At 41.6% G+C, this 72,089-nt stretch overlaps 3 protein-coding genes across 5 annotated transcripts; 1 reads left to right on the forward strand and 2 right to left on the reverse strand.

Annotated features, from left to right (window-relative positions):
* Nucleotides 1–1,876: 1,876 nt before the first annotated feature.
* LOC139654906 (peptidyl-prolyl cis-trans isomerase FKBP8-like) lies at nucleotides 1,877–6,155 on the forward strand. The gene is made up of 6 exons (XM_071532139.1): nucleotides 1,877–1,884; nucleotides 1,985–2,202; nucleotides 3,687–3,871; nucleotides 4,116–4,193; nucleotides 5,762–5,899; nucleotides 6,023–6,155. The coding sequence occupies exons 1-6, from the start codon at nucleotides 1,877–1,879 to the stop codon at nucleotides 6,107–6,109; spliced, it is 714 nt and encodes a 237-aa protein (XP_071388240.1). The 3' UTR covers nucleotides 6,110–6,155.
* Nucleotides 6,156–7,100: 945 nt separating this feature from the next.
* On the reverse strand, nucleotides 7,101–16,496 carry rasef2 (RAS and EF-hand domain containing 2). 3 transcript variants are annotated; one of them, XM_071532151.1, is made up of 17 exons: nucleotides 15,790–16,495; nucleotides 14,734–14,886; nucleotides 12,377–12,467; nucleotides 11,909–12,004; nucleotides 10,637–10,714; nucleotides 10,420–10,535; nucleotides 10,262–10,330; nucleotides 9,474–9,555; nucleotides 9,245–9,315; nucleotides 8,881–9,126; nucleotides 8,734–8,791; nucleotides 8,473–8,617; nucleotides 8,267–8,348; nucleotides 8,011–8,125; nucleotides 7,817–7,930; nucleotides 7,641–7,717; nucleotides 7,107–7,560 (listed from the first exon to the last, which is right to left on the reverse strand). In XM_071532151.1, exons 1-17 carry the CDS (start codon nucleotides 16,107–16,109, stop codon nucleotides 7,458–7,460), a joined length of 2,016 nt encoding a protein of 671 aa, XP_071388252.1. In that variant the 5' UTR covers nucleotides 16,110–16,495; the 3' UTR covers nucleotides 7,107–7,457. The 3 variants fall into 3 exon arrangements, with proteins under 3 accessions (XP_071388254.1, XP_071388252.1, XP_071388253.1); XM_071532152.1 differs by having other exon boundaries at nucleotides 7,115–7,560; nucleotides 8,734–8,835; nucleotides 8,937–9,126; nucleotides 15,790–16,491; XM_071532153.1 differs by lacking the exon at nucleotides 10,262–10,330 and having other exon boundaries at nucleotides 7,101–7,560; nucleotides 15,790–16,496.
* Nucleotides 16,497–17,174: 678 nt separating this feature from the next.
* Nucleotides 17,175–29,509, reverse strand: sema4ba (sema domain, immunoglobulin domain (Ig), transmembrane domain (TM) and short cytoplasmic domain, (semaphorin) 4Ba; the record flags this gene model as incomplete). The annotated part of the gene is made up of 13 exons (XM_071532147.1): nucleotides 17,175–21,110; nucleotides 21,351–21,442; nucleotides 21,599–21,756; nucleotides 22,221–22,336; nucleotides 22,428–22,638; nucleotides 23,044–23,194; nucleotides 23,558–23,739; nucleotides 26,738–26,895; nucleotides 27,191–27,307; nucleotides 27,541–27,652; nucleotides 28,542–28,640; nucleotides 29,148–29,210; nucleotides 29,339–29,509. Coding segments are annotated over 13 exons (2,403 nt in total), but the record flags the coding sequence as incomplete, so codon positions are not given.
* Between the last annotated feature and the right edge of the window lie 42,580 nt (nucleotides 29,510–72,089).

A 72,089-nucleotide genomic window follows, 5' to 3' on the forward strand; every position in this document is an offset into this window, starting at 1 on the left:
TTCCATTGTATTCTATCGAATGCCTGACAGGCATCTATTGATATCATTGCTGTATCTTTTGCATTATATTTCTCATACAGCACATTTAAAACCCTTCTAATATTGTGAAAACCTTGTCTTTTCAATACAAAACCATTTTGGTCATTACTGACCAGCTGAGGAAGGTATTGTTCCAATCTTATGGAGAGTGCTTTACAAAGTATTTTCATATCACATCCCATTAAACTAATAGGTCTGAAGGAAGAGCATTCAGTTGGAGGCTTGTTTGGTTTTAATATTAGGGTTATCATAGCCAATCTTAACGACGGTGGAAGCATTCCTTTATTATAAGAGTCTTCAAAGATGTCTAAAAGAGAGGATCTATTGGTATCCCATCAGGGCCGGGTGCTTTCCCACTATTTATATTACCTATAGCTTTAGAAAGGTCTTCTGTTTTTAAAGGACTAACACGCTCCTTTCATCTTCTGACAGGGTCTGAAATTGTAACTGGTCAAGAAATACGTCCTGATCTTATTTGTGCTCTGTACATTCTGATTTATATAGTGATTTGTAAAAGTTTATTTCAAGTGAGTCCACTGTCAAATCTCCGGATGGTGTTGCTATGCTGTTAATCAAGTTAGTCAATCTGTTCTTTCTTAATCTGCCAGGCCAATAATTTACCTGCCCTGATCGTAGTATGTTTGTTTCATCCATAATAGCCTAGACTTTTAGCTACTTTATCCATTGTCAATTTATGATAGTGGGCTCTCATTATATCCAAGTTACGTTGTTTTTCAGGATCATTTTTCTCATAAACATCTATCTCCAATGCTTTAATTTGGTTTTCTAATGTACGTATTTATGTCATAACTCTTGTGAATGAACACAAATGTATCACAGTAAAATATGCCACCAAACTTGGCACTACTGGACTGACATACTGTACATGCATAAGCAACAAACTGTCTCAATCAGATGCACAATATGGCCGCCATTAATGCATGAACCTGAGAAAGGGCATATGACTGTTTTCCATTCAAATTTGGAAGTCAAAAATGTCCAACTGGTGTGTTAATTACAACCTTTGTGCATTCCAGTGGTCCAGCTCAGAAAAAACTGTGAGATTTAGCTGATGTTATGTCAGTGATATTTGGCAATGTTAGCTAGCTAGTTAGCATAGAACGTTAGCGAATGTAAGGGCTCAAATTTATAACCATTTACCACACTGGTAATTTTAATAAGTTTAATGTCATGCAATGCTGAAAATGGAACTTAAGTGTGGTTCGAGGATTATAAACATGTTAAAGTAATGCTAACAGTGTGTACCAACGTGTTGACGTGACATCATTGTTTTTCTAAGTAGGAAATTTTAATGTCCGACTTTCCGACATGTCTTGAACGGAGAATATGACCATGTCACCACCATGTCATGTCAGCAAAAGCTTTTTTTTTTTTTCAATTGGAAGTTCCATCAAACTTCATTCCATCTGGTATAAATGCTTAAAGGCCAAATATGAATCTAAAGTCAGGTTTTGATTGGTGCAAGTGGACATGACATATCAGATATCAGTGCATATACAGAAACCCAATATGAGTTTGGACTATCATTTTAAAACTTGATATACAGTAGCTGTCAGCCCCAACACTGTATTTTAAACATGAATATCAAATTTCATGCATGAGTTACAAGGCTTAGGCATTTGTGGGCATGCAGGATGTTGCCGTCATCTGACTGGCTTGTTTTTGCATTTCTTCAAACTCACAGTTAGTATCACTCCTTTCCAATTCATTTATTTAAGCAATCTAAAACAGATAAGAGTGTGCTCTGGATGAATTTAAAAGGTCTAGCAGTACACCTGTCCCCTGTGATGCCCTGTGTTATGACTAAAATGCTAATATGGAAAGGTAATTCTTGGCTGTTTTCCTCATTGCCCTATGATGTTATTGGTTGTGTGTGTGTGTTCGTTTGGGTGTTTGTGTGTGTATGTACTTGCGTGTTTGGCAGGGAGCCAGATATTCCAGCCTGGGCACCTTTACTCTACCAGCTCCAGCTCCTGAACATCAGAGAGAAACCAGACGCTCTGACTCTGCCCATAGCCGACCGCATCCGCATTGGCAACCAGAAACGAGAGCGAGGAAACTTCCATTTCCAGAGGGAGGAGTTCAGTCTGGCTGCAAGAGCCTACTGCATGGCCCTGGATGTGCTGACCACACGCAGCAGAGGTAACTCATTGTCAAAATCTGAATTTATTAATCAGGAGCATTTTCATATACCAGGAATTTGTCATGGTAGTTGTTGTGTGGCCATTACCTTCTCAGAAAAATACTTCAAATGAAAATGGATGGACACACACACACACACACACACACACACACACACAAAACATAAACACTCCCTGTTTGTCTCATTCATTCCCTCCCTCCGTCTCTCATTCTCACCCACACACACCTCAGACACATTTCCACATTTTCAGCTCAGAATGACATAACAGATCTGTGCTCTCCGTTAGTCTATCACCGCATTAATCATGCTATCATGATGCAGAGCCACATCTATCTGAGGTGAGTGCCACCATAAATATTTTTGCTTAATTCTTTGGATAATCAAAGCTAATCGACTTTCATATTATTTCCACCTCCTTAATCACTTTAATCTTTGAAGAGGCAGGGTGGACCCAAGAGGGAAATTTGACTGAACAAGTCAGTGAAGAGAAGAGCATGGACTGCTTCATAATGTATCAATGATGATGGACCAATGGCTGAATTCACTGTGGCACTGAAGAGAGAGAGCGTTATATCAGGGCGTCAACATCATATATTTAGTGGATGAGACAGAGCCAGAAAAATAATTCAGCAAAGACGGAAGCATGTGAATCCTGTATTTTAGGCCTGTGGGATTTATTTTAGACATACAATACATATTACTTTGATTCTAACCTCTTGAGACCATAGTGCATTCTGTTGAAGTAACCAGAAATCATGCATGAAACAACATTTTGGACAGAAATGATCACATACCTTAAGGGTTTTGCTAGGTTTTCACAGGTAACTGCCAAAATGATAGGAAACACTTGAATGAATGCAAGATGTGAAATATAATGAAAGCAGGTACTTTGACACAGGTGTGTTCCCATCATGCCTAGGGGTCATGTATAAAAATGACTCTGCACTCCCAGTTGCCCATTACTTTGGTTACCATGGTTTGGAGAAGAGACCTCAGAGACTTTGACAAAGGCTCGACTCATGACTTGCTGATATAATATACAGTTGAATAGAAGATGCCCTCTCTCATAAAGACATCTGAAGGGACGTCCTCCTTGGAGGCGTTACAGTCTTCTATTATATCCCACAAGGTCTTGAATAATGACTATTCTCCATTCTAACATCGATATGCAAACAACAATCCCTCACTAATCTTTAACTATCAGCTCTCGCTTCAGGTGCTGACTGTAACGTACACTGCCGCAGTCAGAGGAACATCAAATTCAGCGCTTCTGTAATAGAATATATTTAAAAACAAGAAAACAAGCACATGCTGTCGTCATCGCTGCCCTAGAGTACATCAAATACCCAGGCAAACCTCTTCTTAGCGCCTTTGTGTCTATAATATGCCCGTGTCACCAATGAAGCTGAAGTTCACACAAACAAAAAGACATCCGTGACAAAGACGCTGGTGTGAGAGGCTGTGTGGCCCTGTTCCCTCCTAGATGGTGACAATGATGCGGCGGTGGCGGAGGAGGAGGAGGAGGTGCAGGACTACCGGGTGAAGTGTCTGAACAACCTGGCCACGGCTCAGCTGAAACTGGAACAGTATGACGAGGCGCTGCACACCAGCCGGGATGTTCTGTTCCTGGAGCCAAACAATGTCAAGGCCCTGTTCAGGACAGGAAAGGTGAGGATGTGTCATGTGGCGGCACTGTTGTGACTCCACAATACCATCAAATCTGATCCAATAAATGATTATTTCTGGGACAGATTCTGGAAACCCCCTTTGAGAACAAAATTAACTTGTTAATAGATTTAATCATGTTTGGGGGGGGGCGGCGCTACAATATTGCTATCTTGTTCTCTTCGTGTTATGATTTATGGGTCTTCCAACACAGCTCATACTATAGGTTTTGCAATCTGTTTTTCAGCTCCTGTCAGACAAGGGTGAGTATAAAGAGGCAATGGAGACACTAAAAAAGGCCTTGAAACTGGAGCCTGCAACCAAGGTGAGACTATGTGGGTGAGCATGTCTGTGTCCTCACCACTTCTCTGCCAAATCTGCCTGTGAATTCCATCCCTCCCTCACACACAAACACACACACAGCACAGGTCACTCTAAAATAGATAAAGCTACTATTTCCCTGATCAATCCAAATTAATGGTGAGTGTTTTCATTCCCATGTTCTCACACATTGTCCTATAGGGTTAAAAGAAAAATTTCAATTTCAAAATTCAAAAAAGACTTTCAAGCATGGATTTGTGTCATATTTCATTCAATATAATGATTTATTTGCATCCTATGTGTTGTACAACAAAGTTAATAGAAAATTATTGGTAGAATATTCTTACATGGACACAACCTCTCTTCCAAGAAAAAGAAAAACATGAATAAAATGAAATACTGACCAGAACCTTGTGCTCAAAATATAAGTTTAGAGAAGTGAAACAAGACACACACACATTCACACACATTAACCCTAGAAACTGGAGATGCCTATGATCCCAGTGCATTACTGTGGCTCCTTTCAGGGCCTGTTCTGTCTTGCTCGTGTGGATAGTGTAGTCTGCCAGATCCTCCAACTGCTCAGGAGTCAAAACCTTGTGCTGAGACGATCCAGACATTAACTAAATATTGTCACACTCGATAGAATGGCTTGCTGAAGCTTTATGAAGTGAGTGAAGAAGACTATGGGTAAGAAATAGACTGAATCATCATGACCATCTACAGTATATACTCTACAGTGTGTAATTAAGAGAGCTATTCAGAACGGTTCATCGTATCCAAAACTAACATCACTAATCTCAGTCAGTTTATGACCATCACATGTTCTTCACTGGAAACCTGATTAAATCCACTGCTGGCTGGATTTTGAATTCGTACAGTATAACAAACTGTGCAGCGTTTTCCTTTTATCCTCAATGAGGAACACTTGGCACGACATCAACTGTTTTCAACACACTCTGCCGCCTGTGTTACAGTTGACCTGACCTATAGAGCACCGTGCCACAGCCATGAGTATGTCTAGTCTAGTCTAGTCTAGACAAAACTAAAATATCTGCTGCTGCCGTCGTAATTACACCCTTGCCTCAATGGTGGATAAAATACTTTGGAGGAACCTGATTTAGCTGCGCTGTGAGAAAGGTTTGCACTATACGGTATGTAGCTGATGACAGAAAAACACAAGACAGTTGTAATAATGAACTACAAACAGGAAATGCCTTAAATGATACTGATGCATTTCACAGAAATTACAACTGCTGATGAAGAATGTTATTGAAAGCCAACAAAACGTGATGCTAAGCCGTTTGCATGGAATTTTGAGCATAAAATTGAACTTGTGTAAAGTACTTAAAGGAAAATTTATGTTAAATGTTTATAACTATTTTTATCAAAACATTGGCCATCAACCATTTTGGACTACTTTGTAGGATTTATATTTTAGACATCTACTGTCACCTGCTGGACAACTTCAATACTACATTTTGTTGAGAAGGTCCTATTATTCCTTTCCACCATCTTTTGACAAGAGTGATTCTTGTTTTGATTGTCACGTGTCTTCTTCTTTTTCCTCAGGCAATCCATGTTGAGTTATCTAAACTCGTCAAAAGGCAGTCAGGAGGCAACGATACCCAGAAATGGAAAGCTAAACCCAGTGAGGTGTTTGGAGAAAATATTGCACCGTTTCTGATTCCCTCTAAAAAGAAGCCATCTGTAAGCCATAATACAAATATCCCTGAGTAAAATGTCAATGCCTTTTATTCAGATTCAAAACAAACAAAACAAAACAAAAAAAAAAAACTGGCTACATTTTGACCATGTCATTTGGTGTTTTAGGGAATTTCCTGGAAGTTCCTACTTGGCGCTCTGGTGGTGGCCTTGGGCAGCTTAGTAACATCAGTCATTCTGACTGCGAGAAACTGACATCCTCTGCAGAAAGCACTGGGAAAACCATCATCATTATCATCATCTGCAGAAGCTAAATATCCTCTCCGGTCCACTTCATGAATTCAGTTCAAAAGAATTGTCTGCTGTGAAGATATGAGACAAGGTTTGCACTGAAAAATGGCCAAAGGCTGCTGATGGTGAAGTTGTGTGTATGTGAGTGTTAACAGGGTAGAATAATGACGCTTCACTGAAAGGTTCTATTTATCAAATTGTCATCAGAAAAATGAAGATAGTACAGCATTGTATGCATTCACAATACAATAAGATATTAACGCTGACCCATGAGAAAGAGGTTTGACACGGTCATCTGTCCAGTAAAGTCTATTTTTGGGGTCTATTAGGGAGTTTTATTTGTGAAAGGGATTACATTTGTTTTTGTCATTAAAAAACATTAAAAAATAAAAAATAAAAAAAAGAGTCCTGGAATATGTTCTTGTAATACAGATTATCATGTAAAAAAAATAAGGGGACTTGAAAGTTTTAAGTTCCCCATTTGAAGACTATAGCCAAACTACCCACACTTGTCTTAGTTAGCGAATCGCACTTTCAACATCAGAATCTGGTAAAACATTCAGCAGAATTAATGATAGAAATTCTTTCCACCAGCTGACATTTCACTGTATGCATGCCGACATATGCCAAGCAAAACTGCTGGAAAATATTCAAAATACATACTGTGTCAATAAGTGTGTCAAAACTGCAATGTCATGCACTGATGCTTAATAAAATGGTTAAAAAAAAAAATGTACTTGCCATTTTCTTTAATATTTTTTAAGAACCAAGTAAATCTACATCTCTATCACAGTAACCTTGTTTCCGTTTATCAAGTAAAAAAATAATAAAATAAAATAAAACAATAATCTGTGGGAATAGAGTAAAATTTTAGACAGGGCTTGCAAACCATGCTCATTTATTTCGATGGAATCAATGCTCTAACTTGAGTATGATTGAAGAAATAATTTAAAAAATACTTCATTTGCATCTGAATTGAGGCACCACTGTTTTTATTCATTACCAAATATATACAAAACTTTAAAAGAATAAAAGCATGATTTTGTTTGTATGACGTGCGTTTGATATTCGTACATCTTGATTTTTCAACAATAGAATCCTTCACTTTTGATCAGAGAATTAATCTTAAACATTTACCAAAAGACATTGAACAAGTTTGCGATTTAAATATTTAAAGGTTTAAAACATACACATGAGGAAATACCCTTGCAATGGCAACAGACAAACTTCAACTCTTCATCATCAAAAAATAAAATCATACGGTGTCCTTCATTGCTCCATCCCAGAGAGAAATATCTATTGGCATCAGTGTCTAAAGTCCACAGCAGCTGTTCAGTGTCTTCTTTGGATTGGCTGAACTCAGTTTGACCTGAGAATCTGACTGCCGCCTCAGTTTTACATTTTTCTTTACTTCTCTGTGGGGAAAAAGAGAAAATTGTTGAAGTGTTGCCATGGCTCGTGAAGGACAGAATACTGAAACTCTAAACTCTCCTACCTCGCCAGGTGAAGCACAGCCTCCACGATGTTGGTTCCCTCTTTGGCACTGGTTTCGCAGAACAAGGCACCGTACGCCTGCAAGAAAAAGGATTGACACGCTCGATTTCCCTCAATTTGTTTAGACACCAGTGGGAGGCAGGACAGGTTTTTAGTCGGGTGAAATAAGGAACGCACCTTGGCCAACTTCTCCCCATGCACAGTGCTCACACAGCTTCCCTCCGCAAGCGTTTCTCGGAGATCCACCTTGTTTCCAATAACGCACATTGGGATTTGCTCTTCTGTTGAGTCCTGCGTAACCAAGGACATTGTTAACTGTCATGTTTTTTTTGGGGGAGTAATTCTTCATCATTCACCCTTACCACACATACCTGAATCTGATCCACCCAAGCTCTGACATTAAGGAAGCTGCTTTCTGAAGTAACGTCATATAGCAGCAGGACTCCATGAGCTTTACGGAAATAGGACCTGGCAATACTGCGGAACCTACAGTAAATGGAAAACAACATTAAGCCAAGCGTCATCTGCATTCCTGAGCAATTATTTGGAACCAGTTTTAATTGACATCACCGTATTTTTTTCCTGTTCTTACTTCCTTGATAAACAATATGAGAGTTAATTCACTACCTCTCCTGCCCAGCTGTGTCCCATATCTGGAGACTCGTCTTTTCTCCGTCCACCAGCATCTTCTTGATTTGGAAATCAACCCCTGAGATTCAAATACCAGATGTTTCAAGATTAATTAAAAAGTGAATCTGAAATCAAGCTGTCATCCCAAAAGATTGCATGGGAGTTTTGTTTATTGACTGTGGTATGTTTGTTGTGGCACTCACCCAGTGTTGTCTGAATATCTCCTCTGAACTCGTTGAGCGTCAGCCGCAGCAGGAAGCTGGACTTTCCAGCTCCTGCATCTCCGGCTAAAACCAGACGGTACATTGGAGCCGGCTCCTCATTTTCTACTATGTCTGCATCTGATGGCTTTGTAACAAGGAACAAAAACAACACAAGCTTACTCAATTTCATATAGACTTTCTTTTAGATTGTAGCATTAACTCTAAAAAGGCATCATGCATTAAAAGGCTAACTGTTTTTACCTTTGTGGAAAAGGCAGACAAGCGTCTTCGTAATGATGACGCAATGGAACTGGCTTTGCTAGGAGCAACCGACAACGTAGCCTCAGATTTCACATCAGATATCTGATATGTAAGAAGAAAATACAAACAAATGTCAAATCCCCATACCTTACGAGCATATCAGCATTATGTGACTTGGTGTTTGCGCCTGGTGTTGTCCTAACCTCAACATCAGATGGGACATACGAGTAACTGTGGTGCACAGTTTCCACCGAGTTTCTACTGTCATCGCTGTCATAATCACTGCCTGAGCTTTCAGCTGTGTCCATCGGCAGGGCGACTCCACTGTCCAGGTACTTATCAGCCCAGCTGGTCACATGGCAGTAGGCCGACTTACTGGAATCCTGCTCTGAACTGCACCAAAACACAGACACACACACACACACACACGTTGGTTTTAGCTGTGACATTGATTTAATTCACCAAGATCAATCCGTAGATTCAGAGAGGAGTGGAAAAGACATTTGTAAACCTGCTGTGGATGAGTGTGCTTTGTCGGAGGGGCTTCATCCTTCTGGCTGGGATTTCATTTTGGGGAGATAGCTGTTTGGCAGATAAAACACAAAGAACTGAGGGTGTTGAATGTCACAGAGGAAACAGTTTTCAGACTTGAACAAATGAAAACAATTTACTGTCAGCATCCATCTGATGTGGAGCCAATACGTATGAGGAAATGTGTCATCTACAAACAAGGGACTTACCCTCCTTTTAGCTGCCACGGCTTCACTGGCTAATGCAGAGCGCAACCCGTCATTACTGTCATACAGCTTTTTGTTCATTTGCCTGACAGTGTGTGTATAAGCAAATCAGAGAAAAGGTCAGATGCTGATCATGTTTATCTTTACACAATGGATGTGTGGTATACACAAGTGGGTCAAGTAGCACTTTGTATTTGTTTTAACTTAAGATGAGTGGCATTTGCCACACTTTAAATTACAATGACTAACAGAAAATTGACACCGTCACTGGAAATTACTTTAAAGTCAATTTAGTATAACTTGTATGTGATTGACTATGTGCCTCACACAACCTGGATTGTCCCGATACACTAAAGCTTGTCCATTTGATTGTCCAAGTAGGTTGGACGCTAATAATTATTTGCAAATCACTGTTGTCGTGGAAAAAAATAGCTGATTCTTTCATGTTTTAACTTGAATTGAACGGTTCCATGCTTCTCTATTGAGCTGAGGAAATTCTATGACCCTTGGTGCAAAACTCATTGGATAAACTCTGAAATGCATGGTGTTCAAGCTAAAAACAAGACTGTTTTTCTTAGTTCCTAAAAGGTTGACATTTTGGAGATCAAAGGTTTTCACCCGGCGGCAACAAAACACTATTTGACCCAGGTATAGTGGTAAACACACAGATAAAGTGTGCTTGAAAGATATCCACAACGCATGCTTGATTGAAATGCAGTAAAACATTCCTCATCAAATGTCCATACTGGAAAACAACAACAACAACAGCATCAACTGCCAGACAGACTTACTGGAGAATCTGAATCTGATTGGAGTAAGACTGGTATTCTATAACCATCCTCTTCAACTCATCACTTTCTCTGTAAACACATACAAACCACACTGTTTGCATTCTACAGTGCATTGGGTTTACTATGTGAATCTGACATGAACTGAGTGGGGTAAAAACCTTTCATGTTGAACCTTCTGATCTGCATACATGTTCTTCAGCTTGTCGAGCTCTGAATGCAGAACGGAAATGTCTGTCTGGGCTTTCACCAGAGAGCTCCGCAGCTGCTCGTTTTCCTGAGGAGAGGAAGAGAATAAGTGGAACAATGCTATACAGCATGTGCATTATTTGATATAAATATTTAGTTTCTGCAGTAATTAGTCCAATCATTACATACCTGTGTAAGATCACTGATTTGTCTGTTCAGTCTGACAACTTCCTCCTTTGAATGGTTGAGTTCAGATTCCTCTTGGCTCTTGAGCATAAACATTTTCATGAGCATTTTGTTAATCACACATGTTAAGATGCTGTTGATAAGCCAACACAGTGTCACAGATGTGAAGCAGCCTATACAGTTCAGCAGTAGTGCAGAGAGGAGGTGAGTGAATGATCCTGGTTCAGTGTGTAGTCTGTAGACATTGCCATGCCTCCTAAAGGCCACTAGGGGTCATATAGGCTAACCACAGAACTTGAATGGATAGAGCGGTCCTTTCACTGTTTCTGCTATGGTCATTTGGCTGGTACACCACAAAATGGTGTCTATGGCAATTTAAGGGTTAGTTGCTATAGTGACAGATGTGTCTGTTGCACGAGTGCTTAGCAAATTGTCAAAACTCGGTGGAAATCTGACGTTAGCGACGAGGTTAACGTAGCATTATCAAAGATTGTGCTTCTCTCGCTAGATCAACTTTGGCCCCTTAAATGATATAAACTAACATAGCTTAGCCGACCTTTAGTGGAGAAGGAAAGTTAGCATTCACTAACTTCAAACAGCTAACGGACATCGGCTGAAAGAGATTAACGCAACTATAACCACGTCCACTAACTGCACAGATGTCAAAACTTTTGACCTATTTAAAAAGACAGCAGCAGCTTGTAAAAGGCCACCACCTAGTGGTGGTGTGAGTAACAACTCCATTCAGCTGCAAAGCTAGTTTTCCACTGCTTTGGTCCTTGATAAAAAAGCTCTCACCTCAGCGACTTGCTGTAAGTTGGTTCATACAGAAACTAGCCCAACAATACACATAAAAATGGCCGCCGCTACGACCATCCAGGAACATTGATTTAAATGGGAAAGGGTGTTCTAACAGTGAGTGAGTGAGTTACTTTACAGGCCCATGAGTTGCTTCATCTAAAAAGCAAGAGTCTGGTGTGGCTAATGTTTGTAAGCGGGGAAGTAAACAAGGTGCTCTCTGACAGGTCATCTAAAAAATGTGAAAAAGTTGGAAAATAACAACACTATGTATGGAGAGGCTAGGTTTTTCCAGAAGTCAAGGCAGAACTCCCCATACAAGAGTGCCTTGATTTATTGTACTCTGTCAGGTAAAGTGGCTTTCTTTTCACTCTTTTTCATGTTGCAAGAAACCATTATGCCATCTCCACACAATCACTTTGCTATGGATAAACAAGGTAAAGAAAATCATCTTGCATGTCGTCTATGGAAACCAACCTTTAACAGCCTGTCCACAGTTGCATGCAGGTCTGCAACCTCGTTGTCATGCCTCCTCTGCACGGTAGCCATGATTCCCTCCATTTTCTTATGCTCCTGCAAAACATGAAACCCAAGCAGTTAGAAGTGCCCACTGGCTCAGGAACTGAAGAGGGGCTTTCATCTGACGGTACAGAGGCTCTTTGTGAGACATGTAGCCTGCTGCTGTATTCTGTGTCACAAATATGCAGGTAACTCGCAAGAAGCAACGGAGAGGGCTGCAGGGTGAAGTGCCCTTCACTTCACTATGGACTTAAAAATGAATCAACTTATGTAGGCTATTTCCACATGCATTGTATCTTTGAATGAAAGTTTATACAACAGACAAATCGTCTAATTGTATTCATTAGAGGATCTATTTACCTATTAAACGTATATAAATCACAAGAGCAACAGTCCACTATGAACAATCCTTGGTATCACACTCACCTCTTCTCTCACCCTCTCTTCTACTCTGGCAAGTTGTTGCTGCATATCATCTTCCAGTTCTGCCAGCTGACTGTTGTTCATCTCCTCCGTTCTGTTTGAACACATATGTAAGCTCAGGTTTGTGTCGGCAAAGCAAAATTCTCCAACAACAGTCCCAGAGATGAATATAGAGTCGCCAATTTCAGTATTAGTAGGGATAAAAATAAAAATCCATATTCACTTGTAACAGCTTAGATAAAAAAAACAACTATTAGCTATCTACTTGACTGATTTGAGAGTGACTTCATACACGCTGTAGTTGTGCCTGCTTTGCTCTCGTCAGATGACAGCGTGTGAACCAATCACAGCCGAGGGAGGGAGGGCCTTTGAAAAGCAGATTCCAGAGGTGCACAAGGTTTACATCTTTGTATGTGAGATTTCTCAGAAGTGACAGTGTAGCCTCACATAAGTTCTATTTTTAGGAGTAGTTTTGCATCAAGATTTCAAGGGTCCATTTATTTCAGCAGTGCCTGGGAATATAAATGGGCGTTTCTCCAGTTTGTAGGGGAGTATGAAAAACTGGCTGAGCAACACATTTAAGTGTTCCTACTTCCTTGAATGTGGAATGTCACCTTTCTCATGGTTACTGAACCAAAACAAAACAAAAAAAGAAAAAAGTCTAGACACAAAACAAAAAAAAGATCTTAGATGCAAACCCCTCCCATGTGTGGGATTAGAATTTCAATAGTTGATTCAAAGTGTTGTATAAGAGATATCTTCCTTGAAGAGAACAAGGAAGGAAATTATCAAAACATTTTCATTCACATCTTCCTTAAACATTCAGAAGTATTTACACAGTATTTACAATCCCTGTTGTTCAACCCTATATCAGTTATGTAGTAGCTACTATAACAAATCATTTAGTTAGTCATTCAGTGGGGCTCATTTTGGTCAAGTATCTTCCATCTACAGCCATCTGATCTGAGGAGGACTGATATCAGAACAAGATAATAATTTCTGTTTTTGAGCCTAAATGACCAACTTCATAAAAGATTCAGTCAGATTGTACTGGGAGTCCCAACCCAATCCTTGCCAGTTGGGTAATTTGTGAATCTTGAAAATATTTTAGATCTTGAAAATTCACACAAACGATTCTGCTCAGATTAACTGCATTAGTGTGCCAATAAAGCATTAATCGACATGAAAGTACTGTTGGTCAGATCCACAGATCCAAGTTCAAACAATGGGCTGTCCTTGGATAAGTTTAATATAAAATTTTAATGGGAATAATTCCCAGGCAATCAAGCCCACCTATGGATTTATGGCTCCATCCTTTAATTTGTATGGGATGAGATTTGTTCCACCAGACTTTACCCCTTTGAATTATGTGTTCTGAATTTGTGTGTGAAAGTTGGCATTGAGAATTTTGTGACAATGTAATGGAAAAACAGTTTTAAATTGCTATCAAATTACTTAAGTAAATTACTGTTATACAGTATGTATTACAAATTTGCAAACTCTACTCAACCTTTCAAAACCTCATTTCAAATTCAACTCTTGAAAAGCTTTCAGATTGTGGCAACATCTAGCTACTTAGGAAAAGCAGTAGCCTGCAGATAAAATCAAACTGGCTACAGAAGCCCTGAGAGGCAAGAGAATTAAAAACTGGAAATCGGGAAACTTGGATCCAACTATCAAAGTTTTGTCTAATTTTTGACTTACCAACAGGCAAAAAACTTAGCCAGGATCCTTTCCCCATTTCCCCCCTCCTGTTGCTATCTCAACATACGTATTGCTAGTGACCAAGTTACAGACTAACAGGTAGCATATTAAACTGCATCAACACTGAAAGACCCCACTAGCTGCTGAGTGAAGCAGTAGATTCTTGGTGGTGCGGTGGTCTTGTCAGTGATTGGGGTCTGTGAGGGTTTGTGCCTGGTCCTTGATTGACTGTCTGGTTTTCAGCCACAAGAGGGCAGTAATGCTCCACTGCTCTGTGTTCAAAACTAACTGTTTCAGGAAGAACATTCACAGTTTATGAATCCCTCATAAACTGAAAATTGAATATTGAAAAACTTAATTTCAAACAAGTAAACACAGGTTCATTTTTTCATTTAGAGTTCACTTATCACACACAAATTCAGAACACATAATCAAATTCAGTTGTCTGGTGGCACAAATCTCACTCCATAAACCCGTCCTTGAGCTTCTATAACACTATATGATCTGATTAATTCTGAGTCTATAACCATTCCCATTGTTTTTTTTTTCTTTTCCCCATGCAGGATTAAAGATTAAAGTACTGAACGGCCTGGAGCTGTACCAGCCCCATATACTGTAGCCCTTAATGTTTTGAAGATGCAGACACTTGTTCTTACCGCTTCAAACTGCTCTCCAGCTGTTCGCTCTCCAGTCTGTGGTCCATGCTTTGATTGATGAGAGAGTGGATGACGTCCTCATACTGCTGCAGCAGAGCCGTGTTTGCAGAGGAGTGGATGGCCTGGTACAATTCAGCCAACTGCTCCCTAAGACTATGGGAGTAGAAAAGGAAAAAATATATACTAATGTATTAACAAATCTAATAATGAAGAGGTTAGCACCTGAGATTAGAGTTCCTTCACTGCCCCACAAGGCATTGTGGGTATTAGAGTCTTTGTTATTAAACAACAGAAGTTCAAATGGGTGTATTTTCTTTAAATCTTAACATATGAACATGTGGCTTGGTAGATATCTTATCAAATTATGTTTCTGACCAACCCATAAAATTTCAAGCGGATTGACTACTTTGTCATGATTGCACAGTCAGTTGAACATTTTGTGCGAATTCTAAAAAAAAAAAAAGATAAGTTAATAACTTGACAACTTTTGAACCGATCACTTAGCGTTTCACAAACTAAGTAAAGGCACACCCATTTAATGTACTTTCCAAATTTCGTGCCTTTCTGACCTGTGGTTCATAAGAAGGTGGATTTTAAAGTTTTTACAAAAAATCCAAAATGGATTCCAAAAAGTGATGGCAGACATTATGGGTCCTAGAGGCAATGTTCAGCATGTCCAATATAGAACCTCCTTGGTCCACATAGCTACACATTTTGTATAACGTTTCATATCTCTATGACTGATCCTTGTCTTTGAGATTTTATTATAGCGCCCCCTATGGACCAATCAGTACCATTCTTTGTGTCCACGACAGTTATGAGTCACCAGACTATCTTTGTGCCAAGTTACACACACAAAAAAAGTTCCCTATGTGTGCCTGAGATATTGGACAGAATAAATAATAATAATAAAATGGGATCCATAGAAACATAATGAGTCACCACAATGATAATTCCTATAACAACCTAAAAACAGAAACACAGTTTGGCACATGCCGATGGAGTAAATACACTACATCCTGTTTAGCACGGAGCTGACAGCCGGTTGTGACTTGCCTTTCGGAGAGGAGCGCACCTGCACCATCTATCCTGCCCACAAACTCGTCCCACGGGCCGCCTTGACTCAGGGAAGACCCTCCGCCGAAGGACGCCAGGTCTAACGTCTCGGAAACCTCTTGAAACCTCGACGAAAAGTTTCCGTAATCGATGTATCCGTCTGCGTGCGGGTCGAACTTGTTGAACAAAGTTTTGATCTCATTCTCGGGAACATTCAGCTCTCGGCAAACAACGGTGAAGTCCTCGTACTCGATAGTGCCAGACTTGTTTACATCACACGCCGAAAATAACCGCTGAAGGCTGGGTCTGTCCATTGTCATGTATTAAATAAAACAACACACACAAAAGCACATAAACCTTGAAACACTTAAAATAAAAGACAGCTTCCCAGGCACAGATTTCTTCCACAGCTCTGTAGTCATGCGCGTCAGCAGCCTATCAGCCAGCAGTCAATATAAAAGCCTCTATTAGAGTCTCAATTAAAGTCTCCACGGGCGATAAGAGCTACTGATTGGTCCGCATTTCACTGTAGGTGTGTATCATCCATCTGCATATAGATCTAAAGGTTATTCCTGCTGTACTCATTTTAGATGTATTTGTCTTCATCTTGAATTAGCTGTAATATCAGATCGATGTGAATGGCAGCGCTGGAAAACAGCCGGTATCGTAAAGCTCAGTTACTTTTTGGGGGATGGTGGGAACATTCAAGCGCTCTGCTCTGTTTGTCTTTAAGGTGTGTGTGAGTATGGATGTGTGTGTTTGTGTTGCATGCGTAAGCTTTATCAGTGACACTTGTCATTGTTTCACTGGGTTTGCCGAGTGTTTTTGACTCCACCCAGTGAGAGATTTTAAAGTTGGACATGCTTTCCATCAGTCTGTTCAGTGTTTGTGTGTGTTGCACAGTTGGGAGCAGATAGTGTAGGCTACCTAAGTATTTTACCGTCTTTATTCCTGTTTTATTAATAACAGAATAGGCTCATTTAATTTGTGTTAACAACTGGGCTTAATCGTGTGTGTGTTTTTTTTCCCTTCAGGTGAGGTTTCTGTCAGCAAACATTGCTGCTACACTCCACCTACACTAATGAATTATATGTTGACTTAGGCTGCACACTTACCGTTCAACTGTTCACTGTAACTAGGGATATTTCAAAACACATAGCTGAACACATAGTAGACTGTATACAAAATTCCATCTTCGTAACATGAAACTAATCTAGTTATCCCACATCTCAAGATTGTGGCTGCACAGTAGCAGTGTTTTGCATAAAGTGATTTGATAGCTGTAACTTTAAATTGGCAAGCACTTCATCAGTGGAAATGGTCTATAGTTAACAGTCAGATTGCACTTGATAATCATGAGCCAATCAAATAAAAAAGTATCGATTTCTTCTTTATTTGAAAAATTAAAATAAAGTGCTTTTTATATACAGTACAATACAAAAAGGAAAACAAAACAGTAGTGATGTATGATACAAAAAAATACAGTTCACAATATTCTTTACATTGGCAGCTGAATTTACAAAACAATTTTACATAAAAACTTTTTTTTTTTTTTTACTTACAATACATGTTGACAAGCGTCTGAGCAACTTGTACCGTCACAAATAGAAGGCTTGACTGTAGTGGTTCTTTAAGAGAAAACAGACAATGATACTGCAGCTGAGTATTAACTGTGGCATTCAGAGTATCTAGGTTATGAACCATATAAGAGCTGAGACTTGTAATCAAACAAAAGAATGTTCAATACCTGTACATACTTTACTAAATCACTACCGTGTTTATTTGTTCTGCACTTGGCAAATTTATTATTGTTCCAATGACAACCACTTGACTAAAAGCTGCCATTTGTTTGCTTTTTATTAACAGTCAAAGCATGAATCGTTTGTTTCAGTACATACTGCTTCACTTCCCTGCGTGATTGAGCACAGCTGTCCAGTCTGTTAAATCCATACGCAGCCATTTTGCATGGCCGTTTATAAGAACTGTATCTTAATACTATGCTTAACTATATTTCAAAATCAGCCAGTGGTTACATTTATGTGCTACACTTTAAAGAATAAGATTTATGCCCTGACTGAGGCTGAAGCCACTGTAAAAAAATAAACAATAAAAAATAAAAAAACAAAACAAAAAAACCTTTTGAGCACACACAGCATTGACAATAATATACATGTACTCACTACTGTTTCTGAGTGTGGGCAATCCCGTCATACCTACAGTATAGCATTTGACTCTACAGTACTACTACCTGGTTATTTTGGGTCAAAGTACTAAATTTTAGTATCCCAAGAGGCACGTCTCTTGATTATTACATTTTCTAGAAGGCATTAAAAATTTTCCCCAAAGGCAGATTTGTCATCAAATCCAGAACCTGCGCTATACTAAGGCTTTCCAACAGTATGTGCAAAACTAATGCATTCTGAGTTAAGCAATATGCCTTCCTGCATGTATTGTCATTTTAGTGAAATTGTAATTCTACTGACCTGACCTTCTACTGATTTCAATACTAGAGCAAAACTTAAATTCGTTTTAAATAATATTGTATGAGTTGGAAAATGGTTTCAAAGAACTCTTGACACATTGTTGAAAGAGCTTGCACTCAAAACTGTGTTGGATCATATGGTTTACATCTTTGGAATATGAAATTAATAGTCTTAAATTGTTGGAAAAAAAAAAAAAGGAGATCAAAATTATTCCCAATCAAGATAATCACAAAGCATTGCTATTATGCTTTGTTTGAACATCAGAATGAAAGCTATTGCTTTTCCGGTTGTCTTTCAAACCATTTGAGCAAGCAATCTGTTTTTGGTTCTGAGAAATAAAAGAGGAATTTTCTTCCATCCATGAACCCCCATCCGTTAAGATCTAGATCCAATAAATAAAGTCCGGGCTATACAGTCATATGTGTCATTAAAACCAGAGGTGTATGAATAGGCATAGTGTCTAAATCGTTCTCATATCTCCCCTTGAGAATAGTCATGGATATTTAAAACATTGAAGACTGGCGATGGGAAATGTCACTCTACAAAAAGACGAAACCTTTTGCCCTACTGTCGCATAATTATCATATTGTCATGTTGAGATAAATGAACAGCCAAAGTATTGGTTGTCAGTATCTTGTCATAATCAGCAGTGCTAAGTGTCATACTGACTATCATTCTGTAATATTTTTTATGAAGTAACGTTTTTGAAAGACTGCTGTCCTGATTGATGATTTCTTGTCAGGAAAAAAAAAAATGTTTGGACCCTCATCTTTTATCATCTGTTTTCAGAAATTCATTGTCTTCCTGTGCCAAGTATCACAAGAATGGCTAAAATCACTTGCATACTTACAGTGTGTGTGTGTGTGTGTGCACGTGTGCATGAGTGTGTATTTGTGTGTGCATGTGTGTGTGTTTGTGTGTGTTCGCAATGCCACTGATCCTCAGCAATGCACAGCGCTGACACCTTTTGTGCTTACACAATCTCAAGGTGAGGTTTTCTTGGTGTTCACCTCACTTCACATTATTTGCTTTGCATAGTCTGCCTATCTCATGAAGAATAGCATGATAATACCTGGAATGGGGTTTTCCCTTTATCACATTGGTGAACTAAAACCCTGTTGAATCTTCTGTCTTACACAGAGCAATGTTTCTAACCAGCCTGTTCGTATCTGTCTTCACTTCAGAATACATCATATTCCTCTTTTTCTTTAGGTGTGTTGGGATTGAGGTGATGAAGTCTAAGTTTCTGCAGCATCACCGTCAAAGTGACCCCTCATTTGTGCTTTTCTTTCACTTCATAACCGATCGTCTCTGTCTCTTTGTCAGTGGCTCTTTTCTGACCGACCGCTTTGGATCTGTACTTGTCGTGTTGTATTCAAGTCTAAGCGTTGGGTATACAGCGGTGGATGCACAATGCTTATGTAATGGATTGTGAAAGAACTTTCTTTTTTCTTTTTTTTTTAAACCTGGGATTGATTTGCGAGTGTATATTCTGGAGTGTGAGTGTTTACCTTACCTACAGTACATTGTGCATAGCCTCAGTGAAAGGTAGGCTGTTATCATGATGGAAATGAAAAAGAAAAAAGAGATCAAAACAAAACATTGTGTCAGCAGTTAGCGGGAACTGAGTGGGATCACTCCGACTTGAGAAGCATTACCATTAGATCATATGGACGGACTGAGTGGCAATGCTATGAAACTCCATCACTGAATCATAGTTTTGACAATAGGGCAACATCACCTCCATGTTTGTTACATTCCCTCTGTGAGCCTTATATAAAAGCTTCAAAAGTCTGAAGGCAAACTGGAACTTCTTAGGTGTGCTTCAAACGCACTTGAATAAGGGGGAGTGACAAAAATAATAAAGGAAATGTACATGGACCACAGGGACAAAACAAAAAAGACAAAGTGCAAAATCTGTGTAATGAAATGCCACTCATTGAAGAGTTTGATGTTTTTTCAGTCTTCCCTCTTTCAGGGTTTTTGTCTTTTTCAGCAAGTGCACTCTTTCCTTTCAGTTTACAGTGAGTCACTCCGCATAACAAAGTGTCTATCAAAGCTGGCCTCACACAATGGAGTCTTTAATCTCAGAACCCAATCTCACTCGAGGCCGCGGGCATGTGGGAGAAATCTCTACATGGCTCTCTCTCAAGTTCAGAGGCCTCTTCTCAGACTCCGAGAAGCTCTTGCTGTTGTCTGGCGAGGAGCACTCGTGCGGCGGAGTGCTGCAGATGTAGTTGTCGTTTAGGGTCTGGTAGCCCTTATGATCCGAGACGGACGTCGGGACCGTGTTGCCGTTGAGCGGTAAGTTCTCCGCCGGCTTCCCCACTATCCTGGGCTTCTTCTGCTGCATGTTGGGACACTCGCCCTCCTTCAGCATGGACTTCATGTGGTCGCGGTTCCTGTAGACGACAAACAGGGAGAAGACCAGCAGGGAAAACGCCAGCAGGGCGCACACCACGATGAGCTCGTTCCAGTAGGTCTTGGTGTTGATCTGCGGCGAGCGGGCCTCCCCAGGCAGGATGATGAGCTCCTCCTGGGGGACCTGCGGGGTGTGGGATCGTCCTATCAGGGTGGTGCTCTCCTGCTTGGCCTCGCCCCTCACACAGTAGTTGGCCAGCAGCTGCCTGAAGCCTTCCTCCACTGACCAGCACTCGTAGGTTTCCTGCCTGTCGGCTTGAGCCACCACCACCAGCCCCCCCTCGGGGCTTGGGTAATGGAAGTGGCCCGCAGTCTCGCTGTACTCCCAATGCCTCTCAGCCAAGTTAGAGCGCAGCTTACAAGGCAGCACTTTGAACGTGTTGGCTGGTATAATGATCACCTGGCATAAAGACAATCCTGTGGAAAGGCACAGTAAGATTTCAATTACAAGAGAAGTCAGTCTGATATTGCATAAAATAAGCTGTACTGCCTTATCTAGTGTGCAACAAAAAATGAGCAGAATTCAGATAATAATGGTGCGATACACTGAATAAATTTGTAATCAAGACATAAATTGAAATGCAAAGTGTGAGCAGATCCAGAGTGCTGCATTGTTAATCTAAGAGTATCTAGAGAAGAGGAGTTGATTTTACTTACGTGTAGGTGGAGGTTTAGCAAACCGTGGGCTGGGCACTATCTTGTTGCAAATAACCGATGTGTCTGCTTCATCTACATCCTGCTGCCAGAGACTGAAACACATACATTTTATCAGAAAATGGGCTTTGCAAATAATGGCCATTAATTTTAGTCTTTTATACACCTTTTATGTAAATATTTCATCGATTTTTAGCAAAATATTCTGGGTGCAATACTATTTGTAGATTATTGTGCAGAGGGATACATACTTGCCTGGTGGAGCCTGTCTGATATCCATGCACTGCCTCCCGGTCCAGGCACAGTAAGGGTCCCTGGAGAGCACACACTCCCCACAGCTCTGATAATTAGTGCAGTTAGCTACTGGGACCTCCACCAGTCCAGAGAAAGAGGAAACATACAGCTGACCCTGTGGAGGAGAGATGAGAGGGCAGGGGACAGGGAGGAACAGTGCCCCAGATACAGTTATTGGGTTACTATTTTCATCCAGTGTCTTCCTTCCAGTGTCTGACCCCGATCTCAATACAGTAGCCTTAGCTTTTTTCCATGTCAATTTAACAAAAACTTAATTCCCCCGATGTACAAATCTAAGCAAGGCAGCAAAACACAGATAGAGACAGGCCAGGATTCAGGAAGTGTCACACTTCCAGCTGTTTAATACCCAGCTGTTTGCAGTTCCCCTGGGAGAGAGTTGCATGTAATTATCTCAATGAACATGAGGTCCCCTTTAGGCTGCAACTCTTCACGGCTCATGGAATCCCTAAACTGCCAATAAAGGCATTTAGTGAGCCTGTTATTACTTCCCACCATGAGAAAGTTCCATAAAAGAAAGTGAACCTCTTTTCTCAGAGCGCTCCACTATATATAATGTACCTTCTCAGAGTCCAGTTCAATGTGTTGCACCGGCTGGGAATCAGGGAACAGCACCATCTCCTCAATGATGTGCATCTTGTTGTTTACATTAATGGCTTTGTGAAGTCTCCCGTCATCTAGAAAATATATGATATAACTTGAAATTAGAATGAACTCTTGACAAGAAAGGGGCTGATGAGTGCAGAGGAGGGACACTGAGTTCACTACCTGTGCCGATGAAGAGCACATTATAGGCCTTGTGTGTTGCCTGGACCTGGTGGACAGCGATCTGTGTGTAGCGCACGTTGCGCTTCAGCAGGAGAGGCTGGCTGCGGATCACGCTGTCCATCAGGAAGTGGTCTTTGACAAAATTCAGCACCTTGTCAGGCATGTGCAGAGAGGAGGGGATGCCCTGCTCTCTGGCAACGTTCGTGATGCACTGTGGAGGAAACACAAAGAGTCGCTTTATTAACATGCATTCACTCACTCTCACTGGGCAGCAGCACCAACTGCAGCAGTATAGCTCCCCCCTGCCTGCCTAGCCTCGTCAATAGGTTATACTTTTGTAGATTTTGCACTGATTGAACTGCGATAAACTTGCCAGGAAATGAAAGCAACGACAGTTTGATAAGAATCAGGTTTTCAGGGAAGAGGGGCAGACGGTGGTGCCAGCTAGACAGATATCTGCCCAAGCACAGATCGTCAGTGGAGATTGAGGATGTGGCTGATGAGCAGGCAGGAACATATCAGAGCTCCTTGTGCGGCTGACTTCGCATGCTGCTTATTACTGCCATGGATGTGACTATGTTGTGTATCCAGCAGAGGGCAGAAGGCAAGTACTCACGGCTCCAGGCCGAGGCTCGGGAACTGGGTGGTTGTATGTGTACCACTGCTGGGTCTCTCGGTTGACCTCGCGGTAACGCCCACTGAAAGCCTTTTCCACCTGGTTCATTGTGAAGGAACAGACTGCTGAGCTTCCTGAAGCACCTTTATACCTGGCAAGACATAAAGAAGCATCTCAACACATTTAACAATTCCTTGAACACATTTTTTTATCCTGCTTGTTATATTGTAAAGAATACAATCAAAAAACTCTGACTGTAAAAAACAATAGGGAGAAAGCTGGTTGTGATCTGACAGAAGGGATGTAATTGCTTCTGAAAACCTAAACAGAATTGTAGAGACCAACCATAATATCAAATTTTGTTTTTCTTTCTTTTTTCATTTTTATAGCATGAAATACCTAAGATAAAGAGGCTTTTGTGTTTCTCATAAATGCCAAATCTGTGCAACGTACCTTTATGTATCATTACATTTGCTTGCTGATGTTAATCAAAGCACTGAAAGTTCGTCCTCACCACTGAGACGTGAAGACTCCATAAAACATGGTGTTCTTCCAGTCCGCGGGGCTGGGCGTCAGCACAAACATGTCCTGGATAATATTGAAGGGGAAGCCATCGTCAGGCAAAGAGCACAAGAGCTGGGCCTTCAGGAAGGTCGTCCATTTCTTCTGCAGGACTCTCTCCCCTCCTTTGTCACCCTGCAACACAAATAATGTTTTGTTGGTTTGAGCTGTTCTAGATGTAGCCAGTAGAGGGTGCAAGCATACAAGATTGTCACCTGTCTGACAACTGCATCGCTTCTGTGAACGTAGTTTGATACATAAATATGATTTAATGGGATCTCACATGCTTGGAAAAGGCATGAAATAATATTGTGTTCCATATGGTATGTTACAGTATATATATCATTTAAAGCTGAGAATTTTCTCTTCTTTATTTACCTTCTTCGTGACTAGAAACAAAGAAAGCACTGTGCCTGAAGTGAAGCTGTTTGAATTGACTTAATTGAAAAACATTAACCTCCCATAGTAAAACCATACTGAGCGCAATCGATTGTGCCCATAACACAGATATACCCCGAGGCAGTAGACTTCTAGGTCATGAAAACAATATACATCATCACAACTGGCTTAGATAAAAAACACTGGGGGCTTTGGGGAGGGCAAGTGCTTTTAAATCAAAAAGAAAAAAAGGGCATTGCTCTCAGACAATCCCTCTTCACTGACACTACCGCTGTGATTCTGCGCCGTTGGCAGTAGCCTTCAAAGTGATCTGTGGCACGGGACCTCCTTCACATGCAGAGTAATTTGGCTACACAGCTCTTACGATGGGATATCCGTGCAAATTGGAGAGCAACTACATCATCAAACCCCAATGTGAAAGTGATTCATGTGAGGTATGATTGTTAAACACGGCCTAGGCAACAGTATATTCCACTGGGAGTTATGGGACGAAGTTAGGTGACTGTGAATGTTATGCCTACACCAGCCATAACTAACTGCCTGTTTGGGTTTTGAAAGAGAGATGGGATTAAAAGGGAGGATGATCTATTGTACCGACCAGATTGTCTGTTTACATTCAGTCTGTGGCAGCAATTATTCCAATTTAGTCACAGGCATAGATCTAAAGAGAATAAAGGTGGCTGTGGGAGAAAATAAGTAATTTTAAAAATGTGCAGTTGAGATGACCAAAGAGAAAGACTAAGCGAGCCAGACTACATAAAACCCTTTAACATGTAGCTTCAATTGAGTCCCCTTTAGTACTGCATTAATCAGAGGAAATGACAATGCTGGATGGGAAGGGAAATGACACATGACCAATGCTGAGCTTCTGAAGCAATTACTTATTGTAGTAAGCCAGGCAGATAATGAGCAACATATATTCCCTGGTCCCCTGGCTGAACCTAGTTTTATAATTTAATGCCACTCTGTACCTAAACTTACTTCTGAATAATTGAAGCAAATGCATCCCATTCATTAATCCCTTGTAAAAGCATCCCTTTCAAAGGCTGTTCAAAAAGCCATGAACATGGCAGGGAGTAATGGCTTATTTTATGGGAACTTGAACAGTATTGCAAATGAGAACATGTTATGTTTTGTTTGTTTCCTGCAAAACACTGTTTATCATTCCATAGCTAGCCTCAATGAAGTGGAACTTGTATAGTAAACACCTGAATAAACAACAGAGAGGGGGACTGCAGCCAACATAATGAGTCAAATAAGGGATTTGGAGAGATAGAGTTAGGCTTCAACTTAAAAAAAAAAAAAAAAAAAAAGATTTGTATAGAAATCACTATACTGCAAAACCCAAACTAATTGATGCCATCCATTTTTGTAATCCTGTATTTATATAGGTTTATATTTATAGATCTTTAGCCTATATTTTACAATCCACACAGTTTTTAATCCCTTTGCTTGCATGACCAAAGCCAAAAGCTTTGAGAAGAGAACATGACACATTATTTCTTATTTTCCTGTGTGATATGGTAATCTGTACCAAGAGAGTTCATATACAGTACATATTCTAGCCTCATAGGCCCATGTCCGATTTCAGGCAAGCTATTTGAGTCAATATTTGTTGTGTTAATCTGCAAAGAAAACATGTTTTTTTGAATGTATGGTAAAACTAACTGGATAACAGCACAGAGATAAGACTGTAGCTGTGCAGCAGTGTGAAAATACAAAAGAGCGGGAGCTGCAGTCAACACTCTGGGCAGCGTCTGACTGTGAAACACCGCTGTGACTGACAGCTGGGCTTCCGACCACCTTGGGGTTTAAATCTGATGCACATAGGCGTTGTCTTGGCTGTATCTGACAGCAGGGTGGCTGTCAGGACAAACACCTGGAGACAGCCAAGTTCGGAAAATAAAAAGATACTGGCTGTCCACATACATGTTTAAAGAAATGGTGTGATCAATATGAAAAACAAATACAGGACACATTTTAGACCGTGTCACTGGGGGGCTTTTGAAATACAAGACTGTCTCTAAATCGTAACTGTATTTCACATTTCATCATGTTTTCTTTGAGGTGAACGTCAAGCTGTCAACTGGTGTTTCTCGTTCTCCTTGGACTGTGATAAACATGATCCCCTTGTCACAGAGGCAAGCAACAATCTGATCAGGACATGATGTTAATGTTTGCAGAACTGAAGAGGCTCTATAAAATGTCAACATTACTGTGAGGCCTGCGTTTCAGTTTCAAAGCCCTGAGTTGCCGTATTCCAGAAGGTGATAATCCATTTCTGCGCAAGGATCTTGTGCTACAGTCCTCCTTGAGTTGGCTACTAATATGAATCCTGTCTGAATACAAATATTTGCAGAAATATGATAAGAATAGAGGGAGGAGGAGAGGATCTGGAGAAAAGGAACCAAACAGAGGGAAACGCGCAAGAGGAATGTTTTTCTGTAACAAGAGATTCTGCATCACTGCCCAGAAGGACTGTGAGCTCTGCATGTCGTGTTTAAAGGTATGAGCAGCTTGCAGAAACTACTACACAAACACACACACACACACACACACATACATACACATACATACATGCCCCAAGCACAAATACCCAAACAAACCCCCTCCCTGGTCTGATAGATTCCAACAGTAAAGGGGCTTTGCTGATGGGAGGGGGGTATCAGAATGCCTTGCTTTAGGGGGAAAAAAACCCTGTTAGATGGACTATCTCCCTTCAAGCATCACTCACCTTACACACGCGAGCAATACGTGACACAATGGTGTTGTCAAAGAAATCAAACTCCTTTCCTGCTTCACTGAAGAAGAAGTAAATCTTATCGTCATCGCCCACTAGGTTGCCCTTGGGCAGGCTCTCCTGTATGTAGGCAGAGCCGACAAAGGCCGGGTCTGAAAGAGCAGCAACGTAAACAATGAGCAGTGAGCCCATGTGCTTCCAGGGGCAGAAATCATCCTTGACATCACTGAGACTGAAACATACAAGGCTTACATGGAAAAATAAAATGGCATTAGCAGGATGCAGGTAAACACTAGCACTAAAACAACTAAAGTCTCATCATGTCAAACTTTGTTCTTCAAATAGAGTGTATTTGGGGTCATATTTATCTAATGTAAGATGGGATATCAGATAATATATATGTTCATTATATAAAGATATTCCAGCCTTGAGAGCACATGGCCGTACCTTGAAGCCAGTTCAATGAGTTTTCTGTTTTTAGAGCAGTTCCTTGGCTTAGACTCTTGTAAATGATGGGTTCATTTCCTTGGAAATTACTGACCGTTCCGGCATACAGCTCTCCATCTGCAACACAATAATAAAGACGACCAGGATAATCAAACTGTTTACCATGAGAGGATGGGCTTCTGCGTCATACACAGTAATGAAATCCAGAGGTTATGTATATACCCCTGTTTGTCTTCATACCAACCACCTGTATCCAGTTACTTTATAGATTCCCACAGCACTCCCTATAAAAAACAAATTTTAAACAATTGTTGATTCCTCTAGCAGCTGATAGCCGTTCTGTGACCTACCGGCCATGATAGCAGTGGACTTGTATTCAGGGTTGAAAGGACAGCGGCTGCGTCCGTCCTCTGAAACAATCTCCCCGGTCTGGCTCCTGACGAGAGAGAAGTCTGCAGTGCTCTGGACAGCGTGCACGCACACACACACACACACACACACACACACACACACACACACACACACACACCGCAGATCAGAGGCTTAGCTGAAAAGTACAGCTGTAACCTACTCTGACAGTGACCGCTGTCTGTTGGCCACCTCTCTGTAGTAGTTTGTCCCAAATGAAAGGTTGGTCAGTCAGTTTTCGGTTAAAGTTGAAGCACAGGTCATCCTTATATCTTTGTAAATGATTATGGATTGTAATAAAAAAAAAGGCTTTGAAATGATGTGGAGAAAAGGATTGGGAACTTGGAAATGCTCCATACTTTATATAACTCCATTCTGTGCAGTAAATGTTTTGATCTATTTTCCCTTTAGTTAATAACAGACCGCTCTCTATATTGTATCTATCTGCACTGCAGAAAACCTCCATCTTAACAAGCCATTTAGTCTATTTTTGAGTCCTAAAATCATAATTTTCTTGCAAATCAACTTGTTTCAAGAATTTTGTAGAATTAGGTGATCTGCCTTATTCTTATTTTCAAGATTTTAACACTCATTTCTAGAAAATTCCTGAAACAAGTGAAGCTGCATTGGAAACAAGTGGAGTTATCTCACCTTATTGTCAGAATTTATCTCTTGTTTTAAGAAAAATATGATTTGAAGGCTGAATATGAGACTAAATGACTTGCAGTGTGGGCAGAGGCTCAGCAGTAGGAGGAAGGACACATTCGATTTTAGACGCACTTCCTCTAGAATCTAATAAAGGAACGCAACATATCAGTTCTTCCATCAGGGCGTAATCACATATTGTGGAGACGCAATGTATCTATTTAGATCTTCCCAAAGCAAGACGTGCACAGGTCGGGAGGGGCTGCAGCAGACGTGGCTATTTCAAAAACACACTTACTATGTAAGCACAGATGGGGCTGAAGGCGTACGTTCCACACACGTACAGATGAGTGCTGTTCATACGCAGCAAAATCTTGATGTAGTTGAAGCAATCCGTCTGTATTGGAAACAAAGGTGAGAATGTCATTAAAATGGCTGAAAGGCTCTTTCCCACTGCACAGTCTTGAGAACTAGGCTGCATTTGTCAACATGTCAACCTATGAGTTTCCATCCCCCCCCCCCCCCCCCCCCCCCCCCCCCCCCCCCGCCAATCTAATTAACTCATGAATCAATAATCACACAACAAATACACCTGATTATATTCATTCCACTAGCTTCTAGATGTGTATAACAGTATAAGAGTGTGACAGTGGATGGACAGAAGATAGAGGAGGATAGAGGTTAGGTGTGTCTGAGAGGAAAGGGAAAAAGTCACGCCATTGTTGCTGAATGGAAAGGTACAACTTGACTGAAAATTTCCAGCGTTTGACCCTGGGTCCGTTTTGAACGTGTCATGCAATGTGGGTCAACCAGCCGACAAGAGAGGCAAACCTGCAATCCTGAAAAATAATATTTGAGCCTTTTGCGTTCAGAGACTTGAGTTTTACACTGGCAGTTCACTCGCCTGCAAGTCTTTGCCTTTGAAACTGCACTCGTCTCTCTTCCTCTCTGGAGTGCTCCATGTTAGCTGAGGGAAAGAAACGGTATAAGAATGAGTACAGTGCGCTGTGTGATGCTCATACTGGACTTTTGGGATTACACTTATATACTGTATATGAACTGTATGGTCGTTTGCAGACGCTCGCATGTTCTTACATTCCTTTGCAGCTTGGCTCTGCTGATATCAGTGAGGTTGAGTGCGAAGAGAATCTCCCGCGCGCCGACGTACAGCATGTTGTCTTCTTTACTGAGCAGGAGAGAGGTGTAATTGAACACGCCGTTGGCTGAGAAATGTTTGGCTGTCCTCTCCTTCGCATCTGGAGAGAAAGAGACACAGGAGAGGAGACAAAACGGTATAATTCATAAACTGTCCATGTTAAGTATGAAGGAGATATCATATTCTTTTTAACCTTTACAAGGCATCATAAGATGTTTCTGACAGAAAATGTTGAAACGGCACTTGAATATGCAAATTCCTTTTATGTGTGTGTGTGTGAGTATATGCAAGCCCTCTCACAATGTGTCCTGTGTGTGTGTGTGTGTGTGTGTGTGCGGCCACAAAACATGGTGCACACCACAGACACAGATGTTCTTTCTTAATTAGAGACACTGTCACCACTGACAAGGCTCCTTGAGTCTGTTTTCTCGTTCCCATGACAACTATACCGACTAGTATTGCTTTCCGCATGTCCACTTTGACTCCATCACTGCAGGAGAGCTACAGCACAACATGGGTGCTGAGGATCTTGATACGACTGAATAAAACGAACCCAAAGATATCACTGTGTGTGTGTGTGTGCGTATCAGCAGCTGCCTGTTTCCAGCTTCCAGTCGGCTTCTCTCATCTGAAAGAGAGAGAGATGGAGAAAGAGAGAGAAAGAAAAGGAAGAGGAACGCCCTAAATTGTTCCCTACAGTAAGTGGATAGCTCTGTTCCAACTGTACTGACTCCTCCAGACTGAAACCAGGGGTTAACTCATCCACTCTCTTCTTCACTGGTTTAAAGTCCCTCTATGCATGTCAGAGTGGCAGCAGCCTGGAGGCCTTCAACGCTGGCTTGGCTTAAACATATATATCTATCTTTTAATCTATATTCTTTCTTTCTTTCTTTCTTTCTTTCTTTCTTTCTTTCTTTCTTTCTAATATGTAATTGTATGAGCTGATAATGTAATTTTACCTGACAAACTATCTATTTTTTGTATTTTATGTGAAGCACATTGAATTTGCTTTGAGTAGGAAATATGCTATATAAATAAACTTTGCCTTGTCTTGCCTTTGCCAAATGCAGAAAAACAACAGACCAAAGAGTTTAATTTGTTTTACTGAGGGAGGTCCTATTCATTATTATTATGTTTTTACATTTTATATTTGTAATTTTATATTTGTATGGGATGGAGGTTCTCCCTATTTCCTTGTTAACTACTGCTTGAGGCAAAAAAAAAAAAGTCATGATCTATATACTTGTGTTTATATGTGGATGCTGGTCGGGCAATCTGCCAGCCGCCAAAAGCATAATGTATCATATTATGTCAATGTCAATTCTAACTGTTTTACTATTATCAGATGACCTCTGAGTTTGCTGAAAACCAGGAGGCAATCTGCTTCTGGGCTTTTTGCTTTCCGGATACATAAGAATTACGGGCATGGCGGATTCAAATTGGATTAAAATCACGGATGCTGTTGGTAATAATTACAATTATAGGAGCTCCCCAAGAAAAACTAATCCAGTTCAGATAGGTAGGGTGTCATTACGATAATAAGTAGAGTATGCAGTTTGCACCTGTGAGTACCTGTGACCTGATATAACCTCACCTCAGTGGGTAGGTACAGGAGGTTGAGAGACTTCCTCCCCCTTGGGAAAACAACACGCTAATAGCAGTGCATTGCCACGGCAACAGAGGGCCTTATTATGGTTAAATCTGTCCCTAAAACCACAAGAGGCTCCTCTCTACATACTGTACATAGGCCCATTGGGGCTGTTCTCTCTCTCTTTTCCCTGTGATTACAGGATGAATGGAGTGCTGCTCCACGGCTGCACCGTTTCCCCCCTTTTTTCCTCCCTCAGAGCCTTGGGCAAGTTTAACTGTGATTTACACAGACAAAGACAAAGGCCGAAGCTTGAACCAAAACAAAAGCTTTGAGGGGTTTTCACAGAGGAGGATATCTACACAATTATTCTCTGGAGTCAGATCACCACTGTCATACTTAGCGACCACAGCTGACGGAGAAAAACAATGGGGCTCATAATTGTGTATCATTAAAGAAATCCACAAGGGTTTCACATAGTATGAAGCTTTCCATTTATAATTTCAGGCAAACATTAATCATGTCTCTATGTAGACCTATTAGTCTACAATATTGTATTCCTCTGAGGGTTTAGGTAATTGTAAAGTGGTATATTTAAAAGCACTACTGTACAGTAGCTATTATATCATGTTTTGTCTATGTTTTCTGTGATTAAGATGAGAGAAGGTATGCTTCAAGAATTCAGCGTTCAGTGTTATAAAGACAGGTACAAATTCCAACAAGCTTGCTTAATCATAATTAGCATTCAAAGAATGATTTCCTCCACCAACAAAGCTGGAAGGAGGCTACGTTTTCACCCCTGTCTGTTGGTCTGCTTGTTAGCAAGATATCTCAAAAGGTTACTAATGGATTTAGATGGAATTTGGAGGACAGATAGCCCTTGGTCCATGGTCAGTTGATTTGATTTTGGTGGTGATTTGGATCTGGATTTTCTACCATTAGACAATTTTTGTTTTTTAGCCATAACCTTCATGCTGTGTTCATTTGCTAGTGGGAAAGTCCGACATCTGGGACTTCTGAGTTGGCTGCTGAACGGCATTGGATTCATGTGCTATTTTGTCAAAAATAAAACCCAGAAGACAAACGATAAACAAACATAAGCCGCTACGGATGCTGCAGCTTTGTATGTTGGAGAATTGTTCAGCGTTGGCAGAGGTTTGCGCTCTGCCAAGTGCCTTCTAGTTCTTAATGTCTTAATCTTGACATTGTGAGTTTCTTTCCCTTCACAGTGCAGGACGCATACCAGGTACTTCTCTGACACCGAGTTAGCCTGGGAGCGTCCGTGGCATTGCACTTAATAGTCAAACTAATCAGAATAATGACATATTATACATCGGTCTCTCGTTAATAAATATTACTGTTTATGTGATGAAGTTGCTAGCCAGTAGTGACCAGACTGCTGCTTGCCGAGTTGACATTTTGCAAATATGTTTAAACTGTTTAACTGTGTATCAAAGGCAGTTTATCTACCATTTAAGGATAGTATCAGCATTAGAATAATCTCTAGTTCTGAATCAAATATTACAGATTTGAATGAAGTACTTTCGTTTGGTTAGTCAAGTTGAAGAATCACTCCTGCAGAAGTTATAGTACGTATTTCATCTTATTCCAAATGTCCTACTGCAGACACCTTGCCTCGCATCATGGAAAAGTTTTATAAGATCACCTGGCTTGAAAGCTTATGGGAATCATGAAAATGGAATTACAAACTGTAATACCTTTATCAATAACTGTCAGTTCAATAGGTTGAATAAATTGTAACATATGGTATTTACAGCTTTTGCGGAGCAAGCACAGACCGACTATAAAATATAACGGCAGGTTTATTTAAGGACTTGATAGCAATAATATATTGACATGGAGAATAATGAAAAAAACAGAATGAAAAGAGAAGCTCCAAAGTGAAGAACAAGTTTTAATTTCTCTCTGCCAGTATACCATGGGTATTTTCTGTAAAGGTTTGATTCATAAATTGATTATGAGGCTGTCCAGTTAGCATGCAATTGAACTGCCTCCCTGACCTCAAACAGATATTCTGGACACGAATGAGAAACAACATATCCGTAGTCCTCGGACCACAAACACCAAACCTAGGATGGAATAACAGCTGGAGGTCACACACTGTGTAGACTGTTACCAGGTCACTATCTCAAGCCTGTGTGTGTGTATCCCTTTTGAACTTGTACTGCCCCCCCCTCCACACACACCACAGACCCTTAAAGAACCCTCTCTATTGTTGTTTGATGGTCTGAGGTTGATTCCCTTGGGGCCATTTCATGACAATGCAGCCCCAGAAATGTTGTGGTGTACATTGGGGAGAGGGAAACACACAGGCCGGTTCAGAGGAAACACTTAAGAGTGGGAGAGCAGCTCACATCTGCCGGAGCCACAGAGAGGGAGTGTCAGAGAGGGCAGCCAAATGGGCACCGCGCAGCAACTGACGAGGTACAACATATCACAACGAGTTCATCCTCCACCTCTTGTTCCTCCTGAAGGCAAAGGTGTTTTAAATGTACTACCAACGGCATTTAACTGCTCCTCACCTTATCAAAGATATACATCTTTATTGAAGTCCACTGTGATATTGACAAAGAAAGTCAAACTGTTTAGTGGCTAGGTTTGAATAAAGATTGACATAAGGACTATAGTGTTTTTAAACCTTTGTCAGGCAAAAATAAATCTTTGTTTTGGCCATGAACAAGGTTGATGGTTTTAAATACTAATTTGAGTCAATCGATTCCAAAGTCAACATTGTGGCCATCAAGCTTTCAGATGTCTGTTTTGCAGACCAGGCTGAGAGCTGTCTTGTTTAATGTGCTGGCTAATGCCAAATTAGAAATCTTCCACTTGACACCCTTGCCAGTCACATGACTTATTCTGCGCCTTTATGTGCCAAGGCCCTCTGTCACAAGCCAGCCCATGGGGCGTGACAAAAGGACAACACACAAGGATTAAGGCTCAACTAAGGCCTTATTTTCCCTTAACACAATGAAACAGGACAAAACACTGAAATGCAACACCAAACTAAACCAATCTCCACTCTCTGCTGCACTGATGATGGGACGTTTTATCTTGTGGGACACACTGTTGACCAGAGGGACGACCCTTCCTGCTCCATCCGCCAGTCAACTGCAAACTGAAAACAGCAAACAAACAGGGAGGCAGCAGGCAGAGCGGGGGGTTGTCATACAAGTGCTTGAACTGAGCACACATTAAGGGGCTGGTTCAACCTCTGGCAGCTGTAAGCAATATGAGATCATTACCATTATTATGTAATTAAAAGTCATTTCTGCAAATGACACTGCTAAATGGATGGAAATACTCACCCTGCCTGGCTTGCTAATCTATTTAGAGGGGAAATTAATTATGCTCAGCTTTAAGGGATCCCTCCACAATTTGTTGCAGTTGATTTCCTGATGGGTCTGTGTCCAAAAAGTACAAAGATAATTAAAAGCATGGAACATCCCCTCTAAAGGGGAATTGTAGAGTAATCTGTCCTTTGGTGAGGGAGATCTATGTATCTCGTTTTCTAGGGCAACTAGGGGGCTGCCTCTATCAGCTCTCACAGCTGTATTTTCAGGAGATTTGAAGATTGCATACATCATTTAAAACACACGTTTTTGTTTACTTAAATTATGCAGAACTACAAGAAAACAGAAGCAGGGACAAATATATGTTGTGCACATTAATGAGCGGCAAATTACCAGTGAACTGTGCAACGAATTCTTCTTACAACAGGGCCACATGCTGTTCATTTGTTTTGCAGAACTTGTCCTTCCAAACAAGACAGACTCATGACCAATAAGCACCGGCGGCTCCTGACTGTGGTACTAAGATGATGCTGTCCGTCTTACCAGTTTTTACTCCCATAAAGATTTCATAGTCCACCAGTAGATGACCCGGAAAAAATGGCCATCTCTCTTCAATGAGATCAACAGCTATAGATGTCTTCAAGGGATGTCTGATGCCCCATTTCCAGTCTTCTGTCCATAAACATGACCTAGATTCTCATCTCAGAAGGAATATAAGGAGGCCCATGGCAAGAAATACTCTTGACAAAAGGGGATACAAGCAGGGTCGAATACTGTGATAAGGCCCCAGATAAACTCAGTTCATCAGCTTATGAGATTTTCATTATATTAAACCAATAAACCTAGGAAGCCAATAAGATTTAACTGTAAACATACAATTAGACCAGCGTACAGTAGTTTTACTCAAAAGGAACCCTTTGCTCACAGATTTGAAGATCAATTTGCTATCTTGTGGGAGATATTTCTTTTGAAGGTTTCTTTTCTATTTCTTAATCACGAATGCACTTTGATCATTAATACATCACAGTGAAGGGAAGGGAACTCAAAAAGAGAAATTCAGGTATCACACTGAGATGGACAGAAGGCGCCAAGTAGGTCCAACAAAAACGGAGCGGCAAAATGAATTGGCACTGATGGAAAACTGTGATGCGACTGGTTTATTGGAGGAGTTTTGAAGAGAGTGGGGAGTAATGGTTGAGTTAATTGAACATCAGGTTGAGCTTGTGAAGGTGAAGACAGAGTTTGAGAACAAGGACACTTAAGACAGAAATAATACTTTAGATAGAAGTGAGGAAGAGTCTACTTAGGCAGAACAAAGATACACCAGAGACAAAGCTGGATCACTCTCTTTGTACTCACAATATACTGTACTTCTTTAAAGGACTTTGCTCAGGACAGAACAGACGAAGCCTAGAAAATCGAAATTGTTTTGTGAGGAAGTGATTAAGACCCTCTGTTGAGATTGAAGCAGTGACCACTGTGTCAGGAAGCCTCTCTGCCAACAGGAGTTCACTGGGTCAGTGTCAGAGCAATGACAGAGCTCCCACTATTGTCACATTGTCTGATGACAAGAAGATAGAAAACAGGCCTCACTAGAGCGCTAACTAAATTAGCCAAAGTAATTTTAAACTGGCTATTAAGAGCTGCTGAATGGGTAATTGTATGAGGGACTAGACTTTGGGAGGCTGAAGGACAGAGACTGAGGCATCTGGAATGCATTAACACAACAGGCCAAGAGGGTCAATTCACCGGGAGATTCATTAGGCAAGCTGTGAGCCTGCTGTTTGTATTGGTAACTTCTGGGGCTCCATCTTGTTAGCAGGATATTGTCTCCTCTGCACCATGCTGATGCTGAGAATGCTGCCAATTCTGAATACAGATTCAGTAAACAGAGGTTGGGAAGTTAGTACCACAAGATGAGGGGTAAAGATCTGCATATAAATGCTGAGGAAATCACAAAGCCTATCCTTAAAAAAGAGAAAAGTATGCATGCTAGGTATTCACGCAGCAGGGATGTGCAATAACAGGTTTCGTGGGAACAATTTGGGGGGGATAGAGTCTAATTTAACTGTACACATTTAAATAGAGCATTATTTTCCCCAAATCTGTAAATCCTGCAGTTTACAAACAAGCTTGCACCTCTTTATCCTTTTCCCACGAGGGGAAGGAATGTTGCTATAGGCCATCTAGACCTGCTGGTCAGGAGGCAACACAGAGCCGACCCCAGTTCAACCACAATAATGTAAACCAGCCGTTAGTTTATCAGGAACTCACCGTGACCCGCTCCTGTAGTGTGAACAGGGCTGGAGCATCAGAAACATGTCATGACCTCATGTAGGCAGTCCAGGCTGTGTGTTTAGGAGAACAGTTGGGATATCCTCACAACACCTTGAAAATGAGTGTGCGGGAGCCATGTGAGTGTTTTTACAGGGTCTGTTGAGTTTGATTTATGGCCCACTCTCTGGTGGATTGGACAAGAGTGGGTCTCATAAACTCAGGCAATATCAAGATCAATGGTCTGTCGTTTCATGATGGATTGAAAGCGTTAAGGCCGATGGACACTGGTCAGTACATACAGTACACTACTGAGTACAGGTATCACAGCATCATAAAATCACCACCTGTTGTACTTACTGCTGTGTGATTAAAATCAAATCGATCACATATTATTACTCTTTGATATAGGTTATATCTATTAAACAGAATTATATTGTGCAGCTATGTAATTAGCTATGTAATATCAGCTATGTAATTCGTTTATTGTTCATTCCAACTTCGTTCCACTTTGTGTTTCCATGCTGGAGTCCACTCATGGACTTTCTGCATGTCTTTGACAAGTGGTCTAGTGGAGCATGTCCAAGAATCCTAAAGCCGAAGATCACCTATTGCAATACAGTCCACAAGCATTCACACCATGTAGCACTGTTGATCAGCTATGTGGCACCAACACAATATACAATGCATACAAAGAGCTGTTACCTCGCTTGACACAATTGTCATTCTGAATTACTTGAGAGTGGCTGATTCGACTGCTCTAGACATGACAGCTTTCAGATTAATTATGCTTTACGTCCAGTGTGACTCTGTTCGCGGCCCCTAAACAAAATTATAGCGTGACTGTCCACATGCATGATGTGTAAGAGAGAGTTGAATAGCTCAACAGGCAAAGACCGCCAACATAAACCTCTTATAGGTGTGCCTTTAAACAGCGTTCGAACACACTAAGCCCTCCAGCATGGTCCGCATTAAAGCCTGGAACAAAAGCGGAGAGAAAAGCAGATGCAGACTCTACTCCCTGAACCCATGATCCATCCTGATAGGCGCATAATGAGAACCAGACGAGTGTTCACACCATAACACATACAAATCCCCATTCATTATTCATGGCAGATTACCCTCTTCATTAAGGCAGAGGCAGGAACCAAGGGACCAAGAGAGAGATAATGGGAGGGGAAGTCTGTCTAGGAAAATGTTGCCGGATGAGGGGAAGCCAGGGAGGGTCTGGCCTGCCTACTCCACTGAGGTTAAGGCATGCAAGCCATCAAGCTAACTGGCATCCAGATAGGACAGCCAGGGCCAGAAACCATAAGGAGGCCAGGCAGTTTCTACTGTACAAGGTTCAGGTCCCTGAGGCCCGCAGCTCTGCATTCTGCTTTGATACAGTAAACACAATGTGACAAAGCCCTTCTGCGGGAGGCTGGAAAATGTCAATGTAGCAGAACTGACATTACCACGCCAAGACAATTCCTATCACAAGGCCACCGCTAACCTTCACCGCCATGATGACGCTTGTTTCTGTACAACAGAAACACAGTGCAGATGCTGTTTCCTTACTAACATCTAGAGTCTCACTACTGGTCACTGTAATGCCGATGTCTTCCCCAGGTCTGTCAGTGTCATTAATCTACTTGGATATCAATAGAATTACATTGCTCAGGTGGTAAACTGAAAGTGACTGTGAACATGAAACCATGTTGTGAAAGATAAGCCTGTAGGTTCTGATAAAACTAGTTTTTATATGTTTTATGGTGGAAAGTAACAGCTTCTGTAGTAAAAGTTTTTATTTCCTGATTGACCCTTCACGGAAAGTTCAGAGCTTATTTGTGGTCAAAGTTACAGTAATATAACTGTAATGGCGCAAACCAAGTTCATGATGGAGTACAAGCCTAGTAATCTCCTATAACATTACTAAAATAGAAACACAAGAAAAAAAAGAGAACCTTCCGTGGCCTCAGCTGTACTGAATATATAACATACATAGTCTTCTATAGGCAACACTGAGTGTCCCTCTGACATGTGGGTTTGACATGTTTTATGACGGTGTTCAACATTGGCAACGCGCCCTAAAAGCAAATCTTTCCGTCAGAACAAGGAGAAGTGTGAATGTGAAGGGTCTTTTCAGTGAGTGATTGATGGTGTGTGGTGTTGTGAAACGCTCCGCCAGGGCTGAGCTGTGGGCTTTGTTGAGGCTGGCAGGTGAGAGAGATTACCTGTTGGTATAAAGGTCCTACATGAGGGAGGCTGCAGGCTCAGACAGGCAAGATGACTGACCTATTTGAATGTTTGCCTGGCTCAAAATTAGTCCTATACTGGAAAGCTTATCCAAATCTATAATATATTACCAGCAGAGACCTAGCAACACAATCTGAGCCACTTTTTTCCCTGACAGTTGCTGTCTTTTAAGACTGTAATGATGCCCAAAAGTGAGTCACTAACCACAGTTCAATCATTTTGTTTTGTTTTCCTCAGTAAGCCTGCGGTAGGTTGAGCACAAACAGAGATGCTAGAGCACAGCAAAATGAAAATAAGAAAAAGTTTAAATCCAACTCATGTCATCTAAAGTGTTTTGCTGCAACATTTGATTAATTGCATGGCAGATGATAAAATCACAACTTCATCAATCACAACAGAACATGAAAGATTGTGCTGCACAGCAATCCAACACTATGAATTTAACATCTCCAACCAATTTGAAGGGTGAAATATTATTAGGATTATTTGATTATGCTGCAAATCATGTTAGACTCAAGTTATCTTTAAGTATGTGATTATGTAAGCAAACTATCAATACATAACATACAGATTATAAAGGAGCATGTGGCACCTAATGCTTGTGGGACCCTGTCAGATTGTCCTCAGTAAGTCGCAGCACAATGGGCCTGTTCATTTTGTAATTATGTCTGACCTGTAGGTACTTGACAGAGCCACCCTGATGGAACTGCCATTCACGGTATGGATTTAGTTGGATTTGCAATCATTATGGTCTAGACACACAGACTAAACTGAAACACTCCATTCTGTTTGGCCATTCTAACAGTCTAAATCTTTTTTGCCCTTACAAAGGACACATATGAAATGTACTGACTTTTTTTCTGTGGCCAGAGTTAATTAAGGGAAAACCTTTGTGAATTATGTAATTAGGCCTACATGTGGAATTTTATACCATCAACAAAGATTATAAAATCCAGTTATATCCAGGTATACAGTACTTGATAAAATCAAAACAAATGAAAATAATGTTACTGTCTCTGTTGAACTATTCATAATGTATTCTTATCCTGTAATATCTGGGGATCAACACCATCATGCAGTTATGTAAATGTTGTGTTCCACCTCTGGCCGACTGTTAGCGCAGCTCTACTCCACAGAGCCAGGACCAAGGAAGGAACAGTCATGCTTCTTTTTTTGACTGTTTATCATCAGCTTGCCAAACCCTGCTGTTCATGTAAAGGATCTCGCAAAGCCTCTGCAGGAGACCCAGGCACCTCCACAGCTCTCATCACCCTGGATTGGCGGGACTACATCAAGCTGCACTTTATTTATAGATGTATAACAGCACACAGAGGCCTCTCGCCTCTCGCGTAGTTTCTTCAACATACCCCATACAGGAGGGAAGAGAAATAACACTACCACTACCACACCTGACTATTCTATACACAAGAAGAAGCAGATGACACTTACTGAAGGAGAAGGTGAGGCGCGGAGTGACATCATTTTCAGTGGCAGCTGTATGAACGAAGCCAACCAGCAGGACAGTGTAGGCTGGGAGACAGAGCCAGGCCATACTTATTGTCCAAAAGGCTCCTCAGGACCGCCAGCCAACTCGCAGTGTTTGCCTTTCAGGATTTTGGGGAATTCATGAAGAGCGTCTTTTTCTGCCCCGTGTTTATTTTCTCTCCCTCTCTTCCTGTAGGTCTGGGCTCCTTGAATGGAAGACCTGTGCGCTGTTGTGAAAGTGAAGTACGGGCGCTCCTTCGGGGCTGCAGACGACGACTCTGGGCTTGGAATGATGACCTGTGACCTCAGAACGAGCCTCCTAGGACAGACAGCCTCCTCCAATCAGCCTCCATGTATACACGACACCGCAGGGTCTCTGCAAACACCCACAGAAGAACATTGATTCAGATTAGTGCACTGTATAAGCAAGCTTGCGGGGTTCCTCTCCTTATAATGGAAAATTACTTTGTAAAAACATTAAAGTTTAGTACACAGTTCAGTATTGACAGAAGCCTTGCCCATACTGTTCAAGCTTTATACAGTAACAGCTGCAGTGATAATGAGTGCACTAGATGAAAAAAGAATGTAGGTTTACTTTCTTAGTAATTGTTGACATTACTTTGGGTAGAGAGCAGTCTTTATCTTGACCAAAACAAAACATCCTCTGACCACATTACAATCACAACACATTATATCTGAAAGCTTGAGTGGAAAAGTGCCACAAGGCAAAAACAAAAGCTGCTTTCTCCGTCTGTGGGACTCCGGCTGACCTTTTCACTACACATTACATATCTGAGGTGGCACTGATCTGCTTTCAGTTTCTGTTTAGAGGGGTGAACAAGTGATAACACTGTAGTGATCATTAACAGACTACTATGAATGAGCTTTGCTGCAGGACGTCTTTGTCTGTGCACAGTACTAAGGTCAGGTTAATTTGATAGTGTCAGCTCCTGACAAAACAACCTTAAGCTCCCAAAGCTGAAATCTCCATATCTGAACTGCATGTACCTGCTCTATTGTGTAAGGCACTAGAATGAAAAGAAAGAACCTATTTCTTGGAAACCTTAGTTAATACGCAAGACAATGGAAAGGTGTGTCTGCTAGATAACAGCTCATATTACAGGAACTGTCAAGTTGTTTGCCCTGAAGTTTTCTTTAGCTGAACTTTGTTTGATCACTGAGAGGCAAGAAATGGTTTGCATATATTACAACCAAGTCATACTGTAAAATGCTTTGGTTTCCACAGGTCATAAAAGCCTTTGGGTCCTGCCTGTTTTTAATTATGTCCTTTGTGGTGAGGACTGTAAGGAGATAAAAGGTCCCAAAGCCAAAGGAACTCTGCTAAATGTTTGCACAGGCCCACTGCTTCAGTGCTTCTCAAATCAATATGGATCAATGATATTTTATCTTAGTTGTCCTTGCCATTTAAGAGTTGACACTGGCTAACTCCTTTGTCCACAAACTCCTACAATAACTCTTAGAATATTAGAACGAAACCACAAGACAGCTATTATCCTAATAGTGGAGTCATGTGGCACGTACTGATGCTGTTGTACTGAAAGTAGTGAGAGTTAAGGGTAACTTGATACAGACATCCCAGCTACATCTGCAAACACTGATGTGTTTCCATTACAGCTGCCACGGGGAGTAGCTGTTTAAATACAACCAAGAGGGGGATTCAGTTTCATGTGAGGTATGGCAATCAATGGCAAAAGGTAGCGAGTGAAGTTATTTCTGGTTTCTATCAAGGGGCTCCTGGCTCTTCGTCAATGAGCAGTGTGACGGTAGTCGCGAGCACAGACATCCCCAAATCTGAACTGGGTAGACGACGTTTTGGAAGAGCAGGAATGCCATGATAAAGGCCAGAGAAGAAGAGAAGAAAGGGGTTATTTCTACTTCTGTATTGACACACTTGAGATTCTCACAGGGGAATTACTGAAAGACACGCTAACTGTTCTGTCACTGCAGTCTCCCAAGGGAGATCGTTTAGGAATAATACTCACAGTGTAGCAAAGGACAAATTAAGTTACTTTCTCCTGAGTGAGGTATTTGTATTCTGTTTATTGTAATAGACTGTCAAACTCAAAAAGACCTCCATTACAGGTGAGCTAAGATATCAACATCAATCGCACCTTCACCACCAGTGTGCTGTCCATATTTGTAAAAGGTATAAAAAAAAATAATCAAGGGTCTCTGCACACTAAAGAATGGCTACAGTACAGAATTTCTAGCTTTCTCTTTATAGCTGTATATTTCACTATGATCACTCTGAAAAAAACAGACTAACGGTCTAGTTATGACAGGCTTATGCGTTTAAAGCTCGAAAGATCACAAACTGAAAGGCTAGGTCACTGTCTGAAGCTTTGACAATGCCCCCTGCCAGGAGCCTATATGTGCTTTCATTGGACTGTAGAGAGTAAAACAGACAAGGCCACGGTTAGATCGCCCACCAGCAGGGAGGGCAGCCATGAGCATCATTAGTCTCCTTTGTGCGGAACGATTTGGAGTGAGACACCACTTGACCAACAAGCAGCGGAGCTTGCATCAATTTTGGGTGTGCGTGACAGACAGAAAAAGAGACCCCGCATGCATCAAGCCGAATCTGACCGAGATACGTAGAGAGAGCTCGACTCAGCGTGAGCGAGAGAACAAGGGCCCCTCTGACAGCATAGAAATCTATATGCAACTCTGCACTCCGCTGCTCTCTCCTGCATGATGCATAAACAGCGTACTGAATCATCCCTTTCACTCACTACACAGCCTGACAGACTTCAATAGTTTCTTCTGGCTATGGATGATACCATTGGCCATGTATCTGTGTGAATCCTCTCTTATAAGTCTAGAAGATCTTTTTATGCCCCCTTTTTACATATCAGCCTCATCAAGTTCATAGAACCATTGTTTAAGTCAAGTTTTAAGAGATTTTACTGCAGCATATATACAGAAGTTGATGGGTTTCAAATTGACGTCTCTTGGGCTTTTGGGTTGGAGGAGAAAACTGAGTGGCACAAAGACTCTTCACTGTTTGACTGATTGTGTGCTCACCAGCCTATCATCCACGTGAGTAATAGTAACAGTTCTGACAGTCCATGCAGTGAAAAGAATTAACCGCGGAGGGGAAGAGTCGCTTAAATCAAGCAGTCATTGCTCACTCTCTGTCTTAGTCACGTGTATCAAGCTCTACTGGGAAGAAGGAGAGTGCTTGACACAGGAGAAGAACTGATTCATTAGCGCCCATGGCTGAGATAAGACTGAAAAACACCCATAAATAGGCAACTCTGTGAAAATGAGTGCTTATTTCTTGCTATATTCATAAGAAAGGATTTAATGAGTTAATGGAATCTGCTAAACAGAAGGAAACCTTCATGCAAAGTAGAAGGCTATCAAACTTTCTCATAAAAAGTTATCAACATTTCATATATAGAATCAACTTTTTGGATATTATCTTTCCCACACTGTCAAAATACTTCTGCCACAAAAGAGGAAATAAGTTTTATATTTAACCAAACAGGGAAATTCCCAGTGCTCTTTACCAGTCATTTCCTGTAATATACGGTAGCCCCTAGCATAAAACCGTCTCTATATATTACTGAATGGCAAAGCCTGTCCAATGACAGCACTACTTATACAACTCTGTGAGTAATATAAATAGCAGCACTGCTTATACTGCTGAAACAGGTGGCACGGCCATTAGGATTTGCTATTCGAGTAGAGAGGGAGGGGTCAAGGCTGCCTGGATTCCACACACAGCCTGTTGACTGGAAAAGTGTTGATTGATAAATAAGGCCTCTTGGCATGCCTGTCATCTTAGAAAGCCACCTGTAAACACACACATTGGCCACCTACGTCATGCCACCTGGGAAACCCGGGTCACATGCTCCCAGATGTGGCCTTCACCCCGTGATCAACACCTCCCCCCCCACCCGCTCGGCATCTCCACACTGCTGAAGGAGCCTCAGATGTGTGAAGCAGCAGATGTGAGATGTGGAGGATATCATCTGTCAGGAGAGGCTTTAATGGAAGAGCAGGCCAGCACATATGGACAGAGTGGCTGATTCACCAGGCAGTGTTGACACAGTCCTACATCGGCCCTCGCTCAGGTTATTTCACAACCACTCACCCCGATCTAAAGATACCTATCTGTGAGTAAGACACGAGACATGGAAGCAGGTTCGTGCCAAAGCTTAAGTATCGGGGACAAAGTGACAAAGCAATCCAGGAATTGCAACAGAGAGAAGGGTATTCACACATTGTCCTTTAGATACTGCCCCCATTACACTAACTCAGTTTGTCATTCCTGTTAGAGTGATTCTCCAGCTCCCTGGTGAGTGGAAACTCTGCAGCCTGTGTTTGTGATTAGGTGACTGTGGAGAAAAAAAACCCTCTCCTGTCTTCCCTGCTCGACCCATTTTAAGTCCAGTCCCCAGACCCAGCTAAGAGTAATTAATGGCTCATTCATCCCTGAGTGAACCATACAGCAGTAATTATGACCATATGCTATTCCAAAGACTTTTAATTGCCTAATTAAAATCTTATTAAACTATTGAACAGAGATAGGGGACATTTTGAACTTAAAGTTCAGGGGAGTTAAATTCATCAAGCTTGCTTCACCATTGGGGCTTTTGACACATGGTCAGAGGTTGTTAATTTCATCACAAGAGTGCTGACTTCATAAAATATCTCAAATTTGAAGCTATCAGTCACCGAGAATGTATTGATAGATTAATGTAATATATGGCCGTGAAAGTGGATGAGAATATTTCATCACCTCTGTCTTTGAAACCTATACAAGTGCCTAAATCAACCAGCTCTCAGAAGTGAAAATATTTGAAATGATATTCCATTTCCCCTCTGTGCAAATTTCCATAACAGATGTGGAGCCAGCAGAAGCAGCTCGCTGATGAAATGTAAAGTAGCTGTGCTAGGTCTGTCGCCAGGCCTGCTATCACTATCAGGGCCGAAGTGGGTGAAAGAAGAGCAGCAGGGGCTCCGCTACGGACAGAAAAGTGCAGTAATACTGAGAGGGGAGGAGAAAGGACAAAAAGGAGCAACCAGAAAGGGCAATGGCACTTTTTGCTTCTTTAATAATAAGTGAAAACATTCATAATGCTGGTCACCTCTGTACCATCCAACTGAAATGTATTTACTGGTACTTGTATGGGCATGGAAATCACTTCAGACTAATTAATCTCACAAGACAAATAGACTTTCAATGAGATCTTTACTTCTGTGTGCGAGTGATTTGCCTTTCCTGGCTTTGCTCCCCTTTTTCCTGGCACTCAAGCCAAATCTCCCTGTCAAAACACATCAGACAGGGCATAAACCTGGATTAAAACCTTTCATGTGTTGTCATGAATAAACTTTCATAACACGGTAAATACTGAGGGATTGAGGAAAAATTGGCAAAAGTTTGCACCTCTTGCTGTACTCTCAGATGGTTTTGAACAATTCCAGTGTAAGCTGATCCACTTTTAGGAAGCAGCCTACCGTGTTGATCTTGCTGAAGTGGCCTATTTCTTTTCTACAGTCTGTTTTCTTCTTGTCACACCCTACATTGTGGAAGGGAACACCTACACCTGAAAAACCTAAGGACTAAACGCCTGCTTCAGGAAAGATAACAAAGCACCTCGTATTCTTTTAATATACACAGTCAATGCATAGTGTAAGAACAATGCTGTGAATCCAGTAGCATGTGAACCTGAGAAAACACTAGGAATTTATGAAAATTCATGAAAATTCTCCAGGCTGGGATGGGTGTTTGGTTTTACATGGGAACTAAATCCTTAAATTGCCGTAGCCTCCATCAGAGAGCACTTTGATACACACTTCAAACCACCTTACTAATATTAAGTTGGCATTCCTTTTGCACAAACCATTTATCAATCATCTCAAGGCTTAGAAATCGCTCTTTAACCCGTCTCCTCTCCATCTATATCTCCTCTTTCAGTCCATAGAGTCACTATAGCACTGCATAGCTTATGCACTATGGCTTGTATTTGGAGATGAAATAAGCGCACGTGGTTTGCGCATTCAGACTTCAGTCTCATGCCCCGAAGCTCCAGCAGCTATATGTGCGGGCGGAGTTTCCCCAAAAAGAGTTGAGTGTTTTTGATTAGGCTTGCAATCAATACCCTCTATAAAGTCAACAGCTTAATTTTATTAAGCTTAACTGATATTATTTGACTATTATAGGCCTAATGAACAAACAATGCAATGATTCAAGTACATATGATATGCTAGTTAATTAAAGGCTATGATATAATTGGAAATATGACACAGCTTTTAGGCCTTTTTGATCTAGGCTATAATTCTCTTTAGGCCTATAACATTTAAAATTTCTCAAAATTAAAGACAAGTGCTTCTCTTAAAGGGGAGTGCCACTGGCTTGCTGAGAGCGCCAATCCACAAAAAACGTACTCATGTCAGAAACTTGGCACCCAGTAGGCAGGTGCGAGAGCCGCCCAACTCAGAGCTACGTGCCTCCGTGGCACGAGTCAGAATATGAGTATCTAGTCTCACATCGGTTTTTTTTCTTGGCTGAAGGATGTAGGCGCATGACTTGCGTGCGCCAACTCAGAATCGGAGCCTATGTGTCTTATACTGTCCAGATATGCTACGATTTCAATACAATGAGAAGTTTCTGATGTTGAGATTCAAACAATTGCATCTGCAATTGATTTGCATCCTCCTGAGAAAGCATTTCCATTTTTCTGGGTTAGATAATATATCCTGACATTTGCTTGCATAGCAATAAAAAGGGAATGCTAGACGGCACTACTGCTTACACTGCAAATATGTTTATACTTAAATGTGGCCAGTGCACGGGACTGTACAATGAGTATTATGCCAATGCATGATACAAATCTTTTTGGAAATACATTTGAGGAGAAATAATATTTCACTGACAACTGAGTGGAGGTTGTAAGGTTGTGGCAAGGCTTGCAACTATGGTTTCTTCTATTAAAAAAACTCTTGAAACTCAATAGCTGTATTTAATTCACTAATCGCCCTTTTCAAATTATGTGTAGAATGCCACATAAAAGAAATGTTGTGCTTTTCCCAATGTGTTGATAAACAACACTTGGAAGTTGATGCAAGTTAAATCTCCCATCCTTGCTAACACCTGATCGAAAAGTCAGAACACCAGACCAGAGCAGTTATCATCTCATATGTGCTTATCATGCAGAATTAGGACAGGAAGAGCATTTCTCTTGATTTCCCTGTACAGGTCTTCTACTGAATAGGAATACGTCCATTTTAGAGGCTGGTGATGAGATGCACATATGAAGCTCTAGCAGTGAGACTACAGTATGGAACTTTCTTTCCATTTCCTTTTTCCATTACAGACATGGAGCTGGAGCGTTCAGAATGGTTACCAGGGCCACTGGCTTCACACTGTCCTTCATTAAACATCATGGGATCACTGAACAAGCGTGTCGGTCAAGCAGGTCGGTCAACAGGTTTGATCACATCTCAAACCACTTGTTACACATTGATGAAGAAACAATGATTAAAATATTCACAATAATAGCCACCAAAACCTCAAGGATTTTATGGGGGGGATAGAAATATACAGTATTTTGTTGGTGAAAAAAAAACAAACAGCTCCACAGTTCTCCTTCTCAGCACTCTGTTTAAGATATCAAGGGCTGGTGTTTTTATGAGAGGTCCTGACGTCTGCCAGACACAGGTGAGGAGCTGTTTAAGCCCTGGCTGCTGTAAGTAGGTCAAGCCTGTTGAAACACTTGCTCCCATTCTAAATGTCTCCACTTGTTTGGATTTATCTTGCCATATAATTCTTTCAGCATTCTGCCCTAGTGAAATATTGACCCTGATTGACTGAGTGCTGATAACATGGCATCACCTCAGCTGCTTTATCTGCTCGTTCTTTTCAGTAATTTGATTTTTGATAGGAAGGCCTACGATACACAACTACAGTTGTAGAAACAGTGTGCTGCTAAGCCTTGTTATAGTGTAATTATCGTGCATATCAAACATGACACTGCAATATGTTTTATAGTAATAATAATGTGCTCAGATTAATAACTTAAAAATCTAATTTTGCAAACCTTCATGTCTAGCTTTTCTTTGATCAAAGGATGAAACCTAAAAAGCATGTTAAGATCGATATAAAAAACACTTTAGATATATACTAAACAAAGGACTTCTGATTTAATGAAAAAGCAATACTATTCAGTAGTCAGACAATGCATTTGAATTAATAAAGGCTTCATTAATATGTGCTGCCCATGTCAATTCATGGACTATTGAAGCAGCTAAACCGAATTGAAATATTTGTCCACTTTGAAATCGATTAGGATGGTGTGGCATTCTTGAAAGGCTGTAAACAAAGCAGCGTGGCTGTTCTCCCTTGATGTGCGCAGCAAGAAGCTGCACGCATTCCAGTAGCTTAGGGGCTTAGACAGAAGCTCAGGCTGCAGGCCATTGGGCAAAGAGCTGAGCACATCCATCACTGTGTAAGACTGATAAAAGGCTCAGAGTGTCCGCTTTTCCACATGCCCATCAATGACACAAAGTACAGACACGCCTTCAGCACAACTCAGAGTCTTTGAGCCTATGAAGCACATAGTAACACTCCAGATCAAGCCAGTGAAAGTGACAGGATGCACAAGGCTGTACATGTCACACACACCTACTTTGGTGCTTACCAGATACAGGGGTGAGGCACTTCTAAAATGGTCAATTATGTTCTCTGACGGCTACTATGTTCTATCCTGCACCCAATAAAGGTAAATTAATGAGTTTAGTAGTCATTGTTTGCAATATTGAAGACTGCTCTGGATTGTAGTTGACCTCAGTCAGTTATTTACATATTGCTAAAATTCCATAACAACAGTATTCATTCACAAGGTGTCATTAAATGTAGACTTCTTTTCCTTTATAGTCAGGCTATACTTGGCACAATAAAAGGCTTCTTTTGGGGGCCGCTGATGGCATATAATGCTCTCGGAGCACTTTGAGGGAATCCTAAAGTCTGTTAGAGTGCAAAGATTGCCTGTCTGATATTCTCCTCCAAATCAGGTTCACAGAATCCATTTGCTGATATGGAGTATGCAAATGATGTACGACTGATCCTGGCGCAACAAAGATGGCAGAGACGCTCTTGACTTGCTGATGCCTGTGGTCGTACTGGTTCATCTGTTTCTCTCCTCTGGCTACAGCCTCAACATGTGTGAAAGGTTGATATCAAGCACCAGCCAAATCCCCCTGGTTCTCTTTATCGAGCAGACAGGCCACATTTAGAAAGTCTTTGTGGGGGGTGGCTGTCCCCTTTATGTGGGGTCTGAGTGTGGGGCGGTTGCCCCCCACATGCAGTGACCTCACTTAGTAGAGATCAATAGCAAGCTGCGCATTCCTTACTCCAAATCTTCAGGAGTCACTTTGGCATTGGTATCCCAGTCATCCAAGCTATCTTCTGAATCCTTTACAACACAGAAATCTAGGGTAAATTCCAGTCATTGACATGCGACATCCTAGACGACCAGATTTGACCTATGAGGGCAGCCTATCTGACAAACCATAAGGGGGAGATGAGCTCTTGTCACTCAAAACATCAACTTGTAGGCCGAGCCCTGCAGTCTTTTCCCAGACAAGTCTTTCTCCAGGGCAAATTTGTCAAGCTAGTGTTGCTCATTTTAGGCCTAATTTAACATGCTTATACCTTACATTTTTCCTGGTGGTTTCAATCATATTGCACACAGCCTAGCACACTACAAACATATGGGGTTCACATTGATCCCTCGGCTAGGTGATTTAAAGACTGACTGACTGCTCTATTTAACCAGACAAGCATAATAAGGGGATTAGCAGCCTATCAGATGACAGAGTTCAGTGTAGTTGGCTGCAGGTATACGAGTAGATATCCTATATCACATGATTTGGTCAACTTTTCTTGTGCAGATGGTGTAAATGAGTTGACTCTTGGTAGGTAAAAAAAAAAATTAAATTAAAACATCTAGACAAATCACATCGCAGCTTGTGGCATTTGTATTGCCAACTTACTTCCACCAATTAGTTAAGGTAGAATGAAGGGGTGAACTTCAAACGGAGCCTTGAAGTTCTTGTACCTCTTTGTTTGCAGTGAAAAACCATCACTGGAGTGCGTTTGAGATCCAATCAGAGTCCTGACACGTCCACACAGCGCTCCGGCCCCCGCCGCCGGGTGCGTGTAGGTGGGAGCTGATGTCATGGAGAGATGGAGGTGAAATGATCTGTTGCAGGAAAGCTGAGCCTCTTCATTGTGATGTTAGAGCCCACATAACGTGTCCTCAGACATCGTCACCTACTTTCACAACTTAGGAGTCAGGGCGAGTCAAAGCATGGTGCTCAGCTGCAACCTCATTTAAAGACATGGATTTATACTATGAAATTGCATTGTGAAATAATGAGCCATCTCTCTATATTGCAGTCAGATGTAGCTTTGGGTGAAGCAGAACCGCAACGCTTCAGTGACCAAATGGATAAGGAATTGGCCTCCTAAGCCAAGGGATTGTGGGTTCAAGTCCTATTTAGGGTGACTGAAATCAGCATGGGCCAACAGAAGTGCACTCGCCCCTTAACCCAGCAATGGATTAAGACTGTCCTCTGCTAGCAACACGTTTTTGGGTAGCAGGGTGGGAAAGTCTTTAGAGAGAACATTCAAGCCTTGTGTCTGCACACAAATGCCCTGCTGAAGTGTCCCTGAGCAAGTCACTGGATTCCCACAAGCCTTAGGGGCCGTTCTGTAGCTTACCCACCGCTCTGACCTCCCTGTGGAGCGGGGCAAGTGATTCATCACATTATTATGACATTTTAAGCAGACTGATTTGACCCATGAGCAGGGTCTGAATAAACAGAGGATTGTTTGCTCGTAAACTCAACTGATTTGGGAAGGGAGGGAACGTAGACAAATCGAGAGGCCAGAGATTAGACCATGAGCACATTTCTCTGTATCTACTGTATGGCAATTTTCAAAACATCACTATATCATAAAGTATACTTTATGTAGTATTGTCTAAGGGATCCTTCTGCATGCTGGCATGAACAAATACACTCTAACTCACCGGGAAATCTGACACAGGAGATCAAACTGTCAAATGAACCACCACTTGAAAAACCACTGACTGTCACCAACCCAATAAATCAGAAGAGGGTTACTTTATATGCAACGCATTTCGTTGTGAAAGCAGAGATAGACGAGATGACATATATGCTGTGCTGTTGGGTAGCACGTATCCATTCTCTGTCACCTAAGCCAATCAGACCCATTGACCCACAGCAGAAGTCATATGGAGAAAAAAAAGCATCAACAGTGTTAGTTCCTGTGAGCTTATACTGCACCTGCATGCTAAGCAGCTTCACCCCCTCCAGATGTCTGGAGGCCTCGCTAGACCTAGAAGCAGCATATCTATAACTGTCTCCAGGACTGCCCAGACACTGGTGGATAACTGCCAGGAAGAAAGGGGAGATGCAGGGATCCGAGCCCTGCAGCCACTCACGCTGCACAGAAAGTGCTGAAAAAGGCCACAAGATGGCTTGCGCTGTGTCTTAATATATCACATCTTCAATCCAATCTGATGAATTATTCAGACTGCACTATCTACTGTGCCTCTCACCTAAAACATCTGCCCTGCCAGCCTGTCTGCCAGGTTTGGCTTACACAGTGTTTTGCCACAGGAAGCTTTTAGACTGCTGCTGTCTTGTGGTCCCTGTTCCATTTAACCCTCCTCTCTATCTCTATTTCTATCTCTAGAACTAGAGGCATAAAGCATCGGTAAAAAGAGATCATGTTACCATGCCATAAAGTCTGTAAATGGATTTTGTAAAAAGGAAATCCAGTATCTTTTTGCTACAACTGTGTGCAAACCTCTGCTAACTGGGTCATAAGCTGTCATACGACAACCTAACACATGGCTAACTAAAGTCAGGTTTCCCCTGCATTACCATAAGAAACACAGATCTGGCAAAGCCTTTGACTTTGGGGCGAGGAATCGTAAAAAACATTCCAGCTCTGGCCTGCATCATGCTCATACAGGGAGACGCCAAGCAGGGAACACAGAGCAGAGCAGGTTTGCTTTCCATGCTTGGAGACAGTTAAAGTGAGGAGTGCTCATGGGGAATAAAACCTGCAACACTCCAGCCCCTGCACCCTCTTGCTATCTCCGCTCTTTGTGGATTCCAGCTATGCAGGAAATGACTAAATACCAGCATCACTCTTCCTCGCTGTCATCCTCTTTGCACATTTCTCATTCATAACTATCAGCGGGGATGTCTGACTGGGAAACATGTGAGCCGACACTATTCACATCCAAGGTTACAGGAGAACAAGTTTGTCCTATACAGCCCAGGAGTGAAACTTGCCGGTATCCAACATCAAATATCTAGCCTTCATGTAGTTCCTAGGGAAGTGTGCTACTGTACGGTGATATCAAAAGAGAGTATGGCTTGTGTACAGTGAAGCAATTAGACGTCTGTGATCAGTGGGCTGCTGGTGGAATGTCTGAAAGGGTCAGTAGCACCATTAGTGGAGTAAAGGGCACAACCTGGAATGCTCAGAGATATCGAATCACAGCAGTGGGGGAGGGACAGGCCGCTAAACAAGGCTAGGTTGAAGGCTGATTCCATTAATCAGACCTACTCTCGCACTCATGTCAGGAAGGACACAAACATATGCAACAGCCGACAACAATTTGCTGGACGTGTCACATAACCGTTCTTAGTTAGTCCCATAGGTCCAACGTCAGAAGTTTCGGCGTCCACATACCTTCAAGGATGAAAATAGAACCGTATTATGCGTGTAACACGGACATGCGAGAGGAACAGCTGTGAAGCGAAGGGTGATGGGACAACGCGCCCCCGAAAGGACAATTTTGCAATTCTCACACCAACACATGAGAAACGCTGACACACGTGTAAACATACTCCACATGGTTTCTCGGAGCTGTCCCACAGGCTTGTGTACAGTTAAATAAGGCACTGAGGCCCTGAAGCGCCTCGTGCGTATGCGGTGTGTTTCTGTGCGCGGCTCATAGGGGTTAAAAGGCAGATCTGAGGGTCTCTGAGACACTAGAGCAAACACAGGGATCTGGCCAGGTTCCATGTCCACAGTCATTTCCCACATCATGGCACTGTGCTGGACTGGGAAAAACAGAGGAGCCCGCTGTGCTCCCAGAATGCATGTTTGCAGAGTTCCCATCAGTGAGTACACAGTAATAGGACTCCCTGAAGGCCTGTGTTTAACCTTCAGGTTACAAGTGGCTGGCCACTCCACAGCCCACCCCCTCCGTCTCAGCTATTAACCCTTTTTTCACTCACTTTAGTCACCACAGAAACATGAGAGCTGAAAAATTTATTGAAAAAAAATTGAAATCGCCACATGAACTTCTGCAATTTCCAAATCGCTACAATTAATTGCTTAAGAGATAGGGAAGGACGTCCAAAATGGATTTCTGAACAAGGTGTTTTAGAGTTCCAGGTAATCTTTGGTCCATAAATCAAGCACAATATTGGTGAAAACTTTTCATCATACTCAAACTCAGTAAATCCTGCACACTGACATCTATTTTCAATTCTAAAGTTTGTTTGTATGACAAGAAGAACTGATGATATGATGATATGATATGATATCGGTTTAAATGGCAATTGCAATATTCTTTCAAATAATCACAATTTGATTTTTTGTCAATACTCCTGACTATTACAACACTGCCACAGCAAAGTCCATCTAACAAACAGGAAGTCACAGACATCATCATTGGGCCGTGGTTAAGTAAATGAAATACAGCTTTAAGCCAGTGGTTTTCAAACTTTCCTCTGGGAAACCACAAACAAAACTGTTGTTCTGTGACACATGCTATTTTGGGAGGCAAATATTTAGGCTAATTTAACAAAATGTAGCCTACCATTTTACAGCAACATTATTCGGCGGGCAGGTTTCTACAAAAATTCTTCAGACAAAACCATTCTCATTTGTACGTCATTTCTCTTCTCTCCAGAATAATTAGGGGGGTCAATGTTGTGTTTTATGGGGCCTAGTGTAATTTATTCGGCCTATATTGTGGTACTCCACTGAGCTTAGCACTTGAGTCTTGGAAGACAACACGCTATATTTTGACTGAAGTCTACATTCCTGGATTTCCCTACAAGAAATAACTACATGATCTAAATTGTGATCTAATTCACAGCTATGCACTTGTCAGACAAACATTAGCCTATAATCACACACACACACACACACACACACACACACACACACACACACACACACACTCTTCCTCTCTCTCTCTCACATAGCCCCACACACACAAAGAGAGAGAGAGAGAGAGAGAGAGAGAGAAGAGAGAGAGAGAGAGAGAGTCAACCTGCCTATATAAACAGATGAAGAAGAAGGATCAGAGTAGCCTAATGCTGAGAAAATGCCCCTGGGATATGCTGACAAAGATTGGAAACATGTGCTTGTGGGGCCAGCATGAGGGATTATGCTGTGATACAACAGTGTGATGCAGTATGATGTATTTCTGCTTGGTCTTTTTTTCTCAGAACAGATTCAGTAATCTGCAACAGGTTGCTCATTGCTTTGAACAGCCTCGCTACACAGAGGCATAATTTTCTCTCTTTGCTTATATTCCTTTCAACAGCGTTGATCTGGAAGAGCATACATTTTTCACTCTGCAAAGGAATGTTTCAGTGGTGGTGACATAAACTCTGCAACAGTGATATTCAGGCCTACTCAGCAAAGTAGCTGTGAGAGTATTATGTACAGATAATGGCACACTATGAGGACAGTCATCCAGGATGCTTATGCTTATACCTCAGTTTGAATTTGCCTATGATCCAAATACTACAAGTTAATTCTGCGCTACATTTTGACATTCCTCTCAACCTTGTGACATGTCATTAAAGGATATTTTCATCTCCCTCTCAGGATTGTTAATAGTAGCTCAATGGAGTCTGGATTTGAGTTATTGATATAACAGGCACCATCCTTTACCAACGAGCCAAACGCTTTCTGACAGCATCATACAGGCAGCTCATTGTCAGGGCCCCGGTATCCAGAATGCTACTGCCAGCTGTTTTCTTTGTGGATCAAACCAAAAGAAAACACCAGGCCAAGGTCAGCACAGACAGGCTTTTCTCCTTGGAAATCTACAGCAGACAGAGGAATCTCCATATAAGAGACCGTAAAACAGAACTCTCTCTGTCGCAAATGAGATAGAACCGTTCATTATTCCGCCTTCTTGTTTGGGAAAAAAAAATGCATGAAAGCGCCTCTTTATTCTAATTCTGTTGGGTGTTTGTTGATCAGTTCAGTATTTGTGTTTGCTAAAGCTTGGTTGGGAGGGTTATCTCTCATGTCCAGCTGTCCTGTTGTATGCTAGACAGGATAGTGTACTATATCAGATGGACTGGCCTTTAAGGGGGATATCAAGCTTTCCTGAGGCCATATGAGATGACAATGAAATTGATTTTCCTCCTGAGATACTGACAGGCACCTCAGAATGTAAAATGTAAAATAATCAAATGATAAAACCTAGGCCTGCTGTGATGATGGAAAAAAAAAACACATACTGTGCTGTCATTGTTTCACACATTTTGCTTTGTCAAATTCTAATGTCACCGGAAAAAAGACTTGAGAGCTTTTCAAGTAAAGGGTACTTGATAGTGCACACTGAGACTAAGCAAGTAGAATAACAATGTTAAGCTGACCTCTTCACTGACTTTTTCTAAACTTTTCCATTTATGGTTTCTACCTTTAACTACCTCCCACACTTCTAACAAACTGGCATTAGTCCCAATAGTGCTGCCAACAGAATGAGGCTAAGAGGTTTGAATTTCACACACTAACACCTGAAGCCTCTGTCCTGTAGCTGCGCTGCCAGCACTACATCATCAACCCCATTACCAGCATCACAACCCAAACCTCTTCATGTTGATCTTTCTGTTTCTTTCTTTCCTTCTTTCTCTTTCTGTCTTTCTTTCTTTCTCTCTTTCTCTTTCTCTTTCATTTTTTCTCCCTCAGTTGCAAAGCCAACTTTTCCACACGCCTCTGAGTTCACAGAAAGTTCCCTTGCTGGGAGAGGATGTGTGTGCACTGGCTGCCACATTCACTAACTCCTATCTGTGGAAAGAGGCCCCATTCCCAGTCACACGCTCGCTGTTGTTGAGCCGTGCCCTGGCTTAAAGAGCCGGAGTGGGAGCCATCGCATCCAATTGGAAAACCACTGCTTTTCTGCGTTACTAGAGACACTCACAAGCCAGCAAGCCTTCACATACGAACACACCCAGGTAAATAGCTGTGTTTCCAAAGAAAATAAGTCCAAGATCAACATCTCTTAATGCAAGGGTAGCTTACACACACACACACAAGCACAGTCACCCACACATGCAAGCATGCAGACACACACACACGAACTGGGTCTTTAATGACCCCCTTGCCCTGCTATCACCTTGTGATAAAGACTTACTGGAGAGGGAGGAGGGCTGTTTCATGTCAGCTCACACCCACTTTGCCCTGTTAGAGAGAGACCAACAACAAACCCCATGCAGACTAATTCAAATAAAGTTTATAATTCACCAACAGGGAAATGAGCGGCATCATTTCAATAGGTAACCAGAACCCCAGCATTACTCGCATCAATGATTCATGGAGCCACTGCACCACACAGTTAATGAACACAAGGGTGGTAAGGCTCTATAAGACTAGTACTCACTCTCTGTCTCACACAGCAGTGAAGTGAAACTCTCTTCTGAACTTCAGCTGGAAAAGGTTTCCTTTCAGGTGACACAGACCGAGATCGAGTTCCTCCAGGAAGAGCCAGAAGATTATCCACAATAGAGGCAATAGTGTTTAAAGCTCTAGGTGCCTGCTCCGTATCCGCGAGTCCGCTCTCTGTCCCTCTGTCTGACACGCTGTCGTACTACAGCCTGCCTCTGGCCACTCAACACACTGTGGCCCCTCCCCTCACACACTGTCAGACAGAGAGAGAGAGAGAGAGAGAGAGAGAGAGAGAGCAAGGGAATAAGGGAGGGAGAGAGAGATGAGGGAGTAGAGGGAGGGATGCAACTACAGGATGATCTTCACTTAGCTTCGATGTCTGTATTTAACTGAGGCATTAAAGCCATACACAAGTCCAAATATTACCTTATATTTTTAGGAGCAGTGTGAGCACCGTCATGTTTTCAGAGAGTATATGACACAGTGTAATTAGGAAACAGAGGGGTCAGGACACAGGGGCAACCAGGAGCCAGCTTCTTCGGGACAAAAACATTTTAACAAGCTGCCACAGGGAGATCAAACCGGTGATTTTCTGGTCACAAGACTGCTGACAATCCTTTACATTTTTTGAGGAATTATCACGCAATAGCGACATTTTGAAAAGGTTACACAAACAAAAACAGTTGTGCAAACTGTGATGTGGCTGAATTTCTAATGCGAATAACAACTAAATGAGCCTTTAATTACATTTCAGTATTGAGCATGCACATATTAGCCTACAGATAATTGACTGAAAGGGAAGGTCTAAGCTCACTGAACATTGCCTTGTAGCTGATGTTTTCCAGCTCCCTTGGGAAATGGTCTCCTTGTTATAGACTACAGATGTGTGTTTCTCAGCCAGCTGGTTGCACCTATATAAAAAGACCGACTTTAACACTTGTAATTACCAGATTTAATGTACCAGTAGCTAAGCCAAATGTATCTGTCCCGAATCAGAATAATTGCATCCCCAGTTGGTATCACTGGAAAGTTAAACTTCTTTAAACTTTAAACTTTAAAGCAGTCTCATGCTAGGGAAGTGGGGGTTTCAAATCTATGAACACAACTTTACATAGTTTCGTTATAACTCTTTTCAAAAAGTAACAATCACCACTCATCATCACTACAGTTTACTTTTTCACTTTTTCATAAATAACATATTTTCTTTTGATTCTTTTCATTTCAAGAACAGGAACAATCTGATTAAAGGCCAAACTCTAAAATTTCAGTATACTTCCCCAACGTTGAAACACTGACCCTGTTCATGGCTGGAATACAATGCTCAAATATTTCCCGCACATTAATTTTGAACAATAGTTGTACAGCTGCATCAGGGGGGCCCGTTATAGTGCACATTAAACAACATCAATGGACAGTCTCTAGCCATTCAGGAGCAATCATTCTTCCAGACCATGAAAAAATATAACTATATAACACAATTCATATTAATAGCCTTTCATATTATATGCCATGACTTAAATCCAGCTGAGATCCACCAGATTACAGGATATAAAACGCACCTGAAGTAGTGAAGATGACTCTTCAGAGCCTGTGTATGAGGTTGTGCCACAAAGTGTTTCTAAAATAATACACACAACACCGGCAAGGACAAACTTCCAGGCCATGACACTGCAAGCACTACAGGAACAGTGATGCTAACAAGTCTCAGAAGGGACCGTTTCATGCACTGGAAAGGGGACACTGCTCAGAAGAAACCACATAGCCTACTGCTCTTAGTGTTTTATAAACAGAGCTTGGATTGGCTTGTTATTAATATCTTCAGAATGCTCCATATCTCATATAATAATGTGCCAAAAATCTGTTTATGAATGCAATAAATCTACAAAATATGTGTTTCCAAAATAGATGTGTTATGAATGTATCATATTGCCTTTGCAGGGAGAAGAGGAACTGTGCTTATAGATTTTTGATAATGTGCCAATAGATGTATTAGGGAAGTGTTTAAAATGTCTGTTTAAAGTAAAGTGTTACCAATTAACTTTAAATGCCTTCTCCAAAAATATTTCCAGGGTAAATAGAGAGAGGTGTAAGATAGCGGGGTGTTGAGACGGGGACGCCTGTTTCTAAAATAGCAGATGCTAATTATACACTTTAGTCACTGCTAAGGAGGCAGATGCAATGCCAAGTTTGAGGTGTCGGGGTTCGGAATGTGGGCTCGGAGCGTCTCGGCGAGGGAGAGGAGAGTTGAGATTCCACGCGGCAGTCACCTGAGATGTACTCGGGCCGCAGCAAGGCTACTTAGCGGATGTCTTTATTTACAACCCGTGCTTTGACATTCTGCAGCCGGTCGGATACCTCGGCCCCTATACTGGAGACCCGCTGCCTTGCTCCTGGTAACACACCTCTCCGGTTGAGTCGGACCACCTGCCGCCGCCACGCAGACGGCCGACCCTGTGTAAACAATCCACAGAACATAGGGGAACCCACTCGCAGACGTCTAAACACGTGGCTCAGACTAGTCAAACAGAGGAAGACTGGGGCTTTTTTTTATTGCTTCTGACCCCCATTAATGTGACCGGTCTCAAAATGTCGCCGTTGATTGCTTCCAGTCAGCACGGCTCCCGGTCAAAGCGCACAGTAGCAATTAGAAAAAACATACAACAGTGAGTGGGAAAATGCTCAGTGGATAGAAATGGTTAAAAATCAATTTTAAGCATGTTGCGTATAAGCTTTTGTGATTCCAAGAAACCACATAAAAATGTTAGTTTGATCATTCTCTTCAGCATGTCACACACACAGCCAGCAGAAGTGCTGACAGGTCATTCTATATAAATGAATAACAGTCTGGGAATTACAACGCAGCGATAAGCCCTCGTGTTTCACATATTAGCTTAATGGAAACACACAAGATAGCAGGGCCAGGCTACTTAGAGTCACTGAGGCTGACAGGACCACTAAGACAATTGAGCTACACTGGCACTTCACTCCCAGCTTAATGTTATCACTTATATACTCAGGCCTACACTATTTGACTGTGTCATCTAGATGAATCTGGGTTTCACCTCACTTGCAGTAATATCAACAGTTACACAAGAGTTTCCAATGTGTCGAAACACTGTTATTTCTTTTTTTTTTTTTATCTCAAAATGCATTTGTGATTCATGTTCCAGGGAAATGTCGCTCATTTGCATTTATCTTATCAGCCACATATCAGTGATGTACATCAAGGAACTACACAGTCCAGGATGACTTTCCCTGCCTTTTCCATGCTGAGGCTGGCTAAGACCTTGTGAGCACCAAGCACTTTCCTTTAGAGTGCCGACTTCTTTTCCTTGTCATTTTCAGTGGGAAGGAAGCACAGCGCTGAGAGCTTAGCATGTTTCAGCACTAAAAGCACCGTGCACAAGAAGTTAAAAATATTTCACCATTTAGTCCAAAGACCGCTATGCTTCATACAGGTTGTCAATAGTTGCATGGTAACAGCAGGAGCCATGGCCGCCACTTACCACAAGCATCTGTTCAGTGCTACTAGCTGAAAAAGAGATGCCCAGTGGACACAAGGCCTAACTGATTCTGACCAAACAGCTACCACAGTCACGTCTACTGTATCAGACTCCATTCAGTCAAGGACTTTCCTTGTCCTCACAGCACTTACACTCGTCCTTTGGCCTGATTTTTCATCCTCAACCTGATAAAGCCACTTAGGCCTGGAAACTTTGGGCTATTGAATATACACAGTGCATTAAAGTAAGACTTTGTACATCACTGATGCTATTATGTCTTTAGCTGTAGTTAGGCTAGATTTTTTCTTTTTCAAAACTTGTCCATCAAAAATGTCTAACATTCAGGTGAATTTTACCTCTTAAACTAGCAGTGTAGCTTTAATGAGTTCCTCTAACAGGTGAATGAGCTGTCCGGAAAAGTACCAGCAGAAGTGGCACAGTGTGACCCAGTTGGAGGTGAGTGACTCATTTTGGCAAATGAACCCGACTAGTTCAGCATGCTGGATGGCGTATAGTATAGCTAGGATGTGATCAATCATGCCCTTCTCAGACAGCAGGTGTCAGAGGGCCAGGTGAATAAAGGATGTCAAGGTTGTTCATCCTCTCCCTGGTCTGGGTGATAGAACATGAAACGAGGCCATGATGGATTCAGGCTTTGGTCTGTGAGCAATATTAGCTTGATGATTATAATGGTGCAGCATATCCATTAAAAAGTCAATGTACTTCCCGTTCCCTAAGTGTAAAAGCAATAACAGAATTACCATTACGGAAAACGAATGCTGTACAACCGTTTTAAGCGTTATTCGACCATCCCTGACACTGTGGCTCTCAAGCAGAGCTAGTTTGTGGGATGAGTGCCCTCTGGCAGGGCGGTGATGCCAATGAACCGTCCCAGGGGTGTGTGTGTGAGTTCTGCAATAATCTGCGTGACTCACCCCAGGTCCTTTCATTAAATAGCTTCCTGCACGCTCTTTTTCTCTATGTCACCTTCCCATCCATTACTCACTAGTCTGACAACACTAGAGTTCCCAGCACTGCCAGTCATGGGTCCACTTCATCAGATCTGTGCCTCATTATTCTCTCTTTCTCTCACTGCATGTGATTGTTTCTCTCAAATCCCTTGTTAATCTGCATTTATGTTTATAAGAGAAACAGTTATTTGTACCACATCATAGTTTTGACTGCCAAACTATTTACTGGATTGAATAATCGTCAAAGCAGAGCCAATGGCACGGCTCCAAACCAAGTGGGCCTGTTTAAAATTCGACAGTGATCGAGCAAGAGGAACAGCTCGGGTGCTCCTCAGGTGGCCCACCATGCCCATATCAAAGTGGCAGCAGCTCAACTTTCCTGTATTTTCTACTTCAGTTCCCCCGCCCCCTCACATGCACCCCATTGCCACATAACAACCATATCCTTCTCCATCCAATAGAAGGGAAATTAATCAAGCAAATTTCTCTCTTTCTCATGGCAAGTCAATTGATACTGGAGTCAACAATATCTTAAATCAAAGCTCATATCGTAGATAGGTGTGAATGTAGATAGGTGAAAATGTGCTACATCCCTTCTAATAGGAAACTGTAATAGTGATAAGAAGGGTCCTTTCCTTGTCAAGCCTCTTTACAGTCAGTTGGAAGGCGAGTGCTGCAAGGACCGGAGGAGGTCAGCGCTTATCGAAGACTGATTACCTCAAATGCCCCGCTGTTCCAAAGCAAACAAAAGTTTCTTATTTAAGGCACATCTATGGTGGTCTTGAAATAAAATACTAATTGCATCGTGTAAGGGAAAAAAAAGGTCAAAAGACTCTTTTCTTTTCAGCATAACAGAATCAAATGTGTAATCTAAACCCGTTAAACTAAAAAGACCACAGGCCTTAAAAGGCTAATAAAATCTTAAAATCCCCCTAATTAATACTGCTAAGCACACTGATTATACTGGGGTTCACGCTGCAAAAGCCCACAATGGCTTCCATGTTTCAATATGCAACATATCCCATTCAATAAATTTAGATCACTTCTGTTATCTCCGCTGTTACCAAGACTCAACTCAGCTTTACTCTTAATAGAAAATAATTGCCATCACAGTCCTATTTATGGGTTGCACCTATTCAACTATTGCAGATTTACCCATATAATATGCCATTAGGCTTCTATATTCAGATTATAAGTGAAATGAGTAAATACCTTTATTTAGAGAACCTCCTTGGTGTGAAATAGTTTTAGACATTACAGCTCACCTTCAACATCCTCATTGCCTGGGGGGGCTTAAAGACACACACAATGACAAGACAAACTCCACTGCCACCACACAGTGGTAGTTGACGTATTTGGACATGGTCCAAATGGTTTTATCATTCCCAGTGGACATCTAAAACACATTACTCCATTGGTCTACTCCTGATTAACGTCATTTTGTCTATCGGGTGATAACAATGAAGGTCAAAATGACAAGGGGGAGAGATGCTTTTAATTTCAGCTGTCCATTAGCTACACACATGCCATGGCTAGATAGTCAGTTCTCCAGCAAATGCAGAAGAAAAACTGCCTCAAGGATAATATGTTCTGTGTCTGCTGTGTCTCAAGGAGCCAATTACCTTCACTGTAAACATGACCTCTTCCCTATGGGGAAATCATAAAATGATCCTAAAAGTACCACATGGTTTCCCCTGACCAATCAAAGCAGGCAATTGTTCTCCACAATAAATCCTCAGCCCAAAGGGCTCCAACATTCACACCTTCCTTCTGGTCACTTTAAGGCTAATGGGGTGTTAGTTAATCAACTCACAGTTACAAAAAAAGATACATGTTATGTTCCTAATGTACTCTGTGCTGAGGAAAATGACCATATAGTGTCCTTAATGAGATGAATGGATGGCATTAGACAGAATGAATGTGATGGCATTCTTTTCTGCTTGATGTAAGGGAAAATCCTGGGGATGAATTAGTTATAACCCCATCTACATGTGGGGCAGACAAGGCATGAAATATTAACCTAGCATCAGACAAAGTGCAAGAGTTAAGGTTAAGCAACTGCTGAAAACCAGCTACATTTAAAACAAACCCACAGAAGTTCTGTGCTACAACCACACATCCTGTTCAAAGACACTGATGACAAAGGAAAAGTGTTTGGCTGAGCATCTACGTAAAAGCAGTGCTCATCGTTAATTTCTGAAACAGTCAAAAATCTGCATGCAGATAACACTCACTGTATCGTTCATCTAGACTACATCACTCTCCGTGTACACGCCCAGTTTCTTTACAGCAGGCAAAAAATGAAAGTAAGACATATGTTCCAAGTAAGATAATTAAAGAATCAACTCAGCTAAATCTATTTTCACAAAAATCCAAAAGTACAACAGAGTTCTATTCTTAAAAAAAAAAAATCTAATATACTATAAGTGAGCAGCAAAAAAAGCTTACTGTAATCTCCTATGAAATCTGCTTAGGAGAAAAAGAGTCACTTCTCCAAAGGTATTGCAGCTTTCCATGATACATGCTGAATTACCTCTGAGCCAGCACGGGAATCCGTCTCATCTTTACCATGGAAACCAACACCATGCTACATGCACACACACTGAGGGAGCCACAGGGTGTAAAATTCATCTATTGCCATGGCATCCAGCGCCGTGGCGACGAGAAGCTCTCACCGACCAGACCAATTTACTCAGCAGCTAACTGGACACTCAGCCAGCCTCCTGTCCTCTCTCTCTCTCTCTCTCTCTCCCTGTATTTTACTATCTCTCTCTACTCCTTCACTCCCTCTTTTACAATGCATTCCCTTTGTCATGAGCCAGAAGAATTACCTTTATCAGCAGAGAGGACAGGGTCTTGCAGTGCTCAGTGGAAGACGCTCTCGGTCGAGTGGTGACAGAGGAACAGAAGCTCTGCAGGGATCCCCAGAGATGCCCAGGGCTGCAGCTGAACCGGCACCACACGCACACATCCACTACCACTATCACCACCAGCAAGAGCAGCAGCGGCGGTAGCAAATCGGAAGGGGAGGGGAGAAAAAAAAAAAAAAAAAAAAGGCAGGAGAGGGGGTTGCTCTATCAGCAGCAGGAGCATTACATCATAGGCTGCTTCTGTGGGAGGGTGGGAGAGGAGTGGACCGAGGAAGGGAGGTGCTCCTTGTAGCAGCACTCTCTCTGTCACTGCTCAGTGCATACAGAGGAACAAATGCAATATTTATGATCTGTTAATTGCAAAATGCTCTCAATGGCTAGAGCCAGGCCCATGAAATAATTAGATCAAATGTCATTAATTTTGTACCATCTCCAGGGTTTGATGTCATGATGAGAATGTAGACTATAATGTGACTTATTCCCTTAGGGTGAAGGCTGTGTGTGGTTCATGTGCGTGTGTGTGTGTGTGTGTGTGTGCGTGCGTGCCAGGGCATGACAGTCAACATAATGTCTATTTTGTGGAGTAATTTGATTGCGTGACCAGTGCTTGCTTGCCCGGTGCTCACAAAGCATGCTAGTATTCAACCTTTTGAAAAAGGTCATTTGAGAGTCCTTAAAGCCATTCAGAATAGAAAGGTAGAATTGTTAGGAGTAAACATCTGCTCAAGCTGATTACATTTAAACCTGTCTGTCACAACAAATTTTCTGTGTGAACAGTCGGACGCCTGCAGCAGGTCTGGGAGGCAGAGAGCGGCCATAATGGGACGGACGTGACGCTTGCCTTTCCCAGCGATCAGCTGTTATAACCGCCCACACACTGGCACGCCACAGACCACTGCCGCTGACAACAATAGTCGCAACAATGGTAAGTCAAGACCACAGGAGCTTAACGCTTCCTAACAAACACACACGTCCACAAGTACGTACACGCTGTTATGAGGACACACACTGCTGAGCCGGTCTGTTGGGGACGTCCTGGCAAAGCACATTCAGGCAGAAAATAACAGCATTATCCCTCCCAGCTAGAGCCAGAGAGTGCACAGCTCCTTGGTCTACCTTGGGCTTCCCCCGCACCGCGCTATCACCTCAAGTTTGGAGGAAACATTGACACTCTTGAATTCCTCTCTTTCCTGGGTGTCATATCGACTCAGGGAGGGGAAATCGATTGACGTTTTAGAATGAAAATATACCTATGAGCAGAAGTGGAGGCATAGGTGTGAAAGTCCTGGCCTCATTGCTTTTCACACCTGGAAACAGGTCTTTTTAATTACGTTTGTACCAGGAGATGCAGCTTTGCACCTTTGGATAGTGACATTTTACCAAAACCAAATCTCCAATAGAACTTAATGTTATGAAAGCAGACTATGTTTGGTGGACAAGAGATGCTTGACAAATTTCAGCAATCAGCAAGGTCTGGCCTCTAGCTATATTTCTTAGCTTTTAATGAGTCTAAGTGCAGCCCAGTCTAGACTCAAGACTATAAGCTGACCAGGCATTTTGTCATTAGAGCCCCTAGATTGTGGAATGACCTGAGGAACTCAGGCTAAATCAGTATCTTTTAAAGTCACAATGAAAACACATTTTGAGAGCATCTTGCTTCCTTAATTTGATGTATTTCCTGTTGAAACAAGATATTGGTGAGGACATCATTCAAAAGTGTAAACCAACGGGAAATCAGTAAAGGGAGAGAAAGGCAGTTTTATTTGATGGGAGGATGAAGAAGCGGGATTGTTCAAAAAATCTGTGGTTTTATTGGTTGGAATTTTTATGTACGCCTCCGGGTACATGATGAAGTCACCACTAAGATTTTCTGTTTTCCAGGAAGTAAAAATAATGAGATTTGGATATAAAATACAATAAAATATTCTTTGGTCTTGTTTTTTTGGCATAAATTGTCAAATAGGTGTACGGTATGATACAATGAGCTAAAAAGGGAGAATTTCTTTTTTTAATTTTAGAGTGACTTTAAATTTCTTCTTAATACTCATTTCTATGTACTTGCGTTGATATAATGATTTATTCTAATCTGTCTTTTATTCTTTTTATTCATTCTTACACTTTTTATTTCTTTTGGGCCATTGTTCCATTCACTTTCATTCCATAGGCTTTTCTTCAGCTTTTATGTGAAGTACTTTACAAACTCAGTTTGTTTTTTAAAGAAATGCCCTATAAAAATAAATAAATAAATGAAAAAAAAGTGGAGGGTTAACCTGTGTTTGGAGGGCAGTTGTCCCAGCATGTCTTGGCAGTCAAGTCCAAATGGATGGTTAACAGTTTCCAATGCAGTGTTGATGACATGGCAGCATTGACAGACCAGACACCTTAATTTTAGCCCTGATGGCTACAGAGTGAAGCCTGGACCATACAATGTCCACAGAAACTCACAGAGGCCATCTGTACCCCATAATCCATCAAGATCCCCAATAAAATATAAAAAAAAAAAAGGTCTGGTATGACATAGTTTCTGTGTTTGACATCATGTAATGTGTATGAGAATTGCGATAGCAGACAGAAAATATTCAGATTCAACTTATTAGACTCAACTTATTGAGTCCAGGTGTTTTTTTTTTTTTTTTTTTTTTTTTTTTACAATAAGACAGTCCAACAAAGACAGAACACAGATCCACCGTCATAACTTGCAGATGTGACCTTCACAAACACACTAACAATATCATCTCAGTTACAATACGCCCAGGCAGAATCAGAAAATAAAGGAGCACTGTGTGCGCTGTGAGGAACTTAATAAGTGTGACAGGAAAGGGAGAAAATCAATCCAACTGCTCTTTTGTACGCGTCTCTCATTGTGAAGTGGAACACACAGCATTCCTGACATGCTAAGTATTGTAGGTTGCCTGGAATGCAGACTGTACTTGGACAAGACTGTATGACTTCCAGTGTGTGTGACACTATTCTTCAGCCGACAGCGCCCGGGGAAGGAGGGTACCCCAGAATGTAAACAGCACTCCAGATGGACCTGACCTTTGCTAACACAAATTGGCTGAACCCGCAGGACCGCAGGGGACAGCAGCCTTGAAATATTATTGCTGCAACACACAGCCCATCATTCTATTTCCCACTGCTGCGAAAAGCCTCTTTCCCAAGGAGTTGTTCTATTACAAAGTTGCAAATAGATTCCAGTATTTCACTGCAAAGGGACAAAAAACAATGACAGTATTGAAGAGGAAGGGGTGACCTTGACATGAGACCGTAGCGCTCTCACTGGAAGACTATAAGCTGTTTCAGCTGTTTCAAACAAAACTCACAACAGACATATTGACAACACTCATTAATCTGATGTGAAATTTTGAATTTTTTTTTATGAGGATCGAATACACAAGGAAGATCTGTAACACTTTATATATTAAAGTCCAGTTTATAACACGCTAATAACGCTTGAAAAAGGTTTTCATAACAGCTCTATGTAATGAATGCTGATTCAATCCTCATGTCAGCTTCCTTAAGGTATTCCTGTGATGCTAGCCATGGAACACTGTATTCATTTATTGATTGAAAATGTCAAATTAATCATCTGACCAGGAAATGTGATTAATACTACTACTACTACTACTACTACTACTACTACTACTACTACTAATAATAATAATAATAATAACAATATAATATGGATAATAATATGGTTTGATATTTCCTTGGTTTAGCTATGACAATTTGTGTAATGAAGCTGTGTAATGCAAGGTAGCAGAAACAATGATGTGATGTACTGTATATAATAAACAGCATGCAATGTGTAATGTAATGTTTTTGTAAGGTAGCAAATACAATGAGGTGATGTACTGTATAATAAACAGCATGCAATGTGCAATGCAATGTTTTTCAGTTAAATATACCCCATGCCAGAGGAGCTTTTGTTTGAAATTCTTTGCACAATAAAATACCACAGTTTTATTGCCTTGTTACAAATGGCATAAGCATTACATGAGCACCTAATGAAACCTAACACAAGGACCAAATTATTACTTAAGAACATCCCAACACTTTCATAAAGCTCTTTTACAGGTGTCATTAAGAATGTGTTAAAAATCTGTTTGTGTACAATTTTCAGAAATAAACTGCACTTTATTGCCATGATATTAAAATAAATTCAAGATTTTGGTTTATTTTACCACTTTTAAAAATTCAAATTTCCATGGCGTGGGCTAAGCACACATGTTCATAAAAGCCGCAGAAGCAATGTATTTTCATAATCTACTTTGTAAATAAGGCTTTTCCTCCTGGAGGGTTAGATGTCAGTGAATTACTCAGATTTCACACATGGAGTAGGAAGTGGTCGACCCTGATGCATGGTGTTGATTGATCACACTTAGCAGAAGCATCTTCACCCCCCCAGGCCCTGGAGACCACTTCCCAAATTAAAAGGTCAAAGGTGATTGACTGGCCCCTTCTGTAGCTGCTGAACAGAGGCGAGAACAATCAACCATCATGACATATCGTCTCGAAATACCATTTTCTCCCTTGCAGAAGAGGATCTGGAAGTGACATGAGCATTAGCGTAGCAATATCAAGCCTTACACAGCCATTATTCATGCAAAATAGTGCAATGCCATTAATGGTGAAATAGTTAACGCAATGCATGAATACCCCACTTTCATCAAGGTTGAGATTAGTGAGCCAGAGAGTTCCTTTTATACTTGATGAGAGGGGTCCAGGAAATGCAAACTACAGGTAGTAATTAATGCACTCACCATAACAGTATCTTTTTATAGCCACAGTAATATCCTATAACATGTTTTTTTTCATTCAAGCTATACAAATGATAAAGCAATCATCAAACCCTGTCAAATGGCGCCCCATGAGACATTCAGCAACCTGTTAAAAGATACAGCATTATTGTTAGCTGTCCTTCAGCCTCTGATGGGCTTGTTCTCTCAGCCATGTATTCTAAATTGCACCCCTCTTGGCAGGTGATTCAACTTGAGTCATCACTGAACTCTGATTTTTATGCACTAAAAATATGAATAAACGACCTGTGTCAAACTAAATGTAGACCATTAGCATATGAGTCGAAAATATTGTTCAAGCAAGTGTTACTCCATCGGGCATTGTGAATAAACTACCTTTTCTTTTGCAAAACTCTTATCTTGGACATCTTGTGTCCAAACCTGCAACAATCATGCCACTGCCCTTTAAAGGATAAGCCTGGTGTTTTTGGTCCTATACTGTATCTAAATTGTCTCTTACCTACTTGTAGTACTTGGACCCGCAGACAATATTGACTCCAGCGTCAGCTGTCAGTTGAAACGGCAAGCTCCATTGCTAGGCCTCTTGATGCTTATAATCAGTCCAAATGGAGTTTGTCAAAATATCTCCAAAAAGCCACTTGTAGGCTCCAAAGGGGAGTTGAGAGTAAACATGACACATTTCCGCCATTACACACACTTTCACTTATCAGGAAATCACAGAACTATTTTTCTGCTATAGGGGGGAAGTGCGTTACTGGCGGCGTGATCTAGTTTTGCAGACAGATCAGATCAGGTCAGGTCAGATTGTAAACAATATTGCACATGGAGCCGGGTAGAGTTTGGTAGAAGACTATGCACTGAGGTGAAATGGTGCGGTCCTGCTGATTTCTGGGCTGTGGAAATGAATATGTCAGTTGGTCGGTATGTCTTTTTCCACAGACTGGCTGGCTGGATATTTTGACATACCCCATTTGGACTGGAGTCAATATTCTCTGCGGGTCCAAGTACTACAGGTATGTAAGAGACAAATTTTATATAGGTTCAAAATCGCCAAATTTATCCTTTAAGACTTTAAGAAGATGGCAAAAAAAGACTTCATGAAGTTTATACACAGTTCATACATTTATTTACATGAGAAACTACCAAGGATCTCTTTTGCTTTCTCCTTCAGTCTCACCCTCTAGCTGCAGGGTGGACCGCGCAGATGCTGCCGTCAGTAAAAAGCTGAAGAGCAGCAGTTGCATCTTATTACCATGCCTTGTAATGCCAGTCTTAATCGCCGGCATACGCAGAGCCTCCGGCCTCGAAGTAGCACGGCCCCGCCCTTGGCACCGCGCCTCAAAGCCCCCTTCTCCTCGGTCAGAATGTGAGGTGTAGCATGAAAGGCTGTGGATTTGACCTCCACAGCCTCAAAGGATCTCGTGGACCATGAGACAGCTGCTCCGAAGAAGCTCCGGTACAATGTGGGACACTCTTAATCCCATCATACAGCTGCTGGGTATTCGGGCATATGTTAGCCTAGCTAAAGACAGCACTCTATAAACATGAATATCTCGCTCTCATCACCCAACCAGAGGACTGGAGACGATGATGGACATCACTGGTGTGCCCATTTCCCAATATTATTTAGCTTGATCAGTAAAGACAGTTGAAACAGAATAAACACCTCTAAAGATGTAGGAATGCCACATCCATTTGGCTCTTAACCTTGGGGTGTTTTTTTGTTTCTTTAAGATTTAAAGTAAGAAAAGAATGTGGTGAAACACATTTGCATCGATATGTGGAACAGTTTATTTTTTCACCTAGGTGTGAGAAGCTCTCACATTAAAGGGTAACTTCGGTATTTTTCAACCTGGACCCTATTTTCCCAACTGCGGGTGTCTAAGTAACTAATGGGGACAACAATTTTTGAAATTGGTCCAGTATTGAGCGAGATCGCTTCAGCCGGCAGCCGCGAAACGGGCTGCAGTGTAATCCGACGGGGCAAATGCACACCGTCAATGTACGTCCACTAAAAGTGCTTGTTTTTGCCACTGACTGGCTCAGATTGTTATTATAAGAGTCTGACACAATATGGAAAGGACCCTATACAGAAATGAAACGTACTTCCTTACCTTTAGCTTGATCCCGTCTGTGTGTAACCAAGTCTCGCCCAAGTCCCGCGAGAGCTTAGTTGTTGCAGGAAGTCACCTGTGGAAACGTGAGTGAGAGTTGGAGAGAGGAATGCCACCGGGAGGAGTTTGTTGTGTTGGAGTACAGAGATCGTAGCTTAGCGTTATCTAAAAGATCTAAATAAAAAAACAAAACAAAAAAACAATGGTTCGTGTTTGCGCATTTCCGAATTGTGCCAACAAAATGTCGCGCAACACTTCGCGCAGCTTTCACAGACTGCCTTTGTTGAATAGTGACCCGCTGAAGTTGTGGCTAGTTGTGCTACAAATGGATGCCAACACTCCTGTCCATACGCTGCGCCTTGCAGACCATCGGGTCTGCAGTGACCATTTTGACCGGGATGACTACAGCCAGCTAAAGAGGAGACGAAATCCTATCCCAAAGCACTTTTTCCTAAAGAAAAATGCTGTCCTAAGAGTGGAGAGACCTGCTGCAGACAGAGTGGAGGTAATGTTATTCGCTAAAGTTATTGTGTTGTCCTGGCATCAGTACACACGGCAAAAACAATCACTAAACTAGAAAGGCACTCGGAGAGCGCAGACCTCCGTCAAGGTTCATGCTATTATTGTTTGTTCGTGAGTCGGATCCAGATCCGCTCCAAAATTTAATGGGTTCTTCCTTGGCCCATGCTACACCCTTCCACCAAGTTTCATGAAAATCGGGCCAGTATTTTTTCCGTAATCCTGCTGACAGACAAACAAACAAACGGCACCGAAAACATAACCTCCTTGAGGAGCTAGCCAGTAGTATGTGTAAAATAGCCTATCAACTGAGTCATGATTGATTATAAAATATGTATATAGA

The sequence above is a fragment of the Centroberyx affinis genome, unplaced genomic scaffold (genome assembly GCF_046629955.1).
Source record: "Centroberyx affinis isolate AG114_WGS23_722 - 3 ecotype Tasmania unplaced genomic scaffold, CSIRO-AGI_Caff_v1 ptg002167l_1, whole genome shotgun sequence".
In the NCBI taxonomy this organism is placed as follows: domain Eukaryota; kingdom Metazoa; phylum Chordata; class Actinopteri; order Beryciformes; family Berycidae; genus Centroberyx; species Centroberyx affinis.

Bases quoted from the DNA above. Each gene is read 5' to 3' on its own strand.
- LOC139654906 (XM_071532139.1), top strand. The intron at 2,203-3,686 runs GTAACTCATTGT...GTTCCCTCCTAG, and splicing joins GCTGACCACACGCAGCAGAG to ATGGTGACAATGATGCGGCG. The intron at 5,900-6,022 runs GTAAGCCATAAT...TTGGTGTTTTAG, and splicing joins CCTCTAAAAAGAAGCCATCT to GGAATTTCCTGGAAGTTCCT.
- rasef2 (XM_071532151.1), bottom strand. From the start codon at position 16,109: ATGACAATGGACAGACCCAGCCTTCAGCGGTTATTTTCGGCGTGTGAT. The intron at 12,468-14,733 runs GTAAGAACAAGT...GTGTTCAAACAG, and splicing joins CTGGAGAGCAGTTTGAAGCG to AACGGAGGAGATGAACAACA. The intron at 7,718-7,816 runs GTGCGTTCCTTA...TTTTTCTTGCAG, and splicing joins ATGGGGAGAAGTTGGCCAAG to GCGTACGGTGCCTTGTTCTG.